Here is a 72089-nt window from a genome sequence, read left to right as displayed (position 1 = left end):
TGTTAGAGAGCAAGCAGGCTTCTGGAGTTTAGCCAGCCCAGCCTGAGGGTTGGTGTTTCAGAATATACTGAGATGTGGGAGTTGAGAGCAGTAGCAACTGGTAGACAGTGGTCCCTTTATTGCAGGGACTACCCTTCTTGCCAGAATTAAATTCAATTTTAAGTCACTGAAAACGAAGCAGTTTTCTCCCTGAGTACTCTTGAGGAAATGTTGATAGGTGGTTGAAATCAGATATTTTGTTAGCAGCCCCTTTAAATGAATGGTTTCCTGAGATCAGGGGTCCTCAGCTATGACAGAGCCACTCTGTGTGGCATCTACCTAAGCCTGTTCCGCATTGCTCCCATGGGACTTGGGGGACAAAGAAAACCCATGCAAACATGAGGTTCATGCTTCCTGCCATGTAGTAAGTAATAGTCTTTTGTCTTTGACCCAGAGGTCTCATGTCTTCTCGCCCAACATCCATAAAACTGTAGTAGGTTAACTTGTTAGTTTGCAAGTAGGTTTCGGGATATGAGAAGCAAATACCCTGGGGTCTGGTAGCAAGTGCTGTTGCCCAAGTGGTGGTAGGTGAAGAGTCTCCCACTGTCTTACCTGTTAGTGAGACTGAGGGGTGGGAGGTAGGATTGAAACATGTATCCCAGTAGTGCTTTTTGTGGTTGTCTACTCTTCCAGTGAGAGATGCCATGAGCAGCTGCTGGAAACAAAGTAAATGGGCCTTGCTTACTGATACAGAGCCACTTTCTCCTTTCACACCCCCTGATCTCTCCCTTCCCCTCTACCTGCACACCAGCCACTTTAAGGAAAAAGCTAGGAAACCTTGAGTAGGGACAGAATGATGACTTTGTAGGATACAGGCACCCAAGTCACTGTCCTATTTGGTCCGACACAGGAAAGGATGCCTGGACGGGGTTCAAGGTCACAGGTGGGGAGAGAATAGAATGTGCTCTTGTGGATAGGGTCCTTTGGGCTGACTGAGTATGCTGTCGTTGTTGCATCTACGTCTGACTGTAGAGTAATTGTTGTAGGATTCTGCTTCACCATTCCAGAGGGTGTTAGCCTGATCAGGGAAGAGCTGCACATAGAGAAGAGACAAACAGTGGGACAAACTCCACTGCCATTTGCCACCAGTAGGAGGGTCAGCATTCAGCAATGAGAGCCTCTACCCTCTGATGACCCAAGCTGTCACTGTACAGATGTCTTGTTGGTTGGCAAGTCAGAAGCCTCAGTCTCCATGGCCCTGACTATAGTGTTAGCACACCTCTGCCAGCAGGTGTGCCTGATAAACCTGGAAAAATTCAAGGGGCCAGATGCCAAGTAAAGTTTCTAAGGTCTACTTGGGTGGGTTCAGGACGCTCAATCTCTCTGGCAGACAAGGAAAAAACATCACTGTCTTTGCCCAACCCCCTTCTCCCCGAGAGGAGCCCAATACCTTAGACACCTTGGGCACTGGAGACAGAAAAAGTCTGACTTTTGCCAGTTGGATCCTCTGGAAAAGGGAGACAGAGTCTACCTGGAAGTACCCTCAGGGTTTTGGGCTTGGTCCCCTCTGACGTGGCTACCAAGTTGCCTTTTGGAAAGCAGCTCTTAGCTTGCCGAGTTCTTGTTGAAATGGAACACTTGACCCATGAAGGCCTTGTGACTCTCAGTCTTCAAATTCCCATTTTGGGGTGGGTCAGCTTGGACTCGAAGACTGACAAGGTGGAAAGAGCCCAAAAAAGCCTTGCTTGGAAATGACAAGATATATTCAAGAACACAGCTGTCCTGACCCCAGTGGCATCTTGGCTTTATGTGAGAAAAGTAGCACATATTCCTCTACAGAAACTTTATCTATACCCCCACCCCTCCGCCTAGAGCAAAGCCACTGGCCCAACGGTGCCCCCTACTGAGCCTGCCTGGGCCTGGCTTGATGAACGTTTGGATAAGTTGAAACCTGACGGTGTCCACAGGGCTGATGTAGCTGTTCAGCCTCAGACCCAACCCTGCAGAGCTGGAAGTGGATGTGGCCGCCCCACGCAGTGGGCAGATCTCAGACTTGTTGGGCTGTTACCAATGGCCTAGCTGTTTGTTCTTCTCCTTGGCAAAGTGCAGACTGCCAGATCAAAGATGCCCCTCAAGCTGTGAAAACCAACTGTGCTTGCTGATGGAACTGTCCGGGTCATTCACTTAGATGCCCGCAGCAAAGGCTGGTTCTGAGACCCACTGCGATCAAGCTGCTGATTGAACCTGTTTTTGATGCAGAGGCAACTGTTGCTTGCTGGACCCATGACTCCTGCCAAAAGTTGACCTGCTTGTCCCACGGCAGGGGAGCCCACATCACGAGGGGTGTTTCCCCTTCCCCTGCCTAGCAGATCAACTCTACCAGCACTTGGACCCTCTGTGAGGCTGTCAGGGCTGCCTCACCACTAATACTGCTTCAGGTTACTGATCAGCTTACTCTGATGACACTGAAAGGGAGGCCTAGGGGATTCCCACTTAGTTCTTGCGTTTTATAAAAATGTTCTCTTTCACCTGGTTCTTCTGGACAAAGGTCTGGGTATGAGTAGGGAATGGTTGGATAGAAGATGAAGTTATAGCTTCTGGAATGGGACACGAGATTTTGTGGAGGTGAAGGAAGAGCGCCACAGCAGCACCTGGGAGGTGTGGCAGAAGGAGCGGCCATTCATGACCTCTGTTCTTCAGAACCACCCCTGAGCCTTGCTACAGAAGGAAAACCCCCAGTATGTCTCTCCCAAATGGTTGCAAGAAACTTGATCGACTGCTGACTCTGCCGTCCTCAGCCAGTCGGCTCTGACCATTTTATGAGGTGGATAGATGTGACCTAGCTGGTGTTGGGGACAAACTGGACTGACTGCCCTCAGGCAGACCCTCCAAATGGACAGAACTGGGAACTTGAAGGCTTACCAGTTGGCTGGGAGGCCATGTTGGAACCACTGTCAACCTGTGCTTCTGACTAACGTATATCCCACTTCACGGGGCCCCCCAAACTGTATACTTTCCAGGGACACTATGTTCTCCTTTGGGAATGTACTGCTTATTGGAAGCTACACATCGGCTTACCTCTCCCTTAAAACACAAGGGCTTACACCCTAAGAAGGGGTCATAAGAGAACTGGAAGTGTTTAAGGAAATAGCACGTTGCTCCTGGCAGGCACCCAGGTCAGCCTTAATTCTCTGGCCTGGGTTTGCGGATGAGAGACTCAACCTGAGCTGCTTCCCTGTGGGCCAAAGTAATCTGTGCAATTGCTAACACATCCTGTTCCACCTGGACTCATGCTTTGGGTTAATATGGAAACTTAAGGAGAAAGCGATTTGGCCTTCCAAGGTAGACACGGATGGTTTATGAGCTTTGTTCAGCTGGAACCCTGGTGGGCCTAGCTGAGGTCAATATTGCAGGTTGACCAGCAGGACTGATTCTGCTTAGAGTAAAAATGGAATAGATCTGGTCTTAGCTCCTATTGGCTTAATTAATCATAATGGCTGACTGAGTGGCATATTCATAGGAAAACCTGCCAGAAGCCAAGACAATACAGAAACGAGGGGTGGATATTGTTGGGGGTGGAGGGGATAATCCTCAATAGCATTTCGCTGTGTCTTGTGACAGCTTATACCCTGGACTATCTTTTCACAGATGTTTGTGTGGCAAACAGCCTAGAAGGACAGAGATAAAGTTCCTCTGTAGGGTAGAGGGCATGTTTGTTTCTTGACCAGGGTAACAAAGATAATGGTTCACCATTGCCACTTGGATGTCCAATGAGCATCTCAAACTTAACATGTATAAATCTGAATTCCTGATCTCTCCTAAACCTGTAACTTCTGTGATTTTGTTTTCACCTAATGTCAAATCCACTTTTCCTGTGGCTTGAGTCAAAAATGTAAGATGTCATTCTTCTTTCTCTCATACTACATGTAAGAGAGATGGATGTATACTACATGTATACTACATGTATACATCCATCATTAAGTCTTGTTGGCTCTCTTTCAAAATATATCCAGAAATTTGCCACTTCCCACAGCCTCTACTACTCCCACCCGGTCCCAGTCTGGACACTTTCCTCTCTAGGCTTGCAGCAGAGGTGGTGCTAAAGGGCGTTTCTGATCCATCATTGCAGATGTTCCTTTTGCCTCCCCCTCTCCTGGGCTGGAGTGTTTCCAGGGTGCTGCGCTGAGGATCTGTGCTCTTCTTGGCTTCCCCTCCCCTTGCAGATGCTGCACCTCCAGCTTTCTCTGGTTTGCTAACTCAGCCCTTGTAGATCTGCTTGCCAACTTCCAAATCTGTGTCCATCCGTCTCTGCTATGACTGCCTCTTTTATTCTTTTTTGTCTTTGAGGGATTCTGCTGCCATCTCCCTCTTTTTCTTCCCTCAAGTGTTTACATTCATTTTAGTGGGATTTCGGGAGGGAACACAGGCAATCATATGCCCAATACCCCATGTTAACTGGGTGTGCTAGTAGTAATCTCTTAAATATAAGCAGCCTTATAGACGACATGGCTAATTGTGCTATTCCCTTAACACATTCTCCAAACACTTCATATCTAGATGTATTCATAAACCATGCCTCGAAGTGTAAGTGAACATAAGTGAGGCCATCTTGTCACACTAAAAGACCCTGGCGCTCCTCTGTGTGACTACTCACTGCTCTGCACGTACTCCAAAATAATTTACATGCTCTCCTGATTTATGGCCTCCACTTATGCATGTACTCCCTATAGCTTGATAAATTAAAACTTTCTTCTATGAGTTTCTTTCCAGGAACAGGCTGACCATGGGTGGGGAACACCTACAAGGTATCTGTTACAGCTAACAGAAGAATGGAACAATGTGATGCCTGGAGCCCATCACTCCTGGAGACCAACATCCCTGGACGCCCCCCCCCCCTGCCCATTTTCCCTATATAACTATATCAAGATTCTGTAATTTTTGAAGATGGTTTTTTTGAGATGTTAGCCTGCTATCTTCCCGATTATGCCGGCTAATCAAATTAAAACTTCCTTTCTCAATCCCTAACTCATTGTGATTAATTGCCTCAGATTGTGGCGAGCAGAGCAAGCCTGTTCTCGGTATCAGAAGCACTAGGAACATTGCTAGAACATTAAGCTTAAAACTTTTGTTAATACATCTGAAGAGTGGCCTGAGAATGTTGAGTATTTTGAAGATGGAGATAATGTTTCTAACGCAGATAATATCTAAGAATCATCTGGATATTGAACTCTATCAGTAAGTTGGTGCTTGGTTTTGTTTGTACCTGTCCTTTCTGATACCAATATGGTTCTCTTAGTTATGTGCTTTTATTCTATAAATTTGAATGTGTATTATGTTCTTGGTATTCAGTATGACTTCCTCCTGTATATGGTGTACTGGAGTTACCTGAGCAAAGTAAAGTTTTTCCTCCCCCTGGGAGTCCATTTTAGTCAAGTTCAGTGTGTGTAAACGTGAAATGGTTAATATCTCTTCAAAATACTTCCTTCTACCTCATCTTAGATTACTGTCCAAGTTATATGACAGCAAGTGCGGTAAAGAGAAATATAGATTGTGTTTAAGAATGGGACAAAAACTCCTAGAATTGAAGATTGTAGAACTTCTAATTTAATAGGGAAAGAAAAGGAAGAAAAACGTGATCAGACCAGTCAGTCTAAGGAACAGAGTAAGCACAGAAAAAATAGGAAATATAAGGAATAAAATCAGTGAAATGGGAGCCAGATGATTTCCATTTCCAAATGGGCTGTGAGCATGGATTAGAAAGCACAACTGTGTGTCCTTAGAGTGACTTACTGAAAGGCAAAGAGGTTAAAGAGATAAACAAACATGGGGCAATATTTAGACAAAAAGGCATTTAAGGAAGTTTGAGACTGTTAGAACGTTGACGGGACAAACAGGGATTTTATATAATTACTGGCAGTATAAACAGGAAATATGGTAGTCAAGTTTGGTCTACACTTAGCCGACTGTAAAACAGAGCAAAAAATCTCCCAAAACAAATGAAACTTGATAAGAAGTTTTAGTGGGATTTTGGAAAATAGCTCTTAAAAATTACCAGACTATCTAGTAGGCCAAAAAGAGAATATGAATAAAGCAACTTGCAGTAACGTAACAGCTCTATAGTGAACTCCTATATAGAGAACATACCTTCTGTGGAACACATAAAAGGGGACGTATTTAAAAAATAAAGTTTCAAGGTTCTTTTATGATCAATAATATTAGAGATAAAGGTGACAGATACTTCATTTGAACTGAGAAATTATTTTGATTTCGTATTTGATCCAGCTATTTACTTTATTACGAAATTATAAAATAATGAAAAGGGAAAATTTTGTACCCCAAAAATCATGTGAGACAGTTTAAGCTGGAATCTGAGGGCATCTGTTAGCTTTAAATGCCTTTTATATCTTCAAGACTGAAAAGAAATGAACCAAGTGTTAATTTCAATATTTGGGGGAGAACAAAATAGAAATAGTAATACTATTGAATATATACGAAGGCTGGGCACTGTCTTACATGTGTTAATCCTTACAAAACCTTACAAAATCCTTACAAAAACCAAATGAGGTAGGTACTTTCATTATCCCATTTTACAGATGAGGATACAAGCACAGGAGGATAAGAAACTTGCTCAAGATCACACACCTGGGGGCCGGCCCTGTGGCTTGGTGGTTGAGTGCGCGCGCTGCGATGCTGGCGGCCTGGGTTCGGATCCCGGGTGCACATCGAGGCACCACTTCTCCGTTCATCCTGAGGCCGAGTTCCACATACAGCAACTAGAAGGATGTGCAGCTACGACACACAACTATCCACTGGGGCATTGGGGGGAAAAAATAAAATAAATAAAATCTTAAAAAAAAAAAAAACTGAGTAAAAAAGATCACACACCTGGACTGTGACAAAGCTGTGATTCAAATCCAGGCAGTCTGGTTCTGAGTTCAGGATATTTACTAGCATGCTAGACTCTTCCCTTCATATAAAAGTTGAAGTTAATGGACTAGAAAAAATGTTGAACAAATAAAACCAAAAACTAGCTCTCTGAGAAGAGCAGTGAAGTAAATAAATCCCTGGCAAGGTTGATTTAGACAGCATGAGAGTAAAAATATGATTGAGAATGAGGAAGGCAAAATATCTATTAACATAATTAGAAGAGATGACAAAATACATGAGAATATTGGGTATCACTCAATGGCAATAAACTTGAAAACCTAGAGGAATTTTGCTGTCTTAGCAAAACAGGAGTGTTCAAAATTGACTCCATGTGCTTTCCAGCATAGGTCATGTTATACTGTGGTAACACCTTTCAAATTTCAGTGGCTTAACACCATAAACGTTCTTTCTCAAACCAAACTGCCCATCACACGTTGGCTGGGGACTCTGGGCTTTGGGTCATCATTCTCTAGGACCAGGTAGATGGAGTAGCCATTGAGCGCTGGCAATGTGGCAAAGAAGAGATGGATAAATTGCATACTGGCTCTCAAAACTCCTGCCAAGAAGTGACACACATCACTTGTGCTCACGTGTTACTGGCCAAACAAGTCACATGGTCACACCCAACTCCAAGTGGGGGGAGGCAAAGTGATGGTGAGTGGGCTGAGAGAGCAGTCCCACTGTGTGCCCCAGGAGAAAACGTGAAATAAAGACATATGCTACAGAGTGTTTTCCCAGTCTTTTAGTTCTTAATACCAAGTCTTCACAGAATATTCATCTCTCTCAATATAATGGGTTTTTTGGGCAGTTGTTTGGGGAAAACCTGTATTTACATTCAAAAAATATAATGCAACATTTTTAACAGTCTGTGGGGAAAGCTTGAATTATATTCCAAATACAATTGGAAGACCTTCAGAATCGTCAAAAGTGATGTGCATCTCTGATGTTCTAAGAAAAGCATCACAAAGCAACCATGTTAGTTTTTGGTGATAAAGAAGCAATGTTTTAAGTTTTTTACATCCCAACATTACAGTTTACTATTTTCATACAGGCACTTGATGTGTTTTACTTGGATTTTAGGAAATTGTTGGGAAGCTTTGTGTTCTGTGTAATGCATTACAATTTTTCCTACCTAAAATACCAAGTGTTGGTGAGGATATGGAGGAACTGGAACCCTCATACACTGCTGATGGAAATATCAAAAGGTACAACCACTCTAGAAAACGTTGTCGGCTTCTTAAAAAAATGAAACATACAGCTACCATATGACCCAGCCATTCCACTCGTAGGTATAGCCCAAGAGAAAGGTAAACACAGGGCCGTACAGAGACTTGTACATGAATGTTCACAGTAGCTTTCTTTGAAATAGCCAAGAACTAAGAAGCAACACAAATGTCTATCAAAAGATGAATGGGTAAACAGTTGTGGTATATCCATACAACGAAACAGTATTTAGCAATAAAAAGGAACAGACTATTGATAAACAAAATGATTGAATGTCAAAACAATTATACCGAGTGAAAGTAGCCAGAACAACAACAAAAAAGAGTACGTACTAATGACTGCATTTATATAAATCTCTAGAAAATGCAAACTCTAGAGACAGAAAGTGGCTCAGAGGTTGCCTGGGGCTCGAGTGGCACTGTGGAAGGGAAGGATTACAAAGAAAACTTTTGAGGAGGATGGATGTATTCACCATCCTGACTGTGGTGATGGTCTCATGGGTATATCCATGTAAAAACTTATCAGATTTTATACTTTAAATATGTGCAGTTGATTGTCAATTATTCCTCAATAAAGCTATTATTAAAACTAGGAAATAACTTTCCAGTTAGCGTTTTCACACAGAACCTCTGATTTTCATGAACATGATTTTCATTTCTTTCTTTCTTTTTTTTTTTGTGAGGAAGATCAGCCCTGAGCTAACATCCATGCTAATCCTCCTCTTTGCTGAGGAAGACTGGCTCTGAGCTAACATCTATTGCCAATCCTCCTCCTTTTTTTCCCCCCAAAGCCCCAGTAGAGAGTTGTATGTCATAGTCGCACATCCTTCTAGTTGCTGTATGTGGGATGCGGCCTCAGCATGGCCAGAGAAGCGGTGCGTCAGTTGTTTGGGGCCATTCCATGCACCTCGCTCTCCCTGGCTCCGGTACTAGCGAGTCTAGTTTAGAGATAGGGACGTAACCAACTCATTCCATCCTTACGTAAGTGTTTCTCAATTTTGGCTGCTCTGTTGAATCGCCTCGGAGCTTTTAAATATCCTGATGCCCAGGACGTATGGAACTTCTGCTCACTTTTCACTGATCAAAGCAAGTCGCAGGACCACATCTAATTTCAACGTGCCTAGGAGAAGCATAACTCTTTGGTGGACAGCACAAATATCAAGGCCCTAGAGAAATAGAAAACCGAAGAAACCAGTTACCAAAGATGATGGTCTAGTGGTTTTATGGGTAAATTCTCTGTAATTTAAGTGATAATCTCTAAAGCATAGATCATCCCAAAGCTATTTGAATTATTTTCAGGTGGAAACCTCCCTTATACAGTCTATGAAGTGAGCATTATCTTGTAATCAAATCTGATAAGAATCATACGATAAAAATACACTATGGATGAATCTCAGTTATGGAGCTAAATCTAAAAATTACAATTAAATTATGATCAAACTGAATCCAGAAATATATTAAAAGAATAATAACAGCAAATACTTTAGATAGTACTTACTGTGTGTCAGGCACTGTTCTAAATGCTTTGCAATATTACCTAATTTAATCTTTACAACAATCCATTATTTAGGTATTGCTATTATTATTATTCCCCTTTTACAGATGGGGAAGATATAAATGGATTCTTACTATATTTTTTGCTTTAGATCTGAGATGAAAAAGTTTAGTGAAGGAGTATAGAGAGCTCAGTGATGGGGAAAGCTTTCTACATATCTTTTCCTGCCTTAAAGGAATGTAGAGATGTGGGCATAGCTGTCAGTTTGAGGAAGAAGCATAGCAATATACGTATCATACAAGACGACCACTAATGTAGTAATCCCTTTATTTTTGTTGAATGGAGACTCGTATACTTATCTATTGCAAAAGTCTGCACGTCAAATCAGTCAATCTGATTTGACGGAACAGGAAAAGGTAAAGCAGAGGTAAAGGCTGTCTCCTGAGCTCCCCACATGCTCAGTCCCTCCTTTTCTTCTGAACCCTGTAAATCTGCTCTTCCATTTTTATCTGTGTATACAGAGACCTCTGGTACCCTCAGCCCACCCAGACTCAACTCGGAAGACTGGGTCGTGTTTCAGAAACATCCATCTCCCTTCATCTGGTTAAGTCTGTGCCTGTCATGTCAGTAGCTTCTTGAATCTCAACTTCTTTCAAGACACACAGGAGGCTGGACAGAAATGGAATTGGGGGAGCACTCTGGCCAGGTTGTAGGAGGTGGGGAGAAAGGATCATGGATCCCTTGTTCTTCTCTTGAAGGTTGATGGCTAGGCCTGCTCTTCTCGTGTTTATGAAGGACAGTGAGGCCCCTGTTCCAAGATCCCAGGGATTTATGAAGAGATTTTATGAAGAGGTCTCCTTAGAGTCACCATCTCTCAAATTCCACCAATGGGCAAAACCCTAAAGGCCCCACATTCTTCGATCTGGGCTGAGACACCCTCCCAAAAATATTAGGACAAGACAAGGGAGAAGGAGGATGGGTTCTCTAGTTCTTCCTGTGCAGCTCAGGGAAGCCCGCTTACAAAGGCAATAAATATGCAGTGTCTGTGTCAGGCTAAGCACTGTTTCAGGTGTTGGATACTGAAGTGAACAAAATGGATTCCATTGACATTCTAGAGGGAGTGGGTACAGGCAATGAACAAATAAATATGCTGGGCCAGTCAAGGAAGGTGGGGAAAGAGTGCAACTTTATGCTTGGGGTTTGGAGGATCCCTCTGTATGAGGTGACACATAAGGGCCAGATGGCCAGGAGAGAGTGGGCCATGCAGATATTTGGGGACGAGTATTTCAGACAAAGGGAGCAGCAAGGACAAGGGCCCAGAGATGGGATTGCTCAGGGGGCATTTGAGGAAAACTGTGTGCATAACTAATTCAGATTTAACAGAAACATGGGAAAACGAAGGTGGTTGTGTTAGGTTGTGAGACTCCCGGCAGCTGGGCAGTGGCTGCCAGGGCTGCTGACCTGGTCCTATTCCCAGGGCCAGGCTCTGCCGAGCAACCTGGCCCTCCAGTTCTCTCTCTTTCTTCTTCAAGTGGTTAGCCAGTAATTGTCTATTATTCTAATAACCAAAACAGATCCATCATAGACTTTTTGAAACCAACAGAACAATGTTTCTGAAATGATATTTAAGAATGCCATGTTTAAGAACTGTTTTTAAGAACAACAGCTAATATTTTGACTGGCCTGTTTCCAGCAGCAGATGGTTTTGACTGAAGTCCTGTCCTGGGACAAGAGAATCAAATGACAAAGTCCCCTAAGCCAAGAATACAGATTTGGAGTCTTCAGTGTTGTCCTTGAAACCTCAAATAACCTCAAATAAACCAGGTGTCCTGGTTTGATATCTACGCCGGAAGTTATTTGACATTTATCTAAATTTCCTCCATTCAAGTTTAAATTATTCATGATATTTAAAGGGGAGTAGGAATAGGACAACTTAAAATATCCCCTTAATCCCACAATCATATAATTTAATGCCCTTTTTATTGAAGGCACTCTGAAGGGCTCAATTTGACAAACTTGTCTATTTAGGGGAAAATGTATCACAAATAACTGTAGTAAATAACTATCAGGGTAAAGGCCATGGTGTAGAAAAGGGGATCAGCAAACTTTTTCTCTAAAGGGCCAGGTAGTAACTATTTTAGGTTTTGCAGCCAAGAGGCAAAATTGGAGATATTATGTAGGTATTAATATAGTAATAGAGAAAACGCATTTACACTTTTTTTTTTTTTTTTGGTGAGGAAGATTAGCCCTGAGCTAACATCTGCTGCCAATCTTCCCCTTTTAGTTGAAGAAGGTTGGCCCTGGGCTAACATCTGTGCCCATCTTCCTCTACTTTATATGTGGGACACGTGCCACAGCATGGCTTGATAAGAGGTGTATAGGTCTGCATCCAGGATATGATCCTACGGACCCTGGGCTACCGAAGCAGAGCACGCGAACTTAACCACTATGCCACTGGGCAGTCCCCATTTCCACATTTTTTGATGAAATTCAAAATATAATATTGAGTACCTTTTTTTGTTTTTGGAAATCCAGGTCTATTAGTGAGAAGAATGGAATTCTTTTTTTGCATAACATTTTGTTCAATTGCCGTTGAAAATTAGTGTTCTTAATATCACATTGATTGCAAATGTTCTTGGCTCATGGGCTATTCAAAAGTAGGCAGGGGGCTGGGTTTGGCCTATGGGCCATGGTTTGCAAACCCCTGGTATAGAACATGGTTTCAATGTTTAAAGTATTCCTGGAGCTTCTGGCTAAAGCTATAAGAGAAGAAAAAAGAGACAGAGAAGCATAAGGATTAGACGAGGTACACTGACATTATTTGCAGCTAATATGACCATATACCTATAAAACCAACAGAATTCACAAAGAATTAGAACTAATTTTATTATAACTAATAAAGAATTCCATCAAGGGTGCTAGAGAGGTCAACTTACAAAAATCAATAACATTTTACACAGTCAGCCCTCTGTATCTGTAGGTTTCACACTGGCGGATTCAACCAACCATAAATCAAAATTTTGTGGATACGGAGGAATTAATTTGAATCCGCGGATGTGAAACCCACAGCTAGGGAGGGCTGACTGTATTCATTGTATTATGCCATGTTATACAAGGGACTCAAGCATCTGCGGATTTTGGTATCTGCTGGGGGTCCTGGAACCAATCCCCCGTGAATACCGAGGGGCGACTGTATCAGCAAAAACTAATGGCAATAACTAATGATTGAAAAAACAAAAAAAACTGTACATGGGAATAACAAAAAAAATGTATATAGGAAAATACAAAAAAAGGAATCAACAATCAAGAATACATAAGAAGATTAACAAGGAGAAAACTTTAAAACTAAGAAAAGCCATAGAAGAGGATCTGAATAAAGCAACAGACATGGAGCTCACTTGGTTTTGGCCCAGTGAGCCCCATGTCAGACTTCTGACCTCCAAAACTGTAATATTATAAACTTGTGCTGTTTTAAACCACTAGGTTTTGGCAATTTGTTACAGCAGAAACAGGAAACTAAGATAGGACCCGTTTCTCCTGTCCAGCTGGATGCCAAGAATAGAGCTTCGTAATTGTATTTTTGATACACAAGCAGAGTTTGCTTGCATATATTTTTAACTCTTGGAAGGAAGTGTGGCATATCCGATCTACGGAATAATCCTAATTCCACTTGCCTATGTGTGGAATATGATTCCGTGGGGCTCTTTGCAGCAGATTTATTTCCCTTCCTTTAATCAACTCAGTTTGTTTTCAGACCCTAAGAACACGTGGATGGGCAGTGAGGGGGTGTCGGGTGATAAGGAACTAATAAAAAATGACTTAAGATTTACATATCATGATACAAAATCCCTGATGGGACTTGGCTGTGAGCCTGGCCCTCCAGTCCCTGAGCAAAGCGTACCAGGAAGCAGTGGCATAGCTCCTGCTGATGGCTGATTCCACCAGAACTTTCGTTTCATCCCTGATTTCATTAGATATTTTAGAAAATTACAAAATCGCTTTGCAAACTTAATGTCTTTCTCTCTGTGTGTCTTTTAGGTGAAATGATAACTGATCTGGGTTGACATCAGTAAGATGGGGGAATGGGAGGTGCCAGTTTTCATATGCCCACAGATACATCTGTTTTAACAACCACTCAGAGATGAGAATACCTTATGGGAGTCTGGAAGTATAACTGAGAGGTTCCAGCACCCAGGTGGGGGCAAAGTCATCCAAGACTAGATGCATTGAAGAAGGTTTCACTTTACCTGTGTCACCCCTTTCCCAAGGTGGCACAGCATTGGCGGCATCTCTGGGAGCTTGTTAAAAAGCAGAATCTCAGGCCTCACCCTAGACCTGCTAAATCAGAGCCTGTAGTTTCACAAGGTCCCCAGGTAATTTGTATGCACATTATGAGAAGCACTGCATTATCATATATACAGGAATCCATAAATAATATATTGCATTGTTCTGTGTGTTATTTAAAATTTATATAAATGGTATCATTATATAAATGGTCAGCTTGTTCCTGGAGAGAAACTCACAGAACAAAGTTTTTAATTTATCAAGCTATTGGGGAGTACATGTGTAAGCGGAAGCCATAAATCAGGAGAGCATGTGAATTTTTTAGAGTATGAGTAGAGTAGTGAGTAGTCACGCAGAGGAGGGGCTGGGGTCATTTAGTGTAACAAGATGGGCTCACTTATGCTCACTTACACTAGGAGAGTGAAATTAATTCTATTTTCATTAAACCATACTGGATCATGGTTGGGTCTCTTTTTTTTATAGCAGCCTAGCTAGATAAACTAATGAAATGTCCCACACTGAGATATTTAACCTTTCCCACTAAGGTGGTTCTTCCAGATGACTGCAGTAAATGGCAATTCCATCCTTCCAATTGCTCAAGCCAAAATCCTTAGAGGTGTCCTGTGTCCTAGCCCCTACAGAATGCATAGCATTAAACCAGGCCCTGCATTTGTGGTTTAGCTTGGTGCTTCCTGGAATTCCAGGCAGTACATGCACGGAGTGGGCCTCGGTTCTAGTCCTAAAAATGTTAATACTCTTCAACCAAAGACCACCAGGAACCTGTAGTTGAACAAGCTGGGTGTATTATTGCAGCTAGGAAGTATGCTCACCATCGGGAACCATGCGTATCTCAGTAAGAGAGCTTAGGAAGATCCTGCTACAGGATTTGGGGAGAATCTAAGGAAGCTCTAGAGTGGGTGCTACCAGAAAGCAGGGGCAGGGGCCGGCCAGGTGGTGTAGTGGTTAAGTTCCCGCACTCGGCTTCGGAGGCCTAGGGTTCGCAAGTTCGGATCCCAGGAGTGGACATACGCACCGCTCATCAAGCCATGCTGTAGTGGCGTCCCATATACAAAATAGAGAAAGATGGGCACAGATGTTAGCTCAGGGCTGATCTTTCTCACCAAAAAAAAAAAAAAAAAAAAAAAAGCAGAGGCAAGTCTACGATTGGATATCTCAATAAGTCTCTATAGGGAGAGGAGATAAGCGTGAGGATAAAGCTGTAATTGGTAAACAAGTAGCAGTCACTCATTTTAGCAGGGAGAGGGGCATGTTTGTAGACTGCACAATGACCTTGTTTTTATGATCTTGGAGTGACCTTGTGTGATGCTGATGTTTGATGAGATTGTTTACCTCCAACAGAACAACTCGGCCTAGTTGTGAATATCAGGCCAGCTTGTGATAACATTGAAGCTGTGGGGGATCAGAATTGGCCACCCCAAAATGTGTCTCTTTGGTTAAGGACAAGCGACTCTGAAAGAAACTTTGACCTTCCCCCCAACTGCCTAAAAGAATTTAAGATAAAAGTCCTGTCCTCAGGACAGGCCATCGCCATAGATAACTCTGGATATTGGTCCACTGCGAGGGTCCTTGCTAACCCCGTTCTTATCAAAGTTCTGTCTACCAAACATTTGCTTTTCCATCTCCATGTGAATTGCCTTCCTCCCCTTTGAAGTCCCAAACCACTACCCTCAACATCCTCCTTTGTCTTTAGCTGAAGATCGCATTTAAGGTGGCGGCTTTGGCCATTCTGGCTGAGTTACTCAGCTCTCCTGGGTTTCTCCCATGTATACATGTTATAAGCTCTTGTTTTTCTGTCTCATGCCAGTTTAATCCTTAGACCTACCAGAAGGATCTAGAGGGTAGAGGAATTGTCTTCCTCCCCTACAAAGCCTTGCTACGGGAGTCAGGTCAGTTCCAGGATAGCAGGTGCTGATTTTTCACTTTCTTAAATGGGTGGTGGTGCCTTCTTTGCAGGCCACAGGCAGTCAGCTTCTTTCTGTGAGCCCAAGTGAGGGAAAGGAGCTGTCTTCAAATTCATTCGTACTCAGCCCCCTCTCAGAGGTATGCATCTTCTGCCTGCGTCCTCACCTGGCTGTTGTGACACTTGCCCCCAACGCTGCACGCTTGACCCAGATCTGTACTTGGAACCCAGCGGACAGTGCTGCTCTAGCCTGCTTACCCACATCATTCTCATCTGTCTTCTTTCTTTCTTTTCTTGTGAAAAGAACTGCTCTGTCGCTGATCTACAGACATCTTCACTCCTTGCTTTTGAGTGTTCTTAACATTTCATGCCTCCTTTGCGTAGAATATCTGGCATTGGAGGGTAGGTTTCAGAGTGAGCTGAAGCTGCCATCTTGACCTGGGAGCAGCCGAGGGTCTTTTGGTGCCTCCCTCTGGGCTGTAGTTCCTGACCTGTGGCACTATCCAGCCTTCCCCATCACCAACGTGGCCCTCCTTGCATTGATCGCTATTGTGGTGAATGTTCTAAGCTATCTCAGGGATACGCTAGGCCATGCCCTTCTGGGTATCAGCTGTTCTGTCCCGTAAATGCTGTTGTTTAAAAATGAGAGATCCCAGCATGACTCGCTGACTTTCTACATAGCTTTTTGCCATATTTCAGCAAACCAGACCAAGTGCTTAAGTCAGGAGCAATGAGCCTGAACCTAACTTATTCTTCTGATTTGGAGGCAGAGTAAGAATGGGGAGCATGAGAGGCCTACGCAGCCTTCTCTCGTTACCCTTATGTCCATAATGACTGAGTCATTCTTTTTGCATGACAACCCCCGCCCACGTCTTGCTCTGCCCTAACACCCATGTGTAACTTTAACATTATTTTTATCAGCTGCTGTTGGGGAAGGATTATAAGTAGAGGAGGATCTTTCATTTCCCTGTCTCCAAAGCCTGTAAGCTCCCCAAAGAAGAGGTTAATAATATTTAGCCTTCTTGATGCCTCCTGACTGTATCAAGTACAGATTGCTGAAGATAGGTATTGCTCACATTTCATGGCATCTCACTTAATATGTTCACAGTAGATAACAGCAGTGGTTGAAGGAGGTGCTCCAAGAGTGTGAAGGGACACTGACCATCTCATAGGATGGATAATATAGAGAAGCTGGGATGCGGAGGCATGTTCTGAAACATGTTGAGGTGGTGTCAGCCTCAGCAGCATCGATCTCTCAGTACACCACTGAAAAAGAGAATTCTAGGATGGGGCAAATTATGGGGCAAGTCTTATAGTGTGTCTTAGCACATCGCTAAGAAATAGACAAATCAAAGGGCAAGCAGCCCTCACAGGGACAGAGAATTACTGCAGAGGAGGGAGAATCCTGAAACTCAGGGAAGATTCTGAGAAGCTAGATGAGGATTATGGGTCCAGGGCCAAGGAAGTTCCCTCATTTGCTTGCTGTCAGCCCCACACATACACGAAGACAAATCACGTGACTGCATAATCATTTATTGACTAGGTAGAGGAAGGTCTAGGCATGGGAGAGTTCTCCTGGGCATGGCAAAGAGAGTAGGGAATTCTGGTAAAACCTTTGATTCTCAGTGAGTTGATGAGTCTTCCTAGACAATTAGGGAAGATCTTGAAGATGCAGAGATAATGCCTTCATGTGCGCTAGTGATGGAAATCAGGTCACAGGACTTGTCACAAGATGCCATGGGGACCACGGAGGGAAGTTCCTGGAGCCCAGCTGAGGAAGTGTTCACTCTCACTCAGCACTAAATAAGCAGATGAGAAAGAAAACACAGAATTTTATCAAGCACTTCTTGGATTGAATTGAAGACAAAGACTTTGAACTTACTATTACAGAGAAAAATGGTGAAGAAATAGATATCAACCTGCATTCTAATCAATGTTATTTGCCAGAGTAGTGGGAGGGAGGACATTGAGTAAATGACACTTTTTTCTATTGCTGATCCCATCTTAACCTTCCCTCAACTGAGTCTATGAAAAAAAGAATGGAAGCAATGAAGAATCCTAGGCTCGTTTCTGCCATTTTCAGCCTTAGAAGTTTTGAAGAGTTTTTGATAAATTGAAAAATAATGTCCAAAGCCATAGACACCTTTGATTAAGTGCTGACTTTGTGCATGCTATAGTTGCTAAGACTTTCACAAACGTTATCTGAATGAAGCCCCACAATAAATCTGGGGCGGGAAACAGATGAGGAAACTCAGATTCTATTTTCCGGGTTAGAAGAAAACTGGAAGGTCAGACAGCTCTATTCCCAGATTGGAAGTTAAGGATGTGCGGAGATCAAAGGAAGACATTTTTACCATAAATTGGAGGGTGAGGTGGCCTTCTAGGCTCGGAAGACGGGCCACAAACACAGAATGTATCTGAGTGTCATACTCACACCCTGTTACTCTTTTCCCGTTTCTTTCTTTCTTTCTTTCTTTTTTTTCTGCTGAGGAAGATTCGCCCTGAGCTAACATCTGTTGCTAATCTTCCTCTTTTTTTCCTTGAGGAAAATTCGCCCTGAGTTAACTTTTGTGCCCATCTTCCTCTATTTTGTATATGGGTCGCTGATGAGTAGTGTACGTCCATGCCTGGGATCTGAACCTGCAAACCTGGGCTGCCGAAGCAGAGTGTGCTGTACTTAACTGCTATGCCATGGGGCCAGCCCCTCCCATTTCAAACTTTAAGTCTTAATGATTTTTAGCACATTATCAATTACTGAGCCCTTTTCACCAGCATTATTATCCACACAGTAAACCTGTAAGGTAGACATCATTGTTTCCCTTTTAATTGCTTAAATCATTTGCTCAAAAGCTCACAGTAGGAGTGGGTCCTGAACCCAGGTCCTCCAACTCCAAATTTCAAGCTCTCTCCACAAGCTTCCTTAACAAGTTATTTTTATTGTAATCTTTAGACGTAAACCCCTCAGTGCTTTTGGAAGGCCCTGACCCCTGGGCCTCCCCCTCTCTGCCAGAGATGACCGACCTGGGGGCCTCGTCCTCTCCGTTCTCTCGGTCCTGGAGACAGCGATCTGTAAAGGCAGAGCAGAGCATTCAAACCCCAACTGCAGTTTATTTCCCAGAGAGACACTAAATGATTTTCCAGGTTAGGACAGTGGGGACTGATTGGAGGTATTACCTTCTCTTGGAGTTCTCCGTTTAGTAACATGGGAATTTAGGAAGAGAAAACCAGAGATAGCCGAACTTACCGGCTTTGGTCAGGTCAATTATGTTTTCTGTAACAATTCCATGTTTTTGGGAAATTCCCTTCAACTTCTCCTTGACTTCTGGACTCGCATCTGGTTTTCGGGCTGTGGGAAGAGTGACAGTAACTGGCGTGTCCTGTATATTTGTCATTGAGGCTCATGAGGGGCGTGGGGCTCCAGGTGGATGGGAAGATGGATGGCACTGATAGGGTGCTCAGGCAGAAGTCTTGGGGACGGGTTATAACCTGTCTTGAATTTGACATCTTTAGAATATCCTTCTGGCGTGATGAGAGATTTCATCATCTTCCCATCACCGAGCCTGAGGGATTACCAAAGGTGAGCATCTGTCTTTAGAGGAGGAGAGACATCCCAAGAAAAGGTGGGGAGGATCACTTTGTCTCCAGGCTTCCTTCCTTCCGCTCTCTCCCCACCCCAAGATGAGCGTCAGCGTGAAAATACTCTACCATAGAGCTCCAACAGTTGGAATGGTTCGTCATTGTTGAAATTCACGAGATAAATAATAATAGAGTCAGTATTGACCACTTTTCTTATGTGAAATACATTGTATCCATCATCTGTGGAGGAAACAGAACACAGCTGAGAACTTCTCTAGTCCGTGGGAAGCAAGTAAAACCCTTTACCTATTCTCTCGCACAAACCAAATTCAAGGGCATATCCTGGAAGACATAGAGAGTGATATCTAATGCCTTCCATTTGCATCTCTCTGGGCTTCATGAGGTGACTTCTAAGGGATACTGGTAGATTGACTACTATGGTAGAAAAATTCAGCTGCAGTGGTAACTCACCCTCTATCATGCTCCCTGAGACTCACTTACCTCCCTTGGCCGCCTCTGCCAACTATGTCCTCTGTATAAGCCCCTCTGGCATTATATACTCAGTGCTATATCCTGAGCAGTGTGCTATTGCAGTGGCCACCAGGGATCATCAGAAAGTGGGCAGGGAATGAGAAGCTGTCCTACCAATTTACTTCTCTTTTTTTTTCCCAATTTTCTTTTGTTGCAGGAGGTACATATGACCAAATTGCCTTCTTTATCTAATGGTACTATGTGCCAGGCATTGGCTTTTATGCACAAGGTTCTCCCAAATTCAGGATACTAGCTATTAGATGGCCTCCATTACATTACCTAAATAAGCATTGATCAGTAATTGAGCAAGATCTTGAAGATACTGCAGTTTAGTTGCAGTTGGAAGTAAAATTTAGAAAGACTTGTTTTGTATACTTACAGGTAACATTATATATATGATTCTCTCCGATTTTGTCAGCAACCACAGAAAATTGAGTACACTGTCCATTTACCCTGTAAAACAGAATGAGCTGATGCCCAGGAGATATTGATGCGTCTGGCTCCCTCATGCTCCACCTGTAACTTGAGTTTCTGATTCCACTTAACTGTTGAACAATTTTTTGTGCAATTTTCAAAGAGCTTTTATTTCCATTATTTCACTTTATTTGAGACTTTAAGAATGAGTCAACTACTTCTATCCCTATTACTCTACCATTACGTCCCACTATTACTATTATTACAGCTGCTTGTCTTGATAACTAGCTGAGTGTTCGCCATGTGCCAGCCTTTCAGATAAGTGCTTTATAAACATTACGTCACTTGGTCCTCACAGAAAACCATGAGAGAGAATTATTATAATCCTCTTTTACCCAAGGGAAAGTTGGGGGTAGAAAGAGATGAATTTTCTTGGTCACACAACTAGTAAGAGATAGATTCAAGAGCTAGATAGGCTGTTGATTACACATCCTATGCTCTTAACCTATGCTATTTGGCCACACTGTTGATGATTCTGATACCCCTCTACCCCTTACCTCCTCTACTCCCATTTAAATTTATTCATGTCACCAACTCTTATCTCTGATTCTAGAAAAGCCCCAGGTTCATCAAGCCCTAGATCAGTGCCAGATGAGGGACTCTGATTTTGGATACAGGCCCAGAATGTATGTGTACACATGCATGCATGTATGTGCGTGTGTGTGTGTGTAGAGGTCCAAGACCATACTCAGGCTTCTCTTTTTCCTTTCCCAAGTAAAAAAAGCCACACTTACTTTGTATGATATTTGAAGTACAGAGAAGAGTTGTCCAAGACATGGATGTATTCCACAAAAACCCTCATGCTACCATTTTCTTCTATCTTTTCCTTGATGTCTGAAGCCAAGAGAATGCTATACCACTCTCCCGAAATCTGCAATAAATCAGTAAAATGATTGGGTAAGAAAAGAGGAGAGGGGGATACCATGTGAACACTTGTCTTCTTGAACTCTGGCCTGTGGGCCAGGACTCATAACGGTGATGTGAAGATGGAATTAGAACTTAGGTCAATTGACCCCACATCTAGGGCTCTTTCCACTGCCCCTCCAGTGAGAATGGAGGTCCCCAAGTGTTGTCATTGTTTAACATGGTACCATTGCTCTTCGTTCAAGGTCTGAAACCACTCCATTTATCTAATATGTCAAGGAACTCCTGCCCTCCAGTAGGGCCACCTTGCTTCCGAATCTTCCAAACCACCCCCAAAGTCAGAAGTCAGTATGCTCTTCTGACTCTACCTCTGAAATATCGAAGTTGTTTGTCACAACATCGCTGTTTTCCTCCTCTTGGGCACAGACAAGAATCAGCCCCAGACACAGCAACAGCAGCTTCATCTTGGCAGGGGACAGCACTGACTCCTCTATAGTCACTGGGAGTGAGTCTTGCCCTGATGGTGGCTCCACTCCCCAGCTCCTTTCTCTTTATATCCATTCTGGGTTCAGTTTTTTGTCTCTGGGGCACCACTGTTCCTCCTCCCACTCCGTGAAATGGTCTGTCATTCCCTGGTGTGAGGCCAAGGATTGTTCCTGTCCTTTTGAAACTTGGCAGCCTCATATCTTTTAGATTTACTTAGTGACTTTAAATTTCTCAAAACACATACTCAAGAAAAATAGTGGCTGCTGTAAAGGGCTGCCTTTTGGAACCAGATTTAACTGTGGATCTGGCTTGGAATCAAAAAGCCAATTATGTGTAGCAGGAATAGTGTATAAGTGGGAAATGGAGTGTGTGGGGAATCTATGTTCCACCACTCACATGGGTGCAGAATTAGGTAAGTTATGCCACTTTTACTAACCTCAGAAACAAAGAAACTGTCTCTACCAAAGACAATAGTACCTGTCACAAGCATTAAAATAGAATTGATGAAAATAGCATTGAATAAAATAATGTCTTTAAAGTATGGTGTCTGATATTCAGTATATTTTCATTCCTTTTCCTTATTCTCTGAACTCAACCACTGCAGCCTTTCCTTCCCCCACAATGAATGAACAAGTGTTTAATCACTATGTATACCTTGCTATACCATTGGCCCCGTAAGAGAAATGGGCCATCCCTTCCTTCAAGCAACTTTCAGCGACGGTGGAGAAATGCTTCATATACTCAGTGAAAACTTAATTCTGTAAGCATATGACGTAACCCAACTGAGTGGGACCAGTCCAGACCACTGTAGGTCAGAAAAGGGGGTGATGCTAGGGAGGTGGCATCATGTAGAAAGTGCTTAAGAACACAGGCTTTGGAGTCATATAGACCTGGGCTTCATTCCTATCGCCACCATTTTGAAGCCATAAGGACGGATTTCACCTCGCTGAGCCTTTGTTTCCACTTAATGGGGATAATTATAGCTGTCTATAGATTGCTGTAGGGATTCAACAGGATGATGTGTGTAGAACCCTCAGCATGATGTCTGACACACATTGGGCTGGCGGCATCAGAGAATTATTCCCGGAGAAGGTGGGAGTTGGGGAAGGTCTTGAAAGTTAGGGAGGGTATGGAGATATGGAGAGCATGTGGGAAGAGGATTCCAGGTGAGAGGACTGTTGTGAGTTAGGCTCCTATGCTTCCAGCTGGGGCTGGTTGAAAGCTATGGCTTATTTCTGCCTTATGCTAATGGTCCCCTCCTGCAGCCCCCAAAACAGGAAGAGGGTAGTTGTCTTGGGAGGAGCTGTGCACAAGGCAGTGAACATGGGAACTGTGGCATTCTCTCTGTGGCTTGCTCTAAAAAGTCATCCCAACCCCTGGGTGATCATTCCTAGTTCATATTCAACCGATATCCAGTCACTGGTATTTCGAGGCCTTTAGCCATCGTGGGCTGGCTGTAGGTTTTCCTGCCCCTGAGATGGAGGAATTGAGCTTGATAAATGGTGGCAAAGGCTGTGTACTTTATTCCCTTCGTTTGATTCTCTCCAAGAATAGATGGCAGCCTATGAGCAACCAGGTTTGCAAAATGAATCCCACTCTTCCTGGGCTATGATGCTTAGAGGAGAGTCAGCTACCACTGCTGCACAGACCATCTCTAATCCATCGTTCCATGTCTAACTCTGCACTTTTATATCATAGCGCCATATTGCAACTTTCTGCTTCTGGTGGAGCTGTCTTTCTTGTTCACCCTTGTACCTACCATAGCACTTGATACATGGTATCATCTTTGGAATGACTGTACACTAAATCCTATCCTAAAAGTACTAGGGATTCTTGTTATTAGAAGGAACCTCATAGAAAATCCTGTTGTAAATAGAAATATTACTTTTGGGTAGTGACCTCCTAATATATATTATTGGGTCACAGGGGTAGAAAAGAGAGCATAGAACCGAAGTCTATGATCAGAAGCCTACGTTGTGGATGATCTTATCTACTAAGATCTGAGTTGACCATTCCCCACTCTGATTATTCACTTCCATTTCAAATGTACCACATTGTCAGTGGTCAGCGTGAACACTGACAGGACAGCCTGTAAACACCGAGACAGGAAGGTCAAGGCTGTAAAAATACCCAAGAAGTGTGATGAAACCCAGCTAGGGACTCGATGAAAGAAAACCCAGACAAAATCAAAGCTGAACTAATATTAAATCAATCAGGAGTGATGCTTGGCTTTACGATAGGATTCCCTTAAATAATACTCTGGCACTGCATTTAAATATTTGTGGTAGGAGCTGTGGCTTAATGATCTGAAAACACTCTCACAACTTGTAGATGATCAATAAATATCACAGGTGACTGAATTATCAGCTTTTTCTTTTTTCTTTTTTTTTTTGTGAGGAGATCAGCCCTATGCTAACATCTGCCAATCCTCCTCTTTTTTTTTTTGCTGAAGAAGACTGGCCCTGGGCTAACATCCGTGCCCATCTTCCTCCACTTTATATGGGACGCCGCCACAGCATGGCCTGCCAAGCAGTGCATCGATGTGTGCACAGGATCTGAACCGGCGAACCCCGGGCTACCGCAGAGGAGCACACGCACTTAACCGCTTGCGCCACCGGGCCGGCCCCTGAATTACCAGCTTTTATATTGGGGAGGATGGGAAGAGGTAGAGATGGGGAAAGATGACACAAAAATAAAATAAAATAAAGAGTAATCACTGGTCTTAGCATCTCCTAGATGTAGGTGTTAAGTACATGGAGTAAGGATTCAAGGTACGAAGCTCATTTGGCCGCCCATCAATGGGGAAAATGTCTGTTGTATAATGCAAGATATACAAGGTACAGCATTTGACTGTGGAGTAATTTTGTCTGTGGTGTAGTATGTTGCTCTAGGAGATGATGCTACTACAGGAGTTTTGAAAAATAATGATTCAACCTAATTCAACTACCATTATTAAATGCCTACTCTACACTAGGCCTGTACCAGGTACTTTGAGAGCTAAAGAAATAAGAAAGATAGGGGCTGTGTCCTCAAGAAACTCCTGGCCAGTGTGAGGATGATTTGAAAACAATCTAATTATAAGGTAGAAGGTAAAAAAAAAATAATATATATATATATATATATATATATAGGAAAACAGAGATGGCAACAATAATGAAGAAGAGGAATAAAAGGAGAAAAAAACAAAACGTGATTTGACTCAATTATAGACTGACCACCCAACTCCAGGTAAAGAGCCGGAACGATTTTTTCCCTCCAGATGAACAGAGCTCTACCTAAAGAACATAAGCTTTAATAGACTCTGGTCCTCTTCTGGTCCAGTGGAGAGGGAAAGAGAGGGGCTCTGGGAAGGAAAGGTTTTGTGGAGAAAGGGGTGAGAGTTGAGTTGTTCTTCCAGCCTAGGGGCCCCAAGAAAATGGCCTCCTTCCTTTGTGTAAGGGGACAAGCAGCACTCCTGATGAGCCAGTCTTAGTCAGCACAACAGTAGCATTTGGACCAAGTGTACATCCAGTCCTCTGTTGCCACCCTGAAGAAGTAGCGTTTGGATCTTCTCTTTTATGGGAGCAAGTGAGTTTGGCCCTGATTCTTGTTAAGAGTAGCCAGTCATTCCAGGGCTGAGCTGTTCAGGCCCCAAATATCTACCAAACTTTTTAGAACAGAGAGCTAATATTCAATCATCTTCCCCCATTTGAAACATAGCATTGACACCTGAATCCAAACTGCTATATTACAGCCAAGTTGCATCAGCTACTTTTGTATATAAGGCCCTCAAGACTTCAACAAACTTAGAAACAATCTGGTAATGAAAGAAAGAAGGTCTTATTCAAAGTCGTGTTTGTTCAAGCAACGGATTGTGCCAGAATCCACTTACCAAGGCAAATAGTTATAATGAAGATGTATTTTGCAACAGTACAAATGTCATCCGTCCAGGGGCCAGATAGGTAAATATAATATTTTGATGTCAGAAACAGAGTCAGAACTCAGTGGGTATTAGACAAGTGCTTTACAAACATTATTTCATTTAATCCATTATCCTATTTTACAGAGGTATGGATTCAGACTCAGAGAAGTTAAATAAACTTACCAAGGTAACACAGCCAGTAAGTGGGAGAAACCATATTTGAACCCAAGACTGTCTAATCCCAGAGCCCTTACTCTTATTGACTCCTCTACACAGGTCGAGACTTGATGTTTGTGACATGAAGCACAGATGGAACAGGAGTAAGTAATGCTTTAGACCCTCAGAGTGGTCTGCCTGGTAGTTGCTACTGAAGGAGCTGCATGCAGATTTCCCCAAAATGTGGCACTGTGGGTGTAGCTGCAAGAGTCCATCAAGTGAAGGGCAAGTAATAACTCTCTCTTGGTCAACAAATATTTGATGGATGGATGACCTGGGGAGTATTTCTCTTCTAATAAGGAATTACGAGGTGCTTCAATACCAAAAAGCAAAAACTATTCCCTTCCATTCATGACTTCAAGTTAAGTACCTGGTGAACAACCATATCAAGACTTCCGCACCCAACACCAAATATAGGGCATTTTGTAAGTGACCCAAGGGAAGGGTGACAGTCTGCAGGTAGTTGAGAAAGTCCTGGCCTAAATCATGACTCATGTATGGGGAAGGGGCTTATGCAGTTCATATATGACCAGGCAACAGTCCATTTATGACCAGGCAACTTGATTGAAACTCACTGGCTGACTGGAAACAGACTTAGTGACCTTGTGTTCAGTCACACTTGATTAACTGAAAAAATCACTCACTGAGAAAGCCAGTGGGAACATTCAAGCCACGTAACATAATATCAAGGCATAGACAGTGCTAAGAAGAAGAGCAAGAAATACAAGTTTGTTTGATTCATGTGCCAGAGTGGAAGTACACCTTGGTTCCCAGCATCCAGGATGAGTATGCATTTTGCTGGTACTGGCTCAAATCCAGTTCTAAAATACCAACTCCCTTCACCGATGAAAGCTTGCTTGGAGCTAATGACATCCTATCTGCATCAGCTGGGTCCTCCGGAAAGCAGATGCCAAGACAGATTTAGGAGTGTAAAAGGTTTACACTTGAGAGTGTAAAAGGAGTCACACTGGAGAAAGGAAAAAAGGATGAAGCAGGATTAGGGAAGGGGAGTCACCAGCCCGTGACGTAGACCTGACAAAGTCTCTGTCAGCCCAGTGGGGAGCCCTGGGGCATGTTAGAGGAGTCCTGTGTTAGGCAGAAATGGATAGGTCCTTGTACCACAGTCCTGCTCAGTCATTAGCTGGGGCCACCCCAAGAGACCAGTACCCCAGCTCAAGAGTTGAGACAAATCTGAACGAGTTAACAGTGGAGGCTGCCAGCTAACCACACTCCCCACAGCTGGGCCATGAGCCCTTTCTTGAAAAGGGAATCTGAGCGATACATCTCTGTCTGGCATACCATCCTGCTTTCCAGAAATAGGTAGTCTCCTCAAAAGAGGTCCAGAGTTCCCTTCCCACATGGGGTAGGTACAGGGATGGAAGCAGAACCTTTTCCTTCTTTTCTAGTCTGAAATTTCTACCACAACATGAGGTTTCCTGTAGGTAAGAAAACCAAGAATGCTGGTGATTGTTGTCTCCAGATCCACTCATTAAAATTCAGCAAGTACTTACATACATGTGGCCCCAGGTTACCCAGAAGGCCACCTGGGACTCTCTCAGTGGGACATCATTTAGGACTGATTTATTCCAGTGATGCGGACACCACCAGGCTTGGGGAGGCAGGAAGACAGTTCGGGCAGTGGGAAGAATAATCATGAGTCTTGGATCCTGAACCCTTGGGGAAAAAGGGTCAAGAAGCCCCAAAGATAAAAATCATCCATGTTACAATTTGGCCATAGGCTGGACCTTTTAATTTGAAAACTGAGAAAATCTGCTTCATACCACCAATGTGAGGATTTGATGAAATTGTTTATGTAAAGAGCTTGGCACAATGCCTGGCACACCGTAAGCGGTCAATTAATGGAAGTTAATCATATTCTTTTATTTTGATCAACTTAGTCATTCAACAAATAGTCATCATTGGCTCACTATCCAAGCACTGAGTGCACATTGTTGATGAAAATAGCTCCAATCCCTGCCCTTACTATGCTTCTACAGTGGCCTATTTCCGTTTAATCTTCACATTCTGTATCCTATAAGGTCAAAAGAATGACCTGAGGATAAAGACCAAAGTAACTGCCTCTGCTTTAACTGTAGCCTCTACGAAAAATCCTAATTTCTTTCTTTCATGCTGCAATCCCTCCTGGAAAGTCTTCCCTTCTCTGCCTGTTCAAATATCACCTTTCCTCCAAGGCCCAGCTCAAGAATCCCTTTCCTTTGATTCTCCCCGCACTCACCCTTCTCATCCTTCGTGTGTCCCCACAGCTCCCAGAGCTTTATCTCACCGTACAGCAGCCACTGACTGGTTCATGTCAATGTCAATGTCAAAATAAAATTCTCAATGAGTTAAAAAGACATAGCTCTCATACAACTATGTAGTGAGCGTGTGTCAAACATTTCAGTAACTCATTATTGAAGGAACTAGCTGGTTCAATGACAGCTGCTTCAAAGGAGAATATGAAAAGCTGACATATATATAGTCAATGAAAGAAGAAAGTACCAGAATAAAATTGCTAAGTTAGACACAAAGTGGTTAATGTCCTACAGGGCAATAAATCCATAGCCTTTGTGGTTACCTTCTCAATTGGATGGAAAAAATTTACATACTTACCAGTCAAAAGTAATTTGCACTTTCTCAGTTTTTTATTAATGAATCTCTAACTTCCCAGAGTCTGGCCTTAAACAATAGTACATAGTAAGTTATACATAGTCACATTTGCCAGGAGAACCAGATGACCCCAGGAGAGCTTATTAGATAGTGCTCTTGCATGACTTTGAAAGCACACATGGTCATCTTTTTACCTTTTTTCAATTTTTGGATAATTTTTTAAAACATTACTTTTTATGGTTGCACATACATTGGAAAGGTAATTGTGACTTTGGAGTCAGAAAAAGCTGGGTTCAAATTCCGACTCCATACCTAACCTCCGTGAGCCTCAGTTTCCTCAAAGAGTTGTTGCAAAGATAATGCAAAAAGTTTTAGGAAGTGCTAGAATGCAATAGGTTCCCAATCAATATTAGACCTTTCACTCTCTTCCTCTCCTCTTTTGAGGATAGAGACCATGTTTTGTATTTCTTATGTTCTCCCCCAGCCTCCCGCCCCGGCCAGGTCCTAATACAATGCCTGAGCTCTGTGTAGTAGGTTTTCAATAAATCCTCTCTGATGGTTTTACATATGTGTTGTCTGTGACTTAGGCAAGTTCCTTCCCTTCTCTGGACCTCAATTTACCCATTGATAAAAATGAGAAGATCCAGTGGTTCTTAACTACAGACAGCACTAGTCCTGGGAGTTTTGGAAATGGCGGGGCGGGTTGGGCGGGGCGGCATTTTTGGTTTTTACAGTAACTGGGGAGCACTACTGACATTTGGTGTCCAGGATCCGGGGATGATAGCACTTCTGCAGTCCCTAGGCCAGTCCTCCCAAGGTGGAAGGAAGGAACTCTTTCTTCCAACACATCAATAGCGCCCCCATTGGGAAACACTGAATGATCTCTACAGGGCTTTGCAAATTTCACCTCTGACAACAAATTAATGCTTCTCTGGTGTTTTTTTCAAAGGATGGAAGATCACAGCTGCACTAAAAAGGCTTGTTTTGCTTTAAAAAAGTATATTTTGTTTCCAAATATTTTAGCGATTTTCCAGATTATTCCTTGCCTGAAACGTAGCCTCATGTTGTTGGCCTATTCTTGCTTGAAGAATAGTTCCTGCTTTTTGCCTCTGCCAGCCGCACTGAGCTGATCCGTTTTCTGGGGAAAGAGATTGCTTCAGGGTACGCTTATTGGGAACCAACTGGTCTTTGCTGAGTGCTCAGGCCCAGTGCAAACAACAGCAGGGAAGACAGGGTCCTGCCCTTAGAAAGAAAGAAACAAATCTACAACACAGGTAACCCCAGAGTTCTGGGAGAAATCTCATTTTACTATCAATTCACCCTTATGCCTGGCATCCTGAAAAGAAGCAAGTCCTTTAAGCCAAGGAACCCAATACTTTTTCTTCTGGAAAAGCAAAGTCTTCATAGGACCACTGAGATTCTTTTAGTAAAAACTAGCAAAGCAGGAAAATGAAGTAGCAGATTTCATTTTCCTGCAGAAGAACTGATGAGAAAATAGTGTCTAGCTGTACTGGCTTAGAAAATTGCTTGTTGTGATGTATTATGAAAATCATGATAACATAGTCGGACAGGTAAAATATACTATTTAGCTTAAATGCATATTTTTAAGGAAATATTTTTTCAACTTTAATTCAATGTGGGGCGGGGCAGTCGTGTTGGTTGTGTTTCTGTAGCTTTCTCCAACTTAGAAACTTATAGCAAACACCCTGTATCATATTCAGGGGACACTTGCAGAGAACATGGCATGTGTTGAGTTGAACCACATAAAATTGCCATTTTACAGGTCAAAAGAACAATTGAATATTTGCAGTTTCATATGGTTCAAATGAATAGTAGTGATGCTACTGCTGACATTAATGACTTTCTTTTCCTGATATGTAATTATCGATCTTAAATGATAGAATTTAAAAATATAATTTAATCATCAATGTGAGAAATTTTTAAAAATGATTAAAACTGGACTACTAAGGTTGCCTATATGAGTTTGGCAATAACTGGTACTTCTTGGTTTTCCCTACTTAGTTCACTTAATATGCATTAATTCAGAACTTGTATTCTGTTATGAGTTAGAGAGTCAATTTTCTGGGTTGATCAGTTTTTTGTTTTTTTCTTTTTTGAGGAAGATAGGCCCTGTGCTAACATGCTGCCAATCTTCCTCTTTTTTATTCTTTTTTCTCCCCAAAGCCCCAGTGCATAGTTGTGTATCATAGTTGTAGAGTTGTTGTTCTTCTATGTGGGACGCCGTCTCAACATGGCTTGATGAGTGGTGAGTAGGTTTGCACCCAGGATCCGAACCCCGGGCCGCCGAAGTGGAACAGGCGAACTCAACCGCTATGCCACCGGGCCGGCCCCTGGGTTGATCAAGTTATGATGTTGGCATTTAGATTTTATTTAGAATGCAAAAGAAATTGAAGTAGTTTTTAAATAGTATATATGGAACAGATTTTTAACAATATTTGCTTTAAAAATCTATCCGTTTCTTCAAACACATGATTAACAAATCTAGTATCATACATTTTGTTTATTATAAAACCGATGTATAAACAATTTTGTCCAATGAGAAATACCAATTTGTGTGACATTCCATGTTAAATGACTGTGATGTTCAGCTTAACTGCACATAGTATAGTCCATCAAATCGTGTTTTGGAGAGTATTCTTTATTCAACAAAATTTTAATTTAGTATATAGAAAAATGAAGGAAAGAGGGGGAGGGTCAAATGCTGATGAAAAGTCAAGTAAAATGAGGACTGAAAAAATGTCTGTTTGATTTAGTATCCTGAAGATAACAGGTAGCCTTAGAAAGATCTTTTCCCATGGGGCTACAGGGGCAGCAGCCTCTGCAAGATCTTTGTGATTGTCCATGCGTGGATCTGTTCCAGCTCATCCCAAAGATGGAAGGGGAGGAACTCATAATTACATTTTCCATCAGCAACTTGGGACGCAGTTGAAGCTGGCAAAGAGGAAGACTGAAGGTGCAGTGCTTGGCTGACTGGACCAGAAGCGCAGTACAGCGCATTGTCGCCCCCTAGTGGCCAGCTAGGGGGTCAGGCTGCATCTCGCAGCCACACTGCTGCCGCCGGAGCAGCCTCTGCCTGTTTCCTTTCTTCCTCTGTGCTTTGTGAGACGGTTTCTGTGTCAGAAGTTTTAGGAGCCGCTTATTTTCGTCATATATATACATACACGTATAAACATAATTTGCAACTATTAGCTGAAGAGTCTCAGCAGTGTACAGAACTGGTACACATTATGGTCCTCTTTAAAAACTGGACAGTCTGTTATCGTGCAAATTTGAGAAATGTAGCAATGGCTATTGGCTCTAAGTTGATTTCCATTCGCAAGTGTAACCTATTTTCTACACAGCTTCCAGAGCAAACTTATAGAGATGGAAATGAGAATGCTTTACTCCACTGCTCAGAATCTCCGATGTCTTCCCATCACACCTAGAATACCATCTGGACTGCTTCTGGTGTTGACGTCTCCAGGCCCCACCTCATGTCCTAGCCTGCGCCATCTTTCTCTGGCCTCTTGGACGTTCCCAGAACATGTCCAGCTTGTTTCCGTCTCACCACCTTTGCAATTGCTGTCCCTCTATCTAAAACGTGGTTCTACATCTGTGCAAGCCTTGTCCTCCCCAAAGTCACTGTCTAGCCCTGCTTTGTTTTCCTCCATAGCGCGTAGTCCTGCAATTTTATTCTGTATTTGTTTGCTTATCGTCTGTCTCTCTGAATGGAATATAAACTCCCCGAGCACTGGAGAGATTGTGTCTGCTTGTCCCCTGGCACAGAGCAGGAGCTAAATGAACACAAGACAAATAATGAATAAAGGAATGCTAAGACATTGGCTACGTGGATGTCAAAAATCCTGCTTTGGATGCTTCATGTCAAAGTGTTTTTTTTTTTTTTAAAGATTTTTATTTATTTTATTTTTTGCCCCCAAAGCCCCAGTAGATAGTTGTATGTCATAGCTGCACACCCTTCTAGTTGCTGTATGTGGGACTCGGCCTCAGGATGGACAGAGAAGTGGTGCCTTGATGCGCACCCGGGATCCAAACCAGGGCCGCCAGCATCGCAGCGCGCGCACTTAACCACCAAGCCACAGGGCCGGCCCCAAAGTGTTTTGTTTTGAGTTTCTAAGAACAAGCCAACAGCAGTGAGGGAATAAAACAAGATCCACTCCCATTGTCATTCTGGAGATACATAAGTAGCCTAAATCACACCAGTGACAAAAGAAATCACTTCAGGGCACTGGCTAGTCATTGGTTACATTTTTACAAGTCTTTTAGCATCCTCTCAAATGAACATTTTACCAAATTTTCTCAAAAGAGGAAAACAGCTAATCAAAGACCTTGGAAAATTACATATTGAAAATAATCAGTAAAAATTATTAATACACTCTCCCCCAAATGATACAAATTAGATAATTCCTGGGTGTCTAGTCTTTTCTCTCCTGCAGATGGGAATCATCACAGTCACCTGGCCCAGTGTGTGTTGTGGAGAAAGAAGCATAACAGACAGGATTCCTCTTGTTTTCCTGATTTACCGGCTGCACAGACCAGCTCTTGTGAGCCTCACTTCCCGGTGCCCGTGTGGGTTGGGATCCTTGCATCGCGCCCCTCGTGCCCTTCTGCGGGTGGGCCTGAGGCTGCTGTTGATCAGCAAGGCCAGGAGTCAGAAAGTAGAGGCAGACAGGCGGGGTGAGGGTAGGGAGATCAGGTACGAGCTGGAACCTGCTGGGCACCTCTGCATCTGTCTGGCCGTCACCACATCTTACTGCAATGACCTTCAGGGAGCAACGGCCATTGCTTTACTTCTGCCTTTCAAATTTCACACAAGTTCCTCTTTTGGCAAACTCTAACTGGAACTATTCAGGGAAAGCAATGCTGGGAGATATAGTTCCCAGTTTAACCAAGTTGACAGAACACAAGCCACCTATGTGGTCAAGAAGACCACTCTCAGGAGGTGAGACCAGAAGGATGAGAATGTGTCAACCACATGAAGCGTCTAGGCAACACACAGAGGGGACGGTATGCACAAAGACTTAGCTTATGGGAAGAATAGAAAACAGACCCGGGTGGGCTGGATCATAGGGAGAGAGGGGGAGAATGGTATTAAATAAAGGTAAGCTATAAGTAGGGAATGGCCAGATCATTGTGGGCTTTATATGGTAAGGGATTTGGATTTTATCTGAAGTGCAAGTTATTGAAGGGCTTTAAGCAGGGAAGTGACATGATCAGATCTGAGTTTTCAAAAGCTCACACTGGCTACTGTGAGCTGGGATGGATTGTGGTGGTGCAAGAGAGGAGGCACCAGAGAACACCCTTGCACATACATGTTTGTATGTGTACGTGGGTGTTTCTGTAATCCAGATGCCCAGAAGGGGTATCTCTCCCTCAAGAGGTAAGCACATTTTACCTGTAGATATGTATCCAAATTGCTTCAATACCACCTCCTTGAAGAGCCTTCTATGACCCTGCCATCTAGGTGTGCCCACCCCTGATCTTTACTTCAAGGCACCTATTTATTTTCTTCTTAGCACAGAAATGATGTATAAGATCTTGTGTTTATTTACTTTTTTATCACCTTTCTTTCCCATGAAGACAAGCCCCTGTCGTATTCCCCATTATATTCACTGCCTAGGACAGTGCCTGGTATAGTAGACAGACAGTAAGTGAAGATTTGTTGAATAGATAATTGCCCTCCAAAAAGCCTGAGCAAATTGATGCTTTCAGCAACAACATGTGAAAGTCTGGTTTCCAAATTCCTCAACCAAAAAGGATGTTACTACTCTTTTTTTTTGGGGGGGGCAGCAAACATAAATGATATTTTGTTGTTTGTTTACATTTTAAAATTAAAACTATAATGCAATATCTCTATGTACTAACCAGAATGGCAAAAAAACTCCACAAAAAAACATGACAAACCCCCAAATTGGAAGAATGTGGAACAACCAGAATTCTCATACATTGTTAGTGGAATGTACAGTGATACAACTGCTTGATATGCTAGTGAATGCAAAAATCCAAAAGCAAGGACCATCACATTTACATTCGAGAACACTGGAGAAACAGAAAAGAGCCTCAGAGGTACAAAGAAAAAAATAGGTCACATACAAAATCAGAATGACATTCTTGAAAGGAACACTGGAAGCTGGAAAATGATGGAGAAATATCTTCAAAATTCGGAGAGAAAATGATTTTTAATCTAGCCTAATCTAATCCAGCCAAGATATCAATCAAGTGTACCAGTAGACTAAAGACACATATGAAGAGTTGAACACTTTTACTTCCTTGTATCCTTCATCAGGAAGTTTCTGGAGGAAGAGATTCACAAAATGAGGAAGGAAACAAAGCAAAAGAAAGATGTGGAAATGGGATGATACATAAGAAAGACGCAAAGGGAACTCCTAGGATGATGGGAAAGAAAGTTCCAAGAGAAAGCAGCAAAGCTGGCACAAGAGGAGAGGGTGAAGAGCCCCAGGAATATGTCTCCAGGTTTAAAAGAAGAAGAAGTGGGAGAAGAAAAAAAAAAAAGAGACAGAAAGAGAAAGAGGAGGAAGAAGAGAAATAATTAAAAGGCAATTTAGGGCCGGCCCCGTGGCTTAGCGGTTAGGTGCGCGTGCTCTGCTACTGGCGGCCCGGGTTCGGATCCCGGGCGCGCACCGACGCACCGCTTCTCCGGCCACGCTGAGGCCGTGTCCCACATACAGCAACTAAAAGGATGTGCAACTATGACATACAACTATCTACTGGGGCTTTGGGGGAAAAAAGGAGGAGGATTGGCAATAGATGTTAGCTCAGCCAGGTCTTCCTCAGCAAAAAGAGGAGGATTAGCATGGATGTTAGCTCAGGGCTGATCTTCCTCACAAAAAAAAAAAAAGTGAGTTAGTTTTGTGCAGCATTTCTACTGCTCTGGTAGAACAAAATACATGTACACATATGAATTAAAAAGCAGCTTTAATTTTGGTGACTCTACAGATGAGTTAAATGTGGTTACATTGCATTTAAAGCTGGCATTGCACAATATAAAGATGAAAAGTAATAGTCATGCTAATAATTTAAATTTTCCTTTCATTAGAATGGCATTAAATAGAAAAGAAAAAACACCATGAAGACCATAGAAGGGAAAAAACATATTTTGGGACATTTCAGGGCACTTTTCAAGGATTCCAGCATTTTCATTTTGCACTGGGCCCTACGAATTATGTAGCCAACCTGCTTCTGAGGTCCAGTCCCTTGGTCATTTTTCTTTTCTTTTTTTTTTTTTAAATTTCCTTCTTCTTCTTCTTTTTTTTTTTTTGTGAGGAAGATCAGTCCCGAGCTAACATTCATGCCAATCCTCCTCTTTTTGCTGAGGAAGACTGGCCCTGGGCTAACCTCTATGCCTATCTTCCTCCCCTTTATATAGGACGCTGCCACACGATGCCATGGCCAAGCATCGAGTGCGCGCCCGGGATCCAAACCCTGGCAGCCAACAGCCGAGCGCGCCCTCTTAACCGCTACCCCACGGGGCACCCCACTTTGTCATTTTTCATTAGTGTGTTTTCGCTTCCTTTGCCCTCCCTTTTTTCTCTTGATTAGGTTAACTAGTGATTGTGTAATTGTTTTTAAATTTTTTCCAAAAAATGAGGATTTTGATTTATATATTATTTCTACTGCCTTTCTGTTCTATACCTCACTAATATCTGCTTTTATTTTTATCATTTCCTTTCTTCTTTCCTTTGTTTTACTGTGATGTTTTCAGGGGATTTTTGAGTTGGGAATTTAATTAATTTCTTCATTTTCTCCCATTCTCATTGACATGCCCTAGAGTTTAAATTCTGACTCCCTCAGCCACCGCCAGTCCAGCCCAGCAAATCAACAGTTGCAGAAAAGGCCAGGTCCTGAGAAGTTGCAGCTGAGGCTGATGGCCGCTAGGTGGAGACAAAGCACTGGGGAGAGAGGCCACTGTTGGCTTCTAGCGCGACTGGACACCTGGTCTAATTGCTTCCCCACCAGACTTCCACAGCCAGATCAGCCACCCACTTCCTCTTCTCCATCCCTCTCTCCCCACTCGGCCCTCACCTAGCCCTGGCAGCAGGCCAAAGAGGCCAGTCAAAAAACCGCTGCAGGCTCAGCGAAGAAAATGGAGACCATGAATCTATGGACAGCTAATTTTCCACAAGGGAGCCAAGAACATACAATGGAGAAAGGAAAGTCTCTTCAATAAATGGTGTTGGAAAAACTGGACAGCCACATGCAAAAGAATGAAAGTAGACCATTATCTCACACCATCTAACACAAAAATTAACTCAAAATGGATTAAAGACTTGAATGTAAGACCTAAAACCATAAAACTTCTAGAAGAAAACATAGGCAGTACACACTTTGACATCAGTCCTAGCATCATCTTTTCGAATACCATGTCTACTCGGGCATGGAAAACAAAAGAAAAAATAAACAAGTGGGACTACATCAAACTAAATATGTTCTGCACAGCAAATGAAACCATCAACAAAACAAAAAGACAACGTAACACTTGGCAGAAGATATTTGCAAACCATATATCTGATAAGGGGTTAATATCTAAAATATATAAAGAACTCATACATTTCAACAACATAGAAACAAACTACCCAATTAAAAAATGGGCAAAAGATCTGAACAGACATTTTTCCAAAGAAGATATACAGATGGCCAACAGACACATGAAAAGATGTTCAACATCATTAACTATGATGGAAATGCAAATCAAAACTACAATGAGATGTCACCTCATGCCTGTCAGAATGGCTATAATTAACAAGACAGGAAACAACAAGTATTGGGGAGGTTGTGGAGAAAAGGGAACTCTCATACACTGCTAGTGGGAATGTAAACTGGTGTAGCCACTACGGAAAAAATTAAGAATAGAACTACTATATGATCCAGCTATTCCACTGCTGGATATTATCCAAAGAACACAAAAACACGAATGCATAAAGATATATGCACCCCTGTGTTCATTACAGCATTATTCACAATAGCCAAGACTTGGGAACAACCTAAGTGCCCATCAAGGGATGAATGGATAAAGAAGATGTGGTATATATACACAATGGAATACTACTCAGCTATAAAAAAACAGATGAAATCTTGCTATTGGTGACAACATGGATGGACCAAGTCATAACTAGAAGATGAGAACACCGCCACCACCACCAAACAAACACATACATAAATTAGATGGGTGGTTACCAGAGGGGGAGGAAGGAGGGTGATAGGGGTGAGAGGGCACATGTGAACAGTGGTGGATGGTAATTAGTCTTTGGGTGGTGAACATGATGTAATCTACCCAGAAATCAAAATATAATGATGTACATCTGAAACTTATATAATGTTATAAACCAATGTTACCTTAATAAAAAAAAAGGAAAAAAAAAGAAAGAAAAGGGAGACCATGAAAAGAAAGTGAAGGGGCGACTGTGCCCAACCAAAGGGAGAAGAAAAGACAAACTTGACTCCGCGAGAGCAGGAGGGCAGGAGGGCACTGCAGAAGGTTCAGGCCCTGCGCTGCGGTCTTGGAGAGTGGTGGTGGCAGGGTGTGTGTATGTGTTTGTACACTCGCACTCCTCTGTCTCTTGCAAGGAGAGTGAGTTGCCTCTGAGGCTGAGCACATAGTGGTGGGATTGCAGGAAGGTTAAATCGGCTTGAACGTCTAATGGGCTGAGACGAAGGCATCCAGGGCTTGGCACAGGCGCCCACTGGAGCTAGGACTGGGCAGCTAGAGTCTGGGTCAAAAAAGAAATCACAATGAAACTATAAAATATTTCGGTCAGTTAAATGACAATGAAGATATGCTATATCAAAATTTGTGGGATGCAGCCAATGCAGTGTTTAGAAGAAAATCTGTAGTTTTAAATATTTTCTTTTTATGAAAAAAGAAAAGTCTAAAATCAACAACCTAACGTTTCACCCTGTAAGACTGGTAGGAGAAGAGCGAAGTCAACTCAAAATAGAGGAGGCAGGTGCCACCAGCATGGCCTCCACGGCTCCCTGTCTTTGGCCCCCTTGTGGCCCCTCCCCCCCTCTGTGGCAGTGTGGCCCCGGTACATCCACTCTCTTGAGGTAGGGGGCACTGTAGTGAGGAGCCTCCTGCTGTGGGTGGGCACGGGGCCGCTGTTGGGGTAGAGGGGGCCAGGGGAACGTGCCTGGGCATGCTGGGATAGTTCATTTAAAGCCCCAGTCCCCCAGGGTGGTGGTTTCTATCAACATGAAGTTTTTCAACCTGGACTGTTCTTACTTTGAGAAAAGCAGCGAGATTGAGGAAGCACGGGAGGCAGCCCCTAGTCTGGCCCTTCTTCACCAATGTCTCTTAGTGCTGTTCAAAAAGGATTAAAGAAGACAATTTAGGGGATACACACAAACTTGAACACTTCATGAAGTGGACAGTCTCGTTATAGAGAACTGCAAAATGGGGCAGAAGGCAAGGAGCTTTTATACGATAAAGAATAAAGAACAAGGAAGAGACAAATAGAAAATATCTAAGTGGCTGGGGCCACACAGTTTATCCACAGTATCTCTATTTGTGCCTGCTGATCTGTTGACACGAGGGACCCAAAGGTCGGGCGGAGATCATAGCCTCACGTTCAGTGGACCCCCTGCCCCGGGGAAACAGGACCTCTAGTCTAGCACAGTCTAAGTTTCTGGGAAAAGAAGGACAAGTGAGACCCCGGGAGCGATTGTGAGAGGAGACAACCCTACTTTACCCTTGCTTCCTGGGCCTGTGTCATACAGCTTTGGGGATTGGGAAATAATAGAAAATATATATTGGCCTCTGCCCCCAGGTCCTGGCACTGAGCTCCTGAAACCCTTGTAAATTCCTAAGTGATAAGAGCACTAGAAGCTTCTTTTGTTCTACTGAGGTGACTCTGGGTCGGCTCCTGGAGGGGGCTGGTCACCAGAAAGACCAAGCCATGATTAGAAGCTTAGAATTTTCACCCCTGTGGACCCCCCAACTTCTCCAGAGAGGAGAGAGGGGCTGGAAATGGACTTAGTAATTGATCATGCCTACATAAGGAAGCCACCATAGAATCCCAATAGTATGGAGTTTGGAGAGTGTCCAGGTTGGTGAACACGTCCACACTGGGAGGTTGACACACCTCAACTCCATGGGGACAGAAGCTCTTGCGCTTAGGACCCTCCCAGATCTCACCCTGTGTATTTCTTCATCTGGCTATTCATCTGTGTCCTTTATCATATCCTTTAATAAACTGTTAAACATGAGTGTTTGCCTGAGTTCTAGCAAATTGATCAAACCTGAGGAAGGGGTCGTGGGAACCTCTGATTTGTAGCCAAATCGTGCAGAAGTTGTGGGTAACCTGGGAACCTACTACTTGCGATTGGCATCTGAAGTAGGGTGGGTGCAGTCTTGTAGGACAGAGCCTTAACCTGTGGGATCTGACGCTACCTCCAGGTAGATAGTGTCGGAAATGAGTTAAATGGTAGGGCACCCAGCTGGTGTCGCAGAGAACTGCTGGGTGTGAGAAAATCCCCACACATTTGGTGACAGAAGTGAAGTGTTCTGTGTGTGTGTGGTAGTAGTGTGAGAGTAAAGGAGACACACAGGGGCTGAAGAACTAGGATTTTCCCTACTCAGGAGGGAAAGAGGTTTCTAACTCAGGGATAGAGAACAATTTGGGGGGCATAGTTTTAATGTATGTACCACAACTTGAACAACGGCACCCTAACCCTGAAGGGTGTCATTCATAAGCTGGTGCCTTGGCTGAGTCTTAAAGAGGCCATTCCAAAACTCTATTAGAATCGCAGCCTCTAGGTGATATGGCATATGGCAGGGCCAATGGATTTCATGATCATACACCCATCGTCACACATCCTTCACCATAAAATGGGCACATTGGTCTAAGGCAATGATTTGGAGGAACCCACATACCTAAATTAGGCATTCACTAAGCTCTCCACTAGTGATACAGCCACAGTTGCTGCAGACAGTGACGGCAAACCCACATCTAGGTTAGTTGTCAGTTCTGGTAAGGGCAAATCACTGTTTCTTCCAGGGTGGAAATGCCTATTATAAGCATCTTGCCACAAGCGGCTGGCTGATCTCCTTCAGGACGTTATCACATAGAGGCTTCCAGTCAGTCTCTGCTGCTAAAGTTTCAGGCATTCGACAGCAAGATGAGCTAGATCAGCCTTGGTGAGAGGAAGACCATGCTGTTGGGCCCTTCATGGAACAACATGGAACACCTCCTCCTCTGCTATCATGGTTCCTCAATTCACGAGCCCATTGCACGAGCACTGTGGTGGAAAAAGCAGACCCTGCCTGACATTTACTAGTTGAGTCTTCTTGTACATCTGGTTGTTGAGTGTGTCTTTTGCAGAGGATTCTTTCTGAGACACAAAGACTTGCAGTCTGTGCACAGTCCCTTGCCCTGCCTCTTGCCCAGACTTCCTTGTCTACAATATACCAATTTTAATCCTTTCAGGCCTCTGGCCAACCAGCCAAGCCATTTGCCACTGCTCAGGGGTCCTTGTAGAGACTTACCTCAGACCACCTCTCACTTCCTATAAAGTGGATGACCCAGCGTAGTCCTACAGGCCTTTACTGCTATTGTTCAAAGATGCTTTTCCTTTCCAGATAAAAACACACTTAGGGATGAAGATTAAGAACAGCTGAAAATACTGGTTTATGTTTAATTATATGATTATTATATTAGCATTGATCTTCCTATGGATGTTCTTTTTGTTTTCTCTCAAGGGACGCTTCCTCAAGAGCAATACATTCTTTGGCAACAGTTGGGAAAATAAAAGAAGTGAAGTTCTTAAAAAGTTTGATTACGCCTACTACTCCTTCTACCATAATCTCATTTTACAAATCCTAACATTGGCCATCATACTCTGTTTCTAATCCCATCCTTCACTCTTGACAGAAGGAAGCCATAGGGCTTCCTGGTGTCTTCATCAATCACCAGTGGGAGCTTTCACTGGTGTGGTAATGCAGAAGTGAAGTTTGGCATGGGTGAGGAGTATGCCACTCTTAAGTAAACCTGGAGAAGTTTTATTGTGAACACATATTCATTTTCAAGGAATAAGTTTTAGGAAAGAGTATACAGAAACTAATTATCTTCAAACCATGCCTACTTGTGTTTCCCTGTACCTCCAGGAATTCCTCCTGTTTGAAGACGATTGGCCCAGCCTAACTTTACATTCCATGTTCTAACCTATAGACAGTCATAGCCAGGAATTTTTGACCTCAAGACTTGCCTCACCTCTTATCCTAACACTCAGAATGGCTTCACCTGTTTGCATTCTGCTTAATTATGATTCATATTTGTCCTCCAGTTTCATGTACTGTAGTGGGTTGAATTGTGGCCTCCCAAAAGATGTGTCCATGTCCAAACCCCTGGAATCTGTGAATGTTACTTTATTTGGAAAAAAAGATCTTTGCAGATATAAGTAAAGGTCTTGAGATGAGATCATCCCGGATTACCCAGGTGGGCCCTAAATCCAATGACAAGTGCCATTATAAGAGACAGAAGAGGAGAAGACAGACACAGAGGAGGCCATATGAAGATGGAGGCAGAGATTGGAGCGATGCACCCGAAAGAAATGCTGTCAGCTGCCAGAAGTTGGAAGAGGCAAGGAAGGATTCTCCCCTAGAGCCTCCAAAAGGAATGTGGCCCTGCGGTCACCTGGATTTCACACTTTGGCCTCCAGAACTGTGACAATAAATTTTTGTGTTTTAAGCCACCCAGTTTGTGGTGATTTGTTACAGCAGCCCTAGGAAATGAATTTATACACCTTCAGCTTCCTATGTCCATATTCTGCACAGTAGTGGGCTCTGCCCTGTGGCATAGGCCCCTGTGTATGGTGTCATTACAAAATTCATACAAGCCTTGTCATCAGAACTCTACAAATTTATCTTTGGCTAATTTTTTTTCTTTTGTGAGGAAGACTGGCCCTGAGCTAACATCTGATGCCAATCCTCCTATTTTTGCTGAGGAAGATTGGCCCTGGGCTAACATCCGTGCCCATCTTCCTCCACTTTACATGGCACACCGCCACAGCATGGCTTGACAAGCGGTGCGGCAGTGCGCGTCCGGGATCCGAACCTGCAAACCCTGGGCTGCCAAAGCGGAGTGCGAGCACTTAACCACTGTGCCACTGGGCCAGCCCCTTTGGCTACTTTTTAATTATGAAACCTTTTCCATAATTTCATTTAAGATGTGTTTTGCTCTGTAATCCTGGTTTTGCCCTTAAAAGCTGGGTGACCATGGATAAGTTAGATAATTTTAGCATCTTCATTTCTTATACTATTTGATTTAGCAACCAGTAAATGTTAGTTCTCCTTCCTGTAAATCTAAAAGTTGTAACTTTTTAAAAGGGACCTTCACTAGTAAAATGGTTACATTCAATCTTGTTACTTTGTTTTAGGTTTATTCCTTTTCAATCGTTTTTTTCCCTAAACCAATGTTTGCTTTTTCCATTTTTTGTAATGATTTGAAGACAGACTTGCCATTATAATTCTATCATTAGTTAGAACAAAATTTTTTCAAAACTCTTCTTAAATTTGTGTTTATCCAATAGTGGTTATGGAAGGATCTGAAGAAAATCTCATTTGTGTGCTCAGCTCCTGTCTCTTGAAAAACTACCACAAAATGGAATTCACTTATTCCCTTCTGGATTTTAATTTTGTGCTTGTTATGAGGTCATTATCTTTCCAAATAAACAGCCAATTATCCCAACATCACTTATTAGACTAGTCCATTCTTTATCTACTGTTTTGAGATGTTATTGTTATCATATACTAAATTCTTACATTACGTATTTCTCCTTGTTTTTTGTTCTATAGATCCAATTGTTTCATCTGTGGTGTACCACCCATTTTATTTCCTACAGACTACCATTTGAATTACTTGGAAGGCAAGCCCTGTTTGTTGTTTCTAATTTTTAACATTCTTTTAGTTATTCTAATATACTTATTTATAGTGTGTTGAATTTCATTTTAAAATTCCATTGGGTGACAAGGATGCCAAGACAATTAAATGTGGGAAAGAACAGTCTTTTCAACAAAGGTGCTGGGACAACCAAATATCCACATGCAGTAGAATGACGTTGGACCCCTACCTCACAACATATACAAAGAAAGTTAACTCAAAATGGATCATAGACCTAAAAGAGCTAAAACTATAAAACTCTTAGAAGAAAACGTGTAAATCTTCATAACCTTGAGTTACACCAAAAGAAGAAACAAAGAGAAAAAATAAACTGGACTAATCAAAATTAAAACCTTTTGTGCTTCAAAGAACATCTTCAAGAAGTGAAAAGACAACCCACCAAATGAGAGAAAATATTTGCAAATTATATATATGATAAGGGTGTAGTATCCAGAATAGATAGAGAACTCTTACAACTCAACAATACAAAGACGAATAACCTAATTTAAAATAGGCAAAGGATCTGAATAGACATTTCTCCAAAGAACCTATACATATATATTTATACACATATAGTTATATACATATAACGTCTCACAGAAAAAAACAAGTACTGACAAGGATGTGGAAAAATAAGAACACTCATATGCTGCTGGTGGGCTTGTAAATGGTGCAGCTGCTTTAGAAAAGTCTGGCACTTCCTTAAGTTTTTTTTTTTTTAATTTTTTTGTTTATTGCAGTAACATTGGTTTATAACATTGTAAAAATTTCAGGTGTACATCATTGTACTTCTATTTCTGCATAGATTACATCATGTTCACCACCAAAATACTAATTACAACCCATCACCACACACATGTGCCGAATTATCCCTTTGGCCCTCCTCCCTCCCCCCTTCCCCTCTGGTAACCACCAATCCAATCTCTGTCCCTATGTGTTTGTTTATTGTTGTTGTTATCTACTAGTTAATGAAGGAAATCATACGGTATTTGACCTTCTCCCTCTGACTTATTTCACTTTGCATTATACCCTCAATGTCCATCCATGTTGTCACAAATGGCTGGATTTCATCGTTTCTTATGGCTGAGTAGTATTCCATTGTGTATAGATACCACATCTTCTTTATCCATTCATCCCTTGATGGGCACTTAGGTTGCTTCCAAGTCTTGGCTATTGTGAATAATGCTGCAATGAACACAGGGGTGCATGTACCTTTACAAATTGGTGTTTTCAAGTTCTTTGGATAAATACCCAGCAGTGGAATAGCTGGATCATATGGTAGTTCTATCCTTGATTTTTTGAGGAATCTCCATACTGTTTTCCATAGTGGCTGCACCAGTTTGCACTCCCACCAGCAGTGTATGAGAGTTCCCTTCTCTCCACATCCTCTCCAACACATGTTGTTTCCTGTCTTGTTAATTATAGCCATTCTGACGGGCGTGAGGTGATATCTCATTGTAGTTTTGATTTGCATTTTCCTGATAGTTAGTGATTTTGAACATCTTTTCATGTGGCACTTCCTTAAAAAGTTAAACACATGACTCAACAATTTCACTCCCAGGTATATACCGCCAAAAAGTGGAAACAACCCAAATGTCCATCAATTGATGAATGGGTAACAAAATGTGGTATATCCATACAATGGATTTTATTTAGCCATAAAGACAAATGAAGTAATGATATATGGTACAACATGGATGAACTTTGTGAATATTATGCTAAGTGAAAGAAGCTGGCCACAAAAGGCCACATATTCTGTGATTCCATTGATATGAAAAGGTCAGAATAGGCAAATCCACAGAAAGAGAAAGTAGATGAGTGGTGGCCAGGGGCTGGAGGGAGAAGGGCAGTGAGTGTTACTGCCAATGGGTAGAGGGTTTCTTTTTGGAGTGATGAAAATGTTCTGAAATTAGATAGTGGTGATCATTGCCCAACTCTGTGAGTATACTAAAAAACACAGAAATGCACAACTTGAAAAGTGAATTGTATGGTATGTAAATTATATCTCAATAAAGCTCTTATTTTTTAAAACTAGACTGAAATTTTAATTAAATTTGCAAGTCAAAGATAAATCTGAAAAAAATTAAATCTTTATACTATTGTTCCAGTCATGTCTCTTCATTTACTATAATATTCTATGTTCTTCAAAATAGGTTTCTTCTATAATCATCTCTTGGAATTTTTTTTATTCCAGATATTTTTAGATTTTTTGTCAGCATTGTGGCCGTCACTTTTTTCCATTATATTTTCTATTTTCCTATTTACTTGTGCATTGTTGGCATATATGTGTATATAATCTCCACCTTAGTAATTTTACTAGTTGAATTTTCTAGTTACCAACAGATCACTTCAAATGATGTTAGTTCTTTTTCTTCCTTTCAATTATGACTTGCTCATTTCTTTTTTCTGTTATTGAATTAGATATCTGAGACCTTCAGAACAATGTTGAATAACAGTGTTGACATCATTTGTTTCATTCCTGTCTCTAGTAAGAGTGCTTCTATTTATTTGCTGTGTTTATGGTAGGTTTCTGGTAACTATCCTTTATCGATTTAAGGAAATTTCCTTCTATTCCTCACTTAAAAAAAAAAAATCAATGCTTGTAGCATTTTACCAAACACTTTTACAGCATCTATTAAGATATATTCTGTCTTTATTAATGTACATTTCTACTTTTCAACTAGTCTGGAAGTCCTATGATAAATCTCAGTATTGATTTTACTAAACTGCTAGATTTGACTTGTTAATGGTTGAATTAGAAAATTTAACTCCTCTTTTATCTCTATTTATCTTCCTTTTCTTACTTCTAGATATTGTGTTTTCTCTGTTTTTCCCATTGTCCTACTGGCTAGAAGTTTGTCTATTGGCTTATTGAATGTACTTTTTGCACGTATTTCATTAATGTGTGCTTTTACCTTTATTAATGCATTCCTTTTATTTTCTTTGGGTTTATATCATTATTCTGTTTCTTATCTTTTTGAATTGAATAATTAATTTATGTTCTAGCTTTATTATTTTCTAATAATTGCATTTTTTTCCTGTTTGGATTTATTCCTTAACTCAAAATTACTTAGAAAATTATTTAATTTCTAAATAATTTTGTAGTTTTTTATTATTTATTTATTTATTTAATTGTGGTAACATTGGTTTATAATATCGTATAAATTTCAGGTGTACATCATTATACTTCTATTTCTGCATAGATTACATCATGTTCAGCACCCAAAGACTAATTACAATCCATCACCACACACATGTGCCTAATCATCCCTTTCACCCTCCTCCCTTCCCCCTTTCCCTCTGGTAACCACCAATCTAATCTCTGTCTCTACGTGTTCTACTCATGGGTTAGATCATACAGTATTTGACTTTCTCCCTCTGACTTATTTTGCTTAGCATAGTACCCTCAAGGTCCATCCATGTTGTCACAAATGGCTGGATTTCATCATTTCTTATGGCTGAGTAGTATTTCATGTGTATATAAACATCTTCTTTATCCATTCATCCCTTGATGGGCACTTTAGTTTGCTTCCAAGTCTTGGCTATTGTAAATTATGCTGCAATGAACACAGGGGTGCATGTATCTTTACACATTCATGTTTTCATGTTGTTGTGCTTTTAGTTGTTCATTTCTACCATTATCTCATTGTGGTAAAAAAAAAAAAAAGGTAGGACTTGAATATTTCCCTCAGGGAGAATTTGTTGAGATTTTCTTTATAGCTATATCTATGGTCCATTTTTAAAAATATTTCATGAATACCAAGAAATAATGCATATTCTGTCTGCCTGTCTATGGCTTTTAATCAAATTTGTCCATTTAAAAAATTCAAACCCTTTATAAAGGTGTTTCTTTAACATTGAAAAATAACATGAAAATTACTAAAAGGATAAAAGATTATGTAAACAGTAAAAAATTTTCATCACCCCACTAAAATTTTTGTGTACCTGAAAGGGCTTTTATTATAAGCAAAATATACATTTGTAATAAATTATCTCTGACAATAATTTTCTAAATACATCTTTAAAAAACAAACTTCAGTCTTGGAGATGAATAGTTCCACTATAAGTTTTTCTCTCAATGCTAACACATTTTTCAGATTAATTAGAAGAACAATGTTTCTTCTCAGTACAAACATTATAATGAGTGAATGACTATTTTGCCTATAGCGTTTCTTGCATGACAATCCTAGGGTTTCTTGCTATTGTGAGTGTCTATGTGTAAGTGATGACCTATGGCTGCAGGCTCCCCCACATTCGTTACTCTGATAGGGTTTCATTTCTGAAATGAGTGCTCTGATGTCAGATTAAAGATGTACTATGAAAAAAAAATCACCACATTTATTACATTGATAAGGCTTCTCCCCTGTATGTGTTTGCTTACGTTTAGTAAGGGCTGAGCTTAAACTGAAGGATTTTCCACATTCATTACATTGGTAGGTTTTCTCTCCTGTATGAATTCTCTGATGTCGAATTAGTGATGTTCTATAGCAAAAGAGTTTTTGACGTTCATTACATCGATAGGGTTTCTCACCAGAATGGATTTTTACATGTTCAGTAAGGTGTGTACCTCGGCTGAATGTTTTTCCACATTCCTTACAAACATAAGGTTTCTCTCCAGTATGAATTCTCTAATGTTGAATGAAGGCTGGGGTATGGCCTAATGCTTTCCCACATTCATTACACTCATAAGGTTCTTCTCCTGTGTGAGTTCTCTGGTGTCGAATTAATGATGTGCTGTGGCAAAAAACTTTCCAACATTCCTTACACTGGTAGGATTTCTCCCCAGAATGAATTCCCTGATGTTCAATAAGATGTGTGCTCTGGCTGAAGGTTTTCCCACATTCAATACACGCATATTGTTTCTTTCTAGTATGAATTCTGTGATGTTGAGTAAGGGCTGAAACATGGCTGAAAGCCTCCCCACATTCATTACAAGGGTAGGGTTTTTCTCCAGTATGAATTCTCTCATGATTTCTAAGGGATGACTTATGACTAAAGCCTTTTTCATATCCATTACACTCATAAGGTTTCTCGCCAGTATGAACTCTTGGATGTTGAATAAGATTAGTGCTCTGACTAGAAGCTTTCCCATATTCATTACATTAATATGGTTTCTCTCTAGTATGTATTCTTTGATGTTGAATAAGATTAGTGTTCCGGCTGAAGGATCTACCACATAGTTTACATTCATGTTTCTCTCTCATACAAATTTTCTCAGATTCCATTAGTACCAAACCGTGGGTTTACATTTAAACTGTTTCCAGAATAAGTAAAGTTTTAGGTACAAATGGATTCTTTCTTATATCTAATAAGTTACTTTTCATTTATGAATTGTCTTTTAAAAACCCAACTGAAGCAGACTTATGCTTGAAACTCCTACTATTGTGTCATAATTATATGAGGTCTTTATCTTCTAGAAACTCTCAGTTGTTTAAAAAGATTTGAGCTCAGATTAAATATTTTCCCCAAATTACCATATTCATAATCTTCCTCTTAAATTGAGTTTCCTTGTAATTCAGGTTTACTGGTATTCCTCAAACTACTTATCAAATTCCAATTCTTTAATGTAAAGTTTCAGGAATCATGATTTGAAAAATTTTCTAACATCATGCCATAATACTATTTGTTTTTCAGAAGCTTTCTGCTTTGGAGTTGATGCTCAGACTTTGGATATAGTACCCAGGATCAAGCAGAAGACAATAGCTCTTCCCTCTGGAATATAAAAGGGGAAAACAAGACTCACACATCAGTTACAGAAAACAATATAATACAAATAAAAATAAACCAGTGCTATGATAAAATGAAAGATTATACAGTATAGGTCCTGATTAATACATCAGTTTAAAGAAGGAAAGGGTTAAGATAGATAGGCATGGTAAGAGAAATGGCAGCATTGAGACAAAATGCATAGTATAATTAAAGGTAGAGATACTGAAGAGTACAGGACATGACAAAAAGTCCATGACTAACTCAAACGTATGTCTCTGGAAAGCAGACGTAAAAAATATGAAAGAAAAAGTGAAACGGGATTGGATAACAAAGAACTCTGACAATTAAATAGAGAAATTCAATGTCATATAGTAGGAGATAGGAAAATTGAAGTTTTTGGTCACAGTAATAACATGATAAATACGTGATGTTGTCGATGAAAAAGATGCTTGTTAATTTCATCTAAAATGGATAAGGAGAGAATAAGGCTGTCAAATTCAGCAAGAAAGTATAATATAAATGATATGGGCCAGGATTGGGAAAATACTAGTAAGAATTTAGTATAGGAGTAAATCTGAAACATAAAAAGGAAGAAAGAAACAAAAAAATAATTGACGTGATTATGAGGAATGTTTACAAAATGAGATGCAAAAAGATACTTCTTGGTTTCTAGCCAAGAAGGCTGGAACTAATAGTGGTAATAATGGAGGAACTAATAGTGCCACTAATAGTGGTACTAATGACAGAAATATTGAAGAAGAAAAAGAGGTTACTTAGGGAAAGTTGGTGATTTCATTTTTCACCATATGGAGTTTAAAGTGATTTAAGTGACGTGGGACACTCAAGTGGAGACAGACACTAAGCTGGGGAAGCTATGGGGACAGAATGCAAATGAGATATTTGAGCTGAAAAATAAATATCGGGGAACTAATGACACAGAAAGACTATTTGAGGATATCAGAATGCATGGATTTTTGAGGTAAAAGATAAACAAGTAGAAAACAAACCTTAAAAGTACACATACTAGGGCCAGTCCGGTGGCATAGTGGTTAAGTTCATGTGCTCCACTTCGGCGACCTGGGGTTCACAGGGTCGGATCCCGGGTGTGGACCTATGTACTGCTTATCAAGCCATGCTGTGGCAGGCATCCCACATATAAAATAGAGGAAGATGGACACGGATGTTAGCCCAGGGCAAGTCTTCTTCAGCAATAAGAGGAGGATTGGCAGCAGATGTTAGCTCAGGGCTAGTCTTCCTCATCAAAAAAAAAAAATGAGAACACTAAAACAGATATTTTTGCCTTGTTTCTGATATTATGTAGAAAGCAGTACCCATAAAACTGGTAGAGGCAGAGAAGCGACCATCTATTGCTCATCTGTTGAAAGTTTTCATCACAAGTGAATGTTGAATTTTGTTAAATACTTTTTCTGCATCTATGGAGATGATCATGTGAGTTTTTCCTTTCATTCTTCCAATATGGTTAATTACATGGATTAATAATCAGACGTTTAAGTAAAAACTTTCATTCCTGGAATAAACTCCAATTAATCAGGACATATTTCACTTTTTATGTATTGTTGGATTCAATATACTAATTTTAAAGAACTTTTACATCTGTAGTCATCAGGGTACTGGCTTATAATTTCCTTTACTTATGATGTCTTCATCTGGTTTATGGTTTCAGGGTAATAGTGATCCAATACAATGATTGGAAAATGCTCATCCTCCTCCACTTTCTGCAAGTTTTTGTGGGATTAGTATTATCTCTTCCTTAAATATGTGACAGCATGCACCAGCGAAGCCGTCTAGACCTGGACTTTGGGAAGGTTTTAAACTACAAATTCAATTTCTTCAATTGTTAGAGGGTTCTTTGAGTATTCTATTTCTTCTTTACTCAGTTTGGTAACATGTATTTCAAAGAAATCATCCTTTTCCCCTAAGTTGTCGAATTTTTGAAATCAAGTTAATAACTTCCATATTATCTTTCTATTGACTCTAGAATAGTGGTGTCACCTCCTTTATTCCTATTAATAATTTTTGTCTTCTCTTTTTCTTGACCAATCTAGCCAAAGATTTATCAATTTTATTGATCCTTTTGTTACCGAGCAAGAGGGCCTGACGCCTGATGCACATAAAAAGCCAATACTATGGCTCTGGCTGTTGAGAACAGAAAGTCAGGTCGATCAGCAAGCAGACAGGAAGCAAGGCTCTCAAATCTGTCTCTCTGACCCAGGGTTTGGGGTGAAATTTAAGAGGTTAGAGAGAACAGGCTGGTACGCAGAAGTGCTGGTGGGGCAGGTTTCAATTGGAGGGCTTTAAACATTTATGGTAAGGTGTGGAAAGGGGCTTTAACACATGATCTTCCTAGACAACGGACCCCTTGCTTCTGAAAAGAGTCTGGCTTTTGAGTTATGGTTGTGTCCTGGTCCTTTGGCTCTGTGAGAGGAGAATCTTTGGTTCTGGGTGTTATTTCAGGTCAACATTTTCTCCTTTGCGCATATTTGAGCTACAGGACTTGCAGTTTTGGCTCGCTGCCCCTGAAAAACAACTTGAACATCCTGTCATTGATAAGATGGGGTGGTTTTAAACTGGTCCTGTGGTTACAATTTCAATAAAGTACCTTTTATTTGCATTGACTTTTCTCTACAGTTTATGTATGTTCCATTTCAGGGGTTGGCAAAAATTTTCTGTAAAGGGCCAGATAGTAGATATTTTAGGTTTTGTGGGCCACACATGGTCCCTATTGCATAGTCTTTGTTTTGTTTTTTGTTTGTTTTACAACCTGCTAAAAATGTAAAAATGATTCTTAGTTTAAGGGCTGTATGGAAACAGGCCACTAGCCACATTTGGCCTGTAGTCTGATCTCTATCCCGGTTCATTGATCTGTGCTCTTACGCTTATTACTCACATCCTTCTCCCTATTTTGAGTTTAATTTGCTCTTATCTTTCTATCCTCATAAGGTGGAAGCTTAGATAATTGATTTTAGATCAATCTTTTCTAAGGAAACAATTTAAAGCTATAAATTTCTCTCCAAGCTCTGCTCTAGTGGCATCCCCAATACTTTGATATATTGTGTTTTCAATATTATCTAAATATTTAATTTCTCTTGTGAGTCACCTCTACCTAGGCTACCAAATAGAAAAGGGGTTTTGAAATTCCATTTTCTTCACCTTGTCAGGAAAAAAATCCACAGTTTGACTCCCCCTATTCTGCCCTCCACACACCCACATAATGCCATTTTGATCTGTTATACCCTAAGAACGTCTGAAATAGTGTAGATTCAATTGTGAAGTGTTCAATTGTGATAAGAACTTGAAGTTGAAAGAAACATAACAGCTAAGCATTTGAGTGACCATCAGTGTATAAAACTAAATAAACATTTTAGTATCTCCACGGCAGGCACAATTAACATTCTACTCATTTAATTTGCAAACCATTTAAAACCATATTTTCAGCATTACTAGGGTAGTTACATTTATTTCAACCTTAACTTTGCCTGAAAATGTAAATATCTAAGAGTTTATGTATACTATAATGTTTCAGAGTCCCTGGCTATGAGTCATGGTTTCTTGTGTAATCCCTCAAGTTACAGTTGTTTAAAATGAGAATAGTGTCTACTCATAGTGCCCAATAAATATCTGTTAGTAATAGTAAAACTACTGAAGTAGAAAGGAGGCAGTATAAAATATCCTTTTAAAGAGAATAAAACCAAATAGGCTCAGATGTCAAATATATTAGGAGGCAAGTAAAAAAAGTACAGGAATTTCCTGCCTATTTAATGCTCATAGCAATACCAGCTACATGTAGGAAACCATGAAGCAGAAGGCAAAAACTTGAAAATAAAGATATTGAATCTTGTAAGGATCTGAGACTTGAAATGGCTACAAAAGGGATATGAGCTTTCTTCTCGTTGAAGTCAGGCACAGAATTAATGGGATGAGAGTGGGGAAGGATAAGGAAAGCCTCGAAAGACAATGAATTCTAATGATTAAAGGCTTAAAGGCTTTCTGAAAATATTACTTGGTTTCATATGAGGCCTGACAGGTAAGCTGGACCTGAAGGAAATTCCAAAGGACAGAGGTTCCACAAATTATTGGCGACTGCACAACTTGTGTTATCATACAGTTTCCAAGATGACAACACTGGAGAGCAAAACATACATGGGTATTTTAGTTTCTGACATGTTTGTTCAGAAAATTAACTGCATACATTTACATCCCAGCTCAACTTTAACCTTCAAAAATGACTAATAAAACAACTGCACGACTGCAATTCACTTCTTTTAGCTTAAAATCATTATTCAAAAGTTAAAAATTTTTAAATTTAATAGTCATAATTGTTATTCAGCATTTTCAATTTTAAGACATTATTTTTAATTTAAATCTAAGAAATAAATATTTGATTTACAAAACTTAGAATCAACTTCAATGTGGTATATCAGATTCACCTTCATTCAAGGAAGGATTTGAAAGTTTTTTTTATATCAATCCCTTTTTTCATAATATTACTTGACAATGAATATTTATAACTTATATAAAGTTAGGTTATTGTACTGTTAAAAGGAAAGCATGCCTTGGATAATGACTGAATTTCTAAGAAAAGTTATTTGTGATAATAAAATGACAGCTCACCAAAATAAAGACAATTTTTTTCAAACAAACTAAAAAATAATAGTATAATTTCTAATGTTTAGGCTGGTCACAAGGAAATTTACAGGGCAGCAAAACAGATATCCCTAAACCAATATCTCAAGGAATAGGGCATCTCCAACAGCTTCTAAATATAAGAAATAAGAATCTTACAACCCTTTTAAAACGCATGTTTCTTATTAATTTATTCAACATAATATAGGGACAGGATACATAATACCATATGATGCCCAATCAAACTAAATTAAATTCTGTTTGGAGCTGAAGTGACATGGCACCCACCCCTTCATGTCCCCAGTGGGACAGAACAGTGTGGGGGCTTACAGGTTGGTCTGAATCCCACTCTTCCACTTACTAGCCATGTGGCCTTAGCTGGGTCAGTGAACCTCTCTGGGCTCCACATGCCTCATCTACAGAATGGTGATAACGCCAATCTCATACATTTGCTGTAAAGATTAAATAAGAAAGTACACATCAAAATGCTTAGTAGAATGCCTGTGTGGTAGAAATATCCAATACAGGAAGCTTTTTTAAAAATTCAATTCTGATCATCACAAGCATACAAAGATCCCAAGCTATGCATAACAATAGATTGAGTTGAAAACTGACAGAAGTATGAACAGGAATTTCTTATGTAGAACTACCTTTGTCCTGTGTTGAGTATGCCAACACCGTCTACAGCCACTCTGCTGCCCTCTTTCAGTGTCGTGTTACTCAGTGTCTTTCTTACCTCTGTATGCTTTACATCAAATGATACTTTTTTAAGTCTACCATTGACTTTTTTTTTTTTTAAGATTTTATTTATTTATTTTTTCCCTCCAAAGCCCCAGTGGATAGTTGTACGTCATAGCTGCACATCCTTCTAGTTGCTGTATGTGGGACGCGGCCTCAGCATGGCCGGAGAAGCGGTGCATCGGTGTGCGCCCGGGATCCGAACCCGGGCCGCCAGCAGCGGAGTACGCGCACTTAACCGCTAAGCCACGGGGCCGGCCCTACCATTGACTTTTGAAGTCTTTATAAATACACTGGCCTCATCCTCTCATCATTCTATACACATCAAGAAAGAGTGGGAAGGGTTATATGTATTTTTTTGTACTCTTGTTAAGTAACAAACCATATTGCTTTTTCACTTACAATTTGTCCTTTTACATTTTGTGTTTTAAGATGTGGAGAAAATGGTGTCATTTAGTGTGGAAAAGGCAGGTATAAATATCCATATTCACTTCTGACAGATAATTTGGGTTTCCATGCCATTCCTACATCACCTGCAGAATGACTACACATTCTTCTCACTTTGTTGTTGTGATCAATCAATTTACTTACTCATTTAAAAAAGCTGTACTTATAGTGAACAAGTCAATCGTGTAATTGAGATTTTTCTAGCATACTTAAAAAAATTTTTTTAGGTCTGAACCAAGATGTCCAACACAATGTTTTTTTGGAAACATGATTTTTCAATTGCTTTTCAGTATGAATTTTCTGGTCCTTAATAGTTCTAGACCTATTGTTGAAGGCTTCCCATGTTTAGTACATGCTGGAAATAAAGTTTCCAGCCTATATAAATTCTATAAAGTATAATGAAATTTTGATCACTGAATTCAAGTTTTCTCATTCCATTAAAACAGTTTCTGTTCAACATGAATTCTCTGGTGTACGATGAGATTAGATTTCTTGCTGAAAGCTTTTCTACAATCCTTGCATTCATAGGGTTTTTCTCCAGTATGTATTCTATGATGTATGGTGAGGTGTGACTTCTTGCTAAACGCTTTTCCACACTCAATGCATTCATATAGTTTCATTCCAGTATGGATTCTCTGATGCACAATGAGTTGTGATTTCTGGATAAAAGCTTTTCTGCATTCACTGCATTCATAGGGTTTCTCCCCAGTATGAATTCTCTGATGTACAATGAGCTGTGACTGCCAGGTGAAGGCTTTCCCACATTCATTGCATTCATATGGTTTCTCCCCAGTATGAGCTCTTTGATGAACACCATGTGTTGACTTCTTGATGAAAGTTTTCCCACATTCATTGCATTCATAGAGTTTCTCCCCTGTGTGACTCCTCTGATGAATAATGAGGTTTGACTTCTGTATGAATGCTTTTCCACATTCCCTACATTCATAGGGTTTCTCTCCTGTATGAGTTCTCTGATGTACAGTGAGTTGTGACTTCTGAATAAAGGCTTTTTCACATTCATTACATTTGTATGGTTTCTCCCCAGTATGAATTCTCTGATGTACAATGAGTCCTGACTTTCTACTTAAGGTTTTCCCACACTGAATACATTTATATGATTTCTCACTGGTTAGAATTTTTGGTTGTGCAAAGAGGTGTGACTTCTGTATGAAGATTCTGATGTGTTTATTAGATGTTCTGTTCAGATGAACTGCTTTCTCCAGTGCATTACATTCATGGTCTACCTCCTCAGTCAGTGATTTATTGTTAATGAATGCAACTTGGTTCAAAAGCTTGTCTTGGTTTTCCTGGTGATTTATCTCATCTTCAAGGTTCCAGTCTTCAAAAATTGAGTATCCTATCAGGTTATGGAGTATTACTTCTTCAGAAATGCTCTTCTGTGAAGTTAATTCTTTCATTTTGGGTCTAATTTCAAAGTCTGAAAGAAAGCCCAAGTGTAAATGATATTACTTTGTTCCTGAGCTTTGAGGAATACAAAACACAAAAAGCACATAAGGTTATTCATTTTAATGGAAATAGATAGAAATATGATCATGAGTATGGACAGGTTTGAAATTTAAGAATATGATCTTAAAACACAAAGATAGAAGAAACAGACATACAAAGAAACAAGCAAGGGAGCAATGGAAAAAGAAGAGTTGATGAACTCAGTGTCACAGTCCCACATGGCCCCACACACTTCTGCCCCATCCCTACTCTACCATAAGGCTCTGTGAAGAGCAACGGCAGATCAAAAAATAACTTCATGAAAGACAAAGGAAGAGTGTTAGCAAAGGGGACTGAGGGTGAGCTGAAGTGACCAGAAGAAAGATTGAATCCATACTAAATATAAAAATATTTTATAAATAACTAGGCAGATTAGAGCACAACTACAGGGAAAGGATTTCAAAGTACAGTCATGCCTCTCTTAACAACAGGGATATGTTCTGAGAAATGCATCATTAGGCAATTTTGTCATTGTGTGAACATCATAGCGTGTACTTACACAAACCTAGATGGTATAGGCTGCTACACACCTAGGCTATATGGTACCAATCTCATGGAACCACTGTCCTATATGCAGTCTGTCATTGACCAAAATGTTCTTATGAGGTACATGATTGTACATGCACCCTAAAAGGTGAGATGACATAAAAAGGCACGGGATAGGACAGGATCTATTTAAAGGGGGCAATCCTGAGTTAGAAGAACAGGCAGTTGTGGAGGGAGAAAAAAAGCAAAAGAAGGACGAAGTTCCCTCTGGCAATTGGGTGGTGGTGATGGGGGAAAGACAATAAGGGGGGAAATTTACGGTCCTGGAAGACAAAAGAGAACCACAAAACCAGAAAACTCAAAACTCCTCCCCAATCTCAAAAAGAAAGGAAGGAAGGAAGGATCCTGCTAAAGTACCTGAACTTTGCTATATTAATAGAATAGTACTCCATAAAATTAGAAATATTATAAAAACACTGTTTATTATAAAAATAAACAGAAGAAAAAGTGAAGTCTATAGAGAACTATTACAGAAAATCAGGATATGAATTTGTAGAGATATAAACAGAGAAAGTTGTCCCCTTCAAAAAACAAAAACAAAAACAAATCTTGTCATGAAGCAGAAAACAATTTTGTTTGATCTCTAAACAGAATTAAATATACTCAAACAAGCATTTGAGGACATGGAAAACTACCATGAATCAGAACTTCAAAAAATAAAAACTGAAATAGATAAAAAACAGGGAGATGGGAAAGAAAATTTATTGAACTCAGAAAAAAAAAAAAAGGAAGATTAAATTGCAAGGTATGGTCAGGAGGGGAAAGAAGGGGAATGAAAATTTAATAATTGGCACTGAAGAAAGGCAGGAAAACAACCAAGATAATTAAAATGACATAAAGAATCAAGTAAAAACGGCCATAGACAAAGTAGTGGAAAACAAAGACAGGCAAAGAAGGAATGATATTTCTATTATTGGAGTCCCCGAAGATTTTTTTTAAACAAACAAACAAACAAAAGATTATAACTCCAAGACATTTCCACACTGAATGGAAGGTACGAAAAACAGAAGGTAATTAGAAACGATATGAATATCACTCAGTAAATTACTTTGGAAGAGAGCATACCTAAGAATGCCTGAATACATGAGGAGAGGAGTATAAGCCCACTTTGAGAGAATGGGATGCTGAAGATATTAGTCAAAGGGAGGCTAATTAAGAAATGTCCTAAATACATGGGCTAGATAAGATCCCGAGTACAGGTAAGAGAGTTACCTCCTTCTCTAAAAGTCAAGCAAAGAACAAGGACTGTGTGGGTGTTTGATATGTAGCAGTGTCATTTAGGTATTTGACAATCCCACATCAACTGTCTTCAGCCATTTCTAAACGTCTATGGCCTAAAGAATGATTTCCTAAAAAACATTTCAAAGACAAACATCTCACTAATCAATATGAATCTTACTTCCCTCCTCCCATATGCCAGGTTCTCACTTACCTGGATAGGCCCAACTTGAGATTTCTCCCTCCTCCATCCATGGTGCTCCTTGATTCAACAAGATTACATCTGACTTCAGAGATTGATTCACTATTTATGGAAAATTATATAGGACTTGGGTATTAGTGAACAACCAACCATCCTAGAACTCATCCATATGCACCAGAATGGCTAAAATTAAGATGAACATTACTAAAGGTTGATAGAACTCTCATACATTGCTAGTGTGATATAAATTGGTATAAATTCTCTATAACCATCTGTCTGGTAGTATCTACTAAAGCTAAATATACATATGTCCTATGACCCAGAAATTCCACTCATCTATATATACCCACTAGAAATGAAATGCTTATTTCTACCAGAAGATATGTATAAGAATGTTTATAACGGCTTTATTTATATAGCCCAAATCTGAAACAACCCAAACGACCATCAACAGTAGAATGGATAAATTGATGAATTACTGTAAATTCATTAAACAGAATACGATACGACAATAAGGAGGAACAAACTACTGTCACATGCAACAACATGGATGAATCTCACAGATATTATGTTAAATGAAAGATGCCTGACAACAAAATCTTACATACTGTGTGATTACACTTACATGAAGTTCAAGAACAGACAAAAGTAAATTTATAGTGATAGAAGCCACAGGTTGTTATCTCCGAGGAGGTAAATGGTAAAGGCCTCAAGGGAGCCTGCTGGGGTGCTGGAAATGCCCTACATCTTTTTTTTTTTTTTTTTTTTTTTTTTTGTGAGGAAGGTCAGCCCTGAGCTAACATCTATGCCAATCCTCCTCTTTTTGCTGAGGAAGACAAGCCCTGAGCTAACATCTATTGCCAATCCTCCTCCTTTTTCTCCCCAAAGCTCCAGTAGATAGTTGTATGTCATAGTTCCACATCCTTCTAGTTGCTGTATGTGGGATGCGGCCTCAGCATGGCCAGAGAAGCGGTGCGTCGGTGCGCGCTCGGGATCCAAACCCGGGCCGCCAGTAGTGGAGCGTGCGCACTTAACTGCTAAGCCACGGGGCCAGCCCGTGCCCTACATCTTGATCTGGGTAGTGGTTAAGTAGGTGTATACACATGAAAAAGTGCATCAAGCTGTATATTTAAGATTTGAACACTTTACATTATATCTCAATTAATTTATAAAAACTAAGAACTTGCTGGGCCGGCTCCGTGGCTTAGCGGTTAAGTGCGCGCGCTCTGATGCTGGCGGCCTGGGTTCGGATCCCAGGCACGCCCCAAGGCACCACTTCTCCGTCCAACCCGAGGCCGAGTCCCACGTACAGCAACTAGAAGGATGTGAACCTATGACATACAACTATCTACTGGGGCTTTGGGGGGAAAAAAATGAATAAATAAAATCTAAAAAAAAAAAAAAAAAAAAAAAAACAAAACTAAGAACTTGGGCCCAGCCCATTGTCTTTAGCCTCCAAAGAATGAGCAGGATACAGTACTCATTTTCTTTTCATCCAAATCCAAGTTTACTGCACAGGTAGAAGCATGGTATTTGGTACTCAAAATTAATATTCTTTTGACCCTTATAGCTTGAAATGCTCATTAAGCATTCAGAGACCCAACAGCTTTACTAAATAAGAAAGGAAAGCAGTCGATCAGGCTCTATGGTGGGTTTCATATATGTCCACAAATTCTTTGACACTCTTCCCTTCAAGAGGTAGAGCTTAACTCTGCTCCCCTTGAATGTGGGCTCGACTCAGTAACTCACTTCTAATAAACACAATAAGGTAGAAGTGATGGTGTATGATTTTGGAGACTTGGTCATAAAAGGCACTGTGACTTCCTCCTTGCTGTCTCTTGGATCACTTTATCTGGGGGAAATTAGCTGTCATGTCATGAGAACAGGTCCACACGGCAAGGAATTGAGATCTCCTGCCAATGGACAGCAAGGAACTGAAGGCTCTTGTCAATAGCCACATGAGTGGGTTATCTTAGAAATGGACCTGACAGTCCCAGTCAAGCTTTCAGATGACTGCAGCCCCTGCCAACATCTGACTACAACCACATGGGAGACCACAAGCCAAAACCACCCATCTCAGCTATTCCAGATTCCTGACCTACAGAGATTGTTTGTAAAAAAATGTTTACTTTAAGCCACTAAATTTTGGGAAAATTGTTATGCAGCAATAGGTAACTAAGTCAATACCCTCTGAGGGAAAATGTCCTTACCCACTGAAACAAGGTTGCTATAATTCTCCAGCATCACATCCCCATACAGGTTTCTTTGAGCAGAGTCCAGCCGCTGCCACTCCTCCTGAGTGGAGTCCACAGTCACATCCTTGAAAGACACAAATCCCTGTAACAGGACATTCCTGATAAACCTGAAGTGAAAAACACTGGGTGATGTGTAAAAGATGCATGAGAAATTATTGCTGTTTTCATCATGCAGAGTTCATCACAATAAATTAAAGATGTTTACTATGAGGCTAATTTTGAGTTCTACTGTGTGGAAAAAGCAAACACCTAAGAGAAAAACTTTGCCATTAAGAATCATTGTCTCTTTGCATCAAGCATTTATTAAGCACCTACATGAGCAGCACTATTTGGTGCTTGGAATATAAATTTGAATAAACACAGGAAGTTTACAGACTAGTAGATGGAGGCAAACAGGTAAATATATAAATGTTATAAGGTGTTAAATGGATTATGACAGAAATAGGAAAGAGTGATTCTATGTTGGGATGTTGAAAGATCTAAAGTTATGCAAAATGAACAGTGAAAAATATAAAAATAAAAATTAAAAAATGTAAAGATAAAATCAAAAGTTTTTGAACTATAAAAAATGAATAGTGTAGAGGCCAGCCTGGTGGTGTAGTGGTGAAGTTCGTGAGCTCCACTTTGGCGGCCTGGGGTTTGCAGGTTCGGATCCCAGGCGCAGACCTACCCACCACTTATCAGGCCAAGCTGTGGCAGGCGTCCCACATATAAAGTAGAGAAAGATGGGCATGGATGTTAGCCCAGGGGCAATCTTCCTTGGCAAAAATAGAGGATTGGCAACAGATTTAGCTCAGAGCTAATCTTCTTCACACACACACAGTGAATAGTGTATTCTCTGGTAAGTTGTGGAGGAGGGAGAAAGATCATTCCAGATGGAGGTAGGAATAAGAAAAATGGCATGGGGACATGAAAAAAAACATGCATATCTGCATGCAGGTGACACGCAGATATGGTAAAAATTGTGAAGGCACTATGTAAATAAATGATGTTTGAGAGCATTATACTGAAGTACTCAAAATTCCCCGAATTTACCATGTTTTTGAAGATTTGCAATCTTCCTTTTGAAGAATATTGGCCCTTAGCTAATATCTGTTGCAAATCTTCCTCTTTGTCTTTTTTTCTCCCCAAAGCCCCAGTACATAGTTGTATATTGTAGTTGTGGGTCCTTCTAGTTCTTCCATGTGGGACACCGCCTCAGCATGTCTTGATGAGCAGCGAGTAGGTCCTCGCCCAGGATCCAAACCGGTGAACCCCAGGCCACCGAAGTGGAATGCATGAACTTAACCGCTATGCCACCGGGCCGGCCCCGCCTGCACTGTTTTTGACTTAACACAGTTGTCCCTCGGTATCCACAGGCGATTGGTTTCAGGACCCCCCTCGGATATCAAAATCTGCAGATGCTCAAGTCTCTTATATAAAATGGCGTAGCATTTGCATCTAACCTACCCACATCCTCCCGTATACTTCAAATTATCTCTAAATTACTTATAATACCTAATACAGCATAAATGCCACATAAATAGTTGTTATACTGTACTGTTTAGGGAATAATGACAAGGAAAAAAAGTCTGTACACCTTCAGTACAGACACAATCATCATAGGCCTTTTGATCCATTGGTTGGTTGAATCCTAGAATGCACAACCTGCTGATACAGAGCGCCAACTGTAGTTTTAACTCAACCTTTTTACTTAAATAAATGTATTTTAAAAGGAAACCACTAAGCGGAATACCAGTATCACGTGTCATAAAATGAAGATAACAACAACGAAAATCTGCAAAGCAAATATATACTGGTGAAATGCCATGTATGGGATTTGCTTTAAAATGAGCAACTCCAGAGAACAAATAAAGGAAGAGAGAGGCAGGAAAGGTGTCAGATTGGAAAAACATTGATAGTTTTTGGAAATATATGAGGAAGTACAAGGCATTTTTTCTACCATTCTCTAAATTTTTATTTATGTTTGAATTTTTCCATCAAAAAACTTTTAAAAATTAAATACAACAGAAATCATTGTTTTTAAAGTTTAAACTAAAATAAAAACCAAAAAATAAGCAATATTTACTCTAATCTATTTATTTTTTTAATGCATACCTAGAAACAATGAAAATAAAGGAATAATTTATGATCAGTTAGTAATAATGTGCTATTGAGCTCATTGTTGCTTACTTCTCAAACCATGATTAGGTTCTACCTCAGTAAGAGAATTCTGTTTTTAAGTCTGATGTTAATCAAATCCAACCAAGATATATCTGAAAGATAGTGTACAAGAGAAGGAGAGGAATCAACTAAAAGTCCCTGGTTTTTGGTCTAAGCAACAGGCACCCCACTAAAGTCCAGAAGGTAAGAAAGAGCAAGGTTGGTGGAGGGGAGAGGTGGAATCAAAAATTCTAGTTGTCCAACAATAAAAAGACAAATGATTCAATTAAAAAATGGGCAAAGGACTTGAATAGACATTTCTCCAAAGAAGATATGCAAACTGACAAATGGCACAGGAAAAGATGCTCACCTTCATTAGTCATTAGGGAAATGCAAATCTCAGCACAATGAGATATAACTTTACACCTAATAGGATGGTTATAATCAAGAAAATGGGGGGCCAGCCCTGGTGGCCTAGTGGTTAAGTTCAGCACGCTCCACTTCGCAGCCCGGATTTGGTTCCCAGGTGTGGACCTACACCACTCTGTTAGTGGCCATGCTGTGCTGGCAGCCCACATACTAAAAAATAGAGGAAGATTGGCATAGATGTTAGCTCAGGGTGAATTTTCCTCAGCAAAAAAAAAGGAAAACACAAATGTTAGCGAGGATGTGGAGAAATTGAACCCTCATAAATTGCTGGTGGGAATGTAAAATGGTGCAGCTGCTTTGCAAAACATTTTGGCAGTTCTTCCAAAAGTTAAACATGGAATTACCATATAACTGAGCAATTCTACTCCTAGCTATATACTCAAAAGATCTGAAAACAGGTACTCAAACAGATACTTATATGTCAATGTTCATAGCAGCTTTATTCACAATAAAGCCAAAACATAGAAAACAACCCAATGTCCATCAGCAGATGAACAGATAAACAAAATGTGGTCTATCCATACAATGGACTATTATTCAGCCATAAAAAGGAATGAAGTTCTGATACATGCTACAGCATAAATAAACCTTGAAAGTATGCTAAGTGAAATAAGTTAGGCACAAAAAGACAAATACTGTATGATTCCACTTATATGAAATATCTAGAATAGGCAAAATTATAGAGTCAGAAAGTAGTTTTGAGGTTACCAGGGGCTGTGGGGGCAGGGGAGGAATGGGGAGTTCTTGCTCCATGGGTATAGAGTTTCTGTTTGGGGTGATGAAAAAGTTTTGGCGATAGTGGTGATGGATGCACAAATTGTGAATATAATTAATACCACTGAATTCTACACTTAAAAATGGTTACAATGGCAAATTTTACGTTGTACATATTTTACCACAAAAAAATTCTATTTGTCCACATTAAGTTCGAGACATCTATTATAATAGATAATCAAATGGCAATAATGAATAGGCAACTGGACTTCAGTGGGATGACAACTGCTCAGAACAAAAAGCACGCAGCGCAGAATTCAAGCTGAGAAGAGAGAAGAAGTGGAGACGGGTGTAACCGACTGAAAAAATGGAGGCTCAATGGATCCGGGGTCTGGATGGACCTGAAGAATTGCTGGAGTCAAGGCGCTAGACTAAATGAGCTGGAAACACAGAAATAATGGCCAGGGAGCGAAATGCTTGGAGGTGGTAAGTTATTGGTAATTGTAAATCTAGACTATGACTATGGGAGTTGGTGGCTGAGATGGGGTAGGGGAAAATGATCTCTGGAAATCAGGAGGTACACTGGTACAATACAATAGTACTGTGATATTGTGATTTATAATAAGCAATACATATTTGGTCTTCATCCTGTTCCTGGCACAGAGCTCCTAACATTCTTGGATATTCCGGTAATGAGAGAGCAATAAAGGCATCTTTTTTTATGTTAATGAGGTGTCCCTGGACTGCACCTAAGGATGGGGCTGGTTGCCAGGGGGACTAACCATGAATAGGGGGTTGCAACTTTCAGCCCCACTCCTTGACTTCCAGGGAGGAGAGTGGGGCTGGAGTTTCAATCAATCACCAATGGCCAATGATTTAATCAATCGTGCCTATGTAATGAAGCCTCCAAAAAGACCCAAGAGGAGGGAGTTGGGAGTGCTTCCAGGTTGGTGAACCAGAATGCTTCCACATGCCATGTGAAGGGCCCCAGGCTCCATGAGGACAGAAGTGCCTTTGCTTGGGACCTCATTCTATATGTATCTCTTCATCTGGCTGTTGATTGGTATCCTTTAATATTCTTTGTAATAAACTGGTAATCTAGTTAGTAAACTGGTTTCCTGATTCTTGTGGGCCACTCTAGCAAATTAATCAAACCAAAGGAGGGGGTCATGGGAACCTCTGATTTACAGCCAGTCAGAAGCACAGGTAACAACCTGGACTTGCGATTGGCGTCTGAAGTGGAGGCCAGTCTTGTGGAACTGAGCCCTTAACTTGTAGGATCTGAGGCTATCTCCAGGTAGGCAGTTTCAAAACTGAGTTGACTTGTAGGACACCCAGCTGGTGCTGGAGGACTGTTTCGTGGTATGAGGAAAAAACCCACATATGTTAGAATTGGTGCAGAATTACAGGTACATAACCCAGTAGTCCCTAAACTTTTAAAATTGGAGACTGATACTGTGATATAACAAGAAATATATATTTTGGTCTTTGCCCCTTGCTCCTGGTCAGAGCTCCTAAAATTCTTGGAATTTCCTGGGTGATAGGAGTGTCTTTTGTTTTAATGAGGTGAGTCTTGGTGAGACATTTTTCAGTTTAAAAATAAAAGAAGCATGCATATCAATAATATATACTTTTTTAAAAAAAACATAAATTACGTGCAAGTACTTCAATACTGAGATATCATGGTCATTAAAAAGACACATAAAGTGCCGGCCCGGTGGTACAAGCGGTTAAGAGCGCGCGCTCTGCTGCGGCAGCCCGGGGTTTGCCGGTTTGGATCCCGGGCACACACTGACGCATCCCTTGTCAAGCCATGCTGTGGCGGCGTCCCATATAAAGTGGAGGAAGATGGGCATGGATGCTAGCCCAGGGCCAGTCTTCCTCAGCAAAATGAGGAGGATTGGCAGATGTTAGCTCAGGGCTGATCTTCCTCACACACACACACACAAAAGACACATAAGTAGCAGTTCTCATCTTTTCTCCCCAGATCCCAGTGGATCATCTTGCACATCTCCTAAGGAATGCATGTTCCTCACTTTGAAGACTACAATACTGAAGCTATGTGCTACATAGTGGGTATAATCAATGGAACATTATAGGTAAAAATTAAACAATATATACTTTCAAATAAAAACATAAAACTGTATGACGATCACAACCATTAAGATGGCGGCTAGCAGTGTTTAGCTGAGTGATAAGCCAACAGAAATGCGCAAATTCACTTGATCTCCACTATCCACCATGCGTGCTCACTTGATATGCACTTTGAGGTTCTCAATCTATTGCATTTTAAAGGAAAAATATCTGATTCTTTATTGGTTAAAAACTGCAAATTAAAATTGATACTATTAGTACCTTTAATAATATGGATCTCCTGGACCAATTTTACAAACTCCCAGGGTTGAGAAATGCTGCTCCAAAAATTATAGATTTGATTCATGCATTGAGGCAGACTGTTTGACAGCTGTGTACTTGGACCTCATGTTTTTACTGCCTAGAAATTGAATTCTGTCTTATTATTATGACCTATACTTATTTTGACAAATGGTTTAAGAACAGCTGTGGGGAAACCTGCAGTGGAATTTATCATGGGTTGGTAAATGTTAAGGACACTGCCTACTAAATCATATGTATGCAGATCCATCAGGGGAATAACTTCAAACCTAAATGCCAAAAAATCTTACTGCTCTCAAGAAGTTATCACATTTAATGTATACTGTAAATCATATAATTGCAGATGATATGCTCAACCTTAACTATGAAAGATTCTATAACTTGTATGATTATGTTCCAAGTTTCCTCAGTAAAGGCCTTCTATTTTATTTTCCCTGATCTCTATTTATATTTTTTCATTTAATTGAATTAATTCTTTTAAACTGCCTCAAACACAGTAGAAAACAAAGTGGGGTATAAATAGCTCACTTACCTGAGACGTGGTCATTTTCTGTTGCTCTTCAGAAGGCGCAGATATCTGTAAAGACAGAGCTGGGAGGAGCAGGGAGGGGATAAAAAAAAGTCAGCCTTGGGGGTCTGGGTCTGTCCTGTGATTCCCAGAATCATGAGCCTAGAATTTCCTAAGATCAACTACATAAAAGACTACCCTTTGGAAACTGCCCCTTTCAAAGGGTCCTTTCAGAGACACCAGAAAGGACTATGCTGTGATAACATCAACCTATCAACTGACAATTCTGAAAATGTTATGACATGATGTTTTTCCTTTGAGGATGTGAATGTTTGTATTCCAGAATATGTTTAAAAAGTTTCTCTTCCTTCGACCCCACAAATCTATTATTAGATATTTATTCTAAAAAACTAAGCATGGGGCCGGCGCGCTGGCTTAGCGGTTAAGTGCGTGCGCTCTGCTGCTGGCGGCCCGGGTTCGGATCCCGGGTGCGCACCGACGCACCGCTTCTCCAGCCATGCTGAGGCCGCGTCCCACATACGGCAACTAGAAGGATGTGCAACTATGACATACAACTATCTACTGGGCTTTGGGGGAAAAATAAATAAATAAATAAAATTATAAAAAAATAAAATAAAATAAAAAATAAAAAATAAGAAAAAAAATAAAAAACTAAGCATGGATGTATACAAAGATATAACTGCAAGGATATTCATCACTATGCTGCTTTATCACCTAAAAAGTAGAAACCACCTAGATGTTCAACAATAGGGATTGATTAAATCAATTACTGAAAGGCTAGAATACCACACAGCATTAAAATTGTCTTAGGAAAATATTTACAGACCTACAAAAATTTTCTTGTTGTATTACAAAGTAAGAAAAATAGGTTATAAAACAATAAATATATTGAAAAGAAATATACTTGAAAGAAAAAAGTGTCTGAAAGGACATACATCGAAATGTTATGGCTACATTTGGGTGGTAGGATTACATGTGATTTCTACTGAGTTGCATTTAGCATTCTCAGTTTCCAAGTTTTCTAGAAGAAACATTATTTTTGAAATAAAAAATGATAGTTATTTTTAGTGGCTATTGCCCTATTGCCTCTTAACCAAAGTTCATATCAAGGAAGTTCTGAAGGGCACAATTCACTAGAGGGAGTTTGGCTGAAAGAAAATAAATAGGGGTTGAATAAACCGTAACAAGTCACTCTCATCCATAGACTATAGATCATTTCAAATGCACGGGATCAATTCAAATGTCACCTTCTCTAGAAAGCCTTTCCAGGTGCCTCCTGGATAGAAAGTCAACATTCCTTCTTCTGACTTTCTCCGAGCGTCCAACACTCTGATATGGGGTTTTCCTGATGCGGGTTTAAACAAAGGGATAATGCAGCCTGAACTAAGACCATGGCAGCGGGAATGGGGAGGACAAACTGGAGATAACGTCAGGGAGTCAAAATCACCAGGATCAGAAGATTGACTGGATATGGGAGAAGGATGGGGAGAAAACCAGATGTCTCCAAGATTTTTACTATGGCCAACTGGATGAATGCCATTCATAATGCTGTAGATGCCATTTATCATGATGTAGAAATATAGTAGGACGAGCAGGTAAAGTACGGAGACGGAAGACGATAAACTCTATTTTGATCATGTTAAGATCAAGGTGTCCGAGTAAACCTCGCAGATCTGTAGGAGACAGTCAGCTACTGTGAATCTGGAGCTTGTTAGAAATGTCTGGGCTGGTGCCATAGATTGTCAAGTCATGATTTTAAAGGTGTACTGATGTAATGAGTGTGGTTGACACTGTCCGGAGATACTGCATAGATTGAAGGACAGGGAGAAGGCAAAGGAGCTTTGCGAAAGGATTTTTGAGGAGAGACTTAGGCTTGAAGTACTTCGCCAGCTAAAAGCCAGTATTAGCAGAGAATACAATCTGCCTGAAGTTTGTTCACCAGATTCAAGGGTGGAAACAGAACTCTCCCCCTATCCTCAGCATCCTTAGGGACATAAACCCACACAAGAAAACTCAGCACACTATGCTACGTGTGGAGCGCAGCCTGAACGCCAACTGTTACAATTCTGGGCTAGAACTCCAATCACTGATCAAGAGCTGCCTGCTCCCCAAGCGATCACACAGGCTCCTAACAGTTGCCCACTACAGCCTCTACTCACTGACCCAAAATAACCCTAATGACGGATACCCCCCTTCAGGGCCCCAACCACTGATTTCTATATGACCCTAACCCGTGATCCTGAGAGTCCCAGAATCACTCACACAGACACGCCCAATCACTAGCCCCACAAATCCCCGATAAGCTGCTGACTCTCTGATCAGAGTCCACTACCAGCAGCACCACTAAATAACTGAGTTCCACAGGGCGGCAGTCACTGTCTTGGGCAGGCCCCCTTAATTACTAATCACAACGGCACCAGAAATTACGGACCGCTACAAACGCTCAATCCATGATCCAATATGACGCCCTTACTCCCAACACCGCAGACAGTGACCGAAACCTCATTTTCTGAGAAACAGACTCCTCTACTTCCAGTCTCTTCTTCAGGACACTCAGCAGAGCCCTACAACACACCCCTTCCATCGCCGGGCCTGCCTGATTCTCGGTGTTACGGCGGAAGTTGGAGCAGCCCCTGACTCGCCTCTATCGCGAGACTTTCCGGGTTGTTAGTCTGCCTGAGCCGGGGATTAACATGGCCGCGCCCGTTGAGCGGAAAGTCTGTGAGAGTGGGTTGCGCCATATTTCAAGTAGGTGTTGGTGCCGTACAGCAGAGAATTCTTAAAGCAAAAGAGGCGAGAGCCAGAGTACTGGAGTTACGGAAAAGATGTACCGGCACAATGCGGTAGCCAAGACATAAACTAGGAAAGAATTCCAGGTATCTGAGGATGTAGTCCGGGAACCTATTCGGCTACGATGTGTAGAAAATGCAAACGCAGCGGAAGGTGTAAAGCAAAGATGGGGGAGTGGAGAGGGGCAGTAGGGGAAGCCCCTCCTGTTACTAAGCAAATAAGGAGAATTAGTCCCTGAGAGTTTAAGTCGGTTGATCTCCATCACATTGCCTCACTATTCCAACCTGAGGTATAGTAATAATAAGAGTAAATGTTTATTGAGCACGTACTGTATGTTTACTGGAGGTAGGTTATTTAATTTAGGTTTTAATGGAGGTGGAGAGGTCAGGATGGAGCCGTATTCTCCCTGGGAGACAGCACTGGGAGACGGGAAGTCACAATGCCTTTCATCTGGTGAACTCCTGCTAATCATCCAGGAAAATGAAATTCAAATATCCTCTCCTGGGAACACTTTCCCTGATTGGGATGGGAAGACTCTCCCCCTGCTAAAGACACGTGAGATAGCAGCAGAGGGGAAGTGTTTGGGGATAAACTCTGAAGGATAATTCAGAACCCCTAGAGTCTCCTCTCAACCTGGTCTTGAACTTGCTCTGTGGCCTTGGGCCAGCCACTTTCCCTGGGTTCTCTCATTTGTAAAGCAGAGGAAGGTTGTGAAATACTCTTTGGGGTATTTCAGTGTTTGCTGACATAAAGTTTTAGCGTCAGTGTCAGTGAAAAGCATTTTAGAATCCACAGGTTTTACATAAATACCATATAGTGTTATTACTGCTAATTTATTAAATAAGCAGGCTATTAGACTGAGGTGGTTCTAATACCTTAGCAGCCTTCACAAGGAAACCAAAACCTAAGCCTGTAAATGCCTCAAGGTTATGAAATCGAAACCTAACGACAACCACTCACAAACAGCCACGGAGGCTTTCCCAAACAAGGCAATTGCTTAAGCTACAGCCAATCAAATAATTTCCTTGCTTTGCTTCTGGGTCTTCGCTACAAAAGTCTTGCTCCTCGCTCCTATCAGTGAAGCACTTCTAACCACTTTTGGTTCAGTGCTGCCCACTTTGAATCAACTATTGCTCAAATAAACTCTTAAATTTTAATATGCCTCAGTTTATCATTTAACAGATATCCAGATATCTGGATATAGTACAGAATATCCAGCCCTAACTAATGCCTAAAGACACTACGGATTAATACCCGGGTTCACTCAGCTCTTTAAAACTAGATATAGTGAACTTCATATTTCTGGAATGTCCTCCCAACCATATGCCAGGAAAATTACTATTCCTGCTTCAAACCTGGGCTGCAAAATCCTCTTGAGCTCAGAGTCTGATGTTTACAATGCAGTGTGACCAGTGATCTGACCAGGGCATGATTGGTGCTGTGAGGGCTCAGTAAAAGGTGGCTAACTCTGTCAGAGCTGTGATAGTGGTGGAGGTGTGGGAAGGGGCTCTCAGGAAGGCTTAGGACATGATTTTAAAACCTGAATCTTGGAAGAGGAGCAGGAATTTGTCAGGAAAACAAGGTGAAGAAAGGAAGTCACAACAGTAGAAGAGCAGGTATAAACCACTCCTCACATACCTTAGAGCAGACTCATCCCATCTGCATCTTTATTCAGGTGGTTCCCTCTGTTAGGAATGCCCACACACTCCTGTTTTGTGGGGCAATTCCTTGCCAAAGATCAGGGGCATCTCCTTTGCCTTGTGAGGCCCTAAATGAATAGTTCTTTTACATGTATAATCTAATTCAGGAGTCTGCAGTCTACAGCCCTTGGGCAAATCTGGCCTGCTGTCTGTTTTGATAAAGTTTTATGGGAACACAGCCTTGCTCATTCATTTATGTATTGTCTATGGTTGCTTTTGTGCTGTAATGGCAGAGTTGAATAGTTGTGACAGAAACCATATGACCTGCAAAGTCTAAAATATTTACTATCTATCCCTTTACAGAAAAAATTTGCTGACCCCTAATTTAATGCTGAGAGAGAAACCATTATTATCCTGGTTTTACAGAGGAGGAATATGAGACACCAAAAGGTCACACAGATTGTTGGTGGTGTGGCCAGATGCAAACTCCCAAAGCCCGACTCAGAGCTTATGTTCCTAACCACTACACTACACTACACTACACTTTAAGGAATGCCTTTTGAATGTCAATTAATTTCTTTTGGTAAAGAGGCAAAGATATCAATATAATTTGTCATCCAACACAGGACAGTTTTGACAGTGAAAAGAGGTGCTGTTAATAACTATATCTGGACAACAGGCATAAAACCTGTCCTTGGCAATCTGAGATGTGTGGTCACCCTAGAGATAGGAACAGAAGTACACAAGATAGAGTAAAATAGAAAGATAAAATTAAGAAAGGTGGGGGGCC

General features: G+C 40.9%; 2 protein-coding genes and 1 pseudogene across 10 annotated transcripts; all 3 read right to left on the bottom strand.

The window, feature by feature from the left end:
* Positions 1-18726: 18726 nt before the first annotated feature.
* Positions 18727-21801, bottom strand: LOC101407753 (major allergen Equ c 1-like). Its single transcript, XM_004423732.3, has 6 exons — positions 21643-21801; positions 21145-21281; positions 20316-20389; positions 19535-19645; positions 19074-19175; positions 18727-18896 (listed from the first exon to the last, which is right to left on the bottom strand). The coding sequence occupies exons 1-6, from the start codon at positions 21736-21738 to the stop codon at positions 18727-18729; spliced, it is 690 nt and encodes a 229-aa protein (XP_004423789.3). The 5' UTR covers positions 21739-21801.
* A 25524-nt stretch (positions 21802-47325) lies between these two features.
* Positions 47326-53451, bottom strand: ZNF883 (zinc finger protein 883; annotated as a pseudogene). Its single transcript, XR_015548950.1, has 2 exons — positions 50113-53451; positions 47326-49108 (listed from the first exon to the last, which is right to left on the bottom strand). The product of XR_015548950.1 is annotated as a zinc finger protein 883 (transcript).
* A 3-nt stretch (positions 53452-53454) lies between these two features.
* LOC101408014 (uncharacterized) lies at positions 53455-69452 on the bottom strand. 8 transcript variants are annotated; one of them, XM_087419276.1, is made up of 5 exons: positions 68117-69452; positions 66873-66931; positions 60617-60743; positions 58419-58508; positions 53455-56372 (listed from the first exon to the last, which is right to left on the bottom strand). In XM_087419276.1, exons 2-5 carry the CDS (start codon positions 66885-66887, stop codon positions 55372-55374), a joined length of 1233 nt encoding a protein of 410 aa, XP_087275402.1. In that variant the 5' UTR covers positions 66888-66931; positions 68117-69452; the 3' UTR covers positions 53455-55371. The 8 variants fall into 8 exon arrangements, with proteins under 8 accessions (XP_087275402.1, XP_087275401.1, XP_087275407.1 ...); XM_087419275.1 differs by having other exon boundaries at positions 69301-69452; XM_087419281.1 differs by having other exon boundaries at positions 58419-58466; positions 69301-69452.
* Positions 69453-72089: the final 2637 nt, after the last annotated feature.

The sequence above is a fragment of the Ceratotherium simum genome, chromosome 29 (genome assembly GCF_057802395.1).
Source record: "Ceratotherium simum simum isolate JZ-2026a chromosome 29, ASM5780239v1, whole genome shotgun sequence".
NCBI classification, from domain to species: Eukaryota; Metazoa; Chordata; class Mammalia; order Perissodactyla; family Rhinocerotidae; genus Ceratotherium; species Ceratotherium simum.
Note: the sequence above shows the minus strand (reverse complement) of the source record. Positions and strands in the feature narration are given on the sequence as shown.

Excerpts from the sequence above, each read along its gene's own strand:
- LOC101407753 (XM_004423732.3), bottom strand. The coding sequence starts at position 21,738 with ATGAAGCTGCTGTTGCTGTGTCTGGGGCTGATTCTTGTCTGTGCCCAA. Across the intron at positions 20,390-21,144 it reads TACTTCAAATATCATACAAA|GGTAAATGGACAGTGTACTC; the intron begins GTAAGTGTGGCT and ends TCTGTTTTACAG. Across the intron at positions 19,176-19,534 it reads CCAACTGTTGGAGCTCTATG|CCCGAAAACCAGATGCGAGT; the intron begins GTAGAGTATTTT and ends CTCTTCCCACAG.
- LOC101408014 (XM_087419276.1), bottom strand. Across the intron at positions 58,509-60,616 it reads TAGCAACCTTGTTTCAGTGG|TGAATCAATCTCTGAAGTCA; the intron begins GTAAGGACATTT and ends TTCCATAAATAG. Across the intron at positions 56,373-58,418 it reads CTCAAGTTGGGCCTATCCAG|ACTTTGAAATTAGACCCAAA; the intron begins GTAAGTGAGAAC and ends GCTTTCTTTCAG.